The sequence below is a fragment of the Ischnura elegans genome, chromosome 7 (genome assembly GCF_921293095.1).
Source record: "Ischnura elegans chromosome 7, ioIscEleg1.1, whole genome shotgun sequence".
Lineage (NCBI taxonomy): Eukaryota > Metazoa > Arthropoda > Insecta > Odonata > Coenagrionidae > Ischnura > Ischnura elegans.
The window spans coordinates 89,106,214-89,178,302 of NC_060252.1; the positions used below are offsets into that span (position 1 = coordinate 89,106,214).

The following is a 72,089-nucleotide window of genomic DNA, read 5'->3' on the forward strand; positions in this document are numbered from 1 at the left end:
TTCACGACTTGGGAGGAAGAAAAGTATAATTTATTGCTATAATAATCAATGAAATAATTAATGAGATCTGCTTCTTCAAAAATATATTACAGATCATGGAGGAAAGAATTGGAGTTCTTAAATCTCATTGTTCATTATTATGTTAATTTATTCGCTTCCTTTTGTTATGGAAGGATGGGAATCACCCCCTACTACCACGACCGCCACCTCTTACACGACCGCCACCCCATACCCTCACCAACACGGCAAGCTTTTCCTACTCATTTAAAAGGGTTTATTTCTTTTTCGTTGTGAAATATATGATAATGTATCTAATTTATCAAATATCTGATATTTTTTTCTATCCATTTATTCTGGCAGTGATTATTAAGGAGAAGACTACAAGATGTACTGGAGGTGTTCACCTTCCTCAAGAAGTAAGAGTTGGAGGATGGGTGAAGTATCGGATGGAGAGGGGTTGTTGCCCCTAATTAATTATGATGGGGGAGAGAGAAATCTATACTATCCCCGGATGTTCAGGATGACTGAAGGGGGAGTATGTTTTTACAACTGAAACGGGGATGAAAAGTTTTATGTACGCATATTAATAAAACACATTACAAATGGAATAAAAAATGTATTATTTATTTCTTAATTTATTTACCCAGAACAATAACCTTTAAATATGCTAGAAGTTGCATTAGAATGATGGAGATGATCTTTCGATTTTAAAAACTGAAAAATTCAACACTAATTTGGAATATTAAAATAGAAAGTATTAATGTTAGAGAACAGAAATGTTAATACAAAGTATGGTTTCGTTTATTAGCTTTAAGGATGAACATTTTCTGTAATAGACGTCAAAACGATATATCGTGAAATAGGGGTACCCTTGCACCCTGGCAATGGAGCCTCAAGGGTCTGAGAAAATTTAATTGTTTCATCTGAGAGATAATAAAATGCTAACAGCTATGTCGTTTAAATCATACATTTATCTATTGAAATGTGGAAGATATTAAAGTTAGATGCTGCTGTGACGTCATGTGCCAGCTTCGGCATGCAGCTTTGGAGGCTTACCGGTTGAATACGTAAAAAATAATCAGTGATTCGTATATTACGACAAAGGAGGAACATTTTCTGTATTAACTGTCAAAACGCTAACTCTTCAAACTGGATACCCTAGTACAGTTATTATGGACCCTGAATGAGTACAAGGAAATTTGAAGATTGCATTCGAAGGATAATAAAATGCTAACAGCTATGCAGTTTAAAGCAAAAATTTATCTATTCAAATGTGGAAGATATTTAAGGTAAATGACGCTGTGACGTCATGCACCAGAAACCTCATTCACTTTTTGAGAGTTACGGGTTGAATTCGTAAAAGATAATCAGTGATTCGTGTATAACGTTGAAGGAGAAACATTTTTTGTAATAACTGTCAAAACGCTAACTCTTCAAATTGGATACCCTAGTACCCTTACTTTGGACCCTGAATGAGTCTTAGAAAATTTGATGATTGGATTCGAAGGATGATAAAATGCTTACAGCTATGTCGTTTAAAGCAAAAATTTATCTATTCAAATGTGGAAGATATTCAAGGTAAATGATGCTGTGACGTCATGCGCCAGACTCCCCATTCACTTTTTGAGAGTTACGGGTTGAATTCGTAAAAGATAATCAGTGATTCGTGTATAACGTTGAAGGAGAAACATTTTTTGTAATAACTGTCAAAGCGCTAACTCTTCAAATTGGATACCCTAGTACCCTTACTTTGCGCCCTGAATGAGTCTTAGAAAATTTGATGATTGCATTCGAAGGATGATAAAATGCTTACAGCTATGCCGTTTAAAGCAAAACTTTATCTATTCAAATGTGGAAGATATTTAAGGTTTTATAAGTTTCCCCCAAACGAGAAAAATTTTCGAAGTCCAAACTCCATTTGAAATCGATTTTTGGGCACTTTAAGAGGGAATTATGAAAAATAAATTAATTTATCGTATATAAAGTTGAAAGATGAACAAGTTCGATACTTATTGTCAAAATGCTAACTCTACAAATTAGGGTACATGGTTACCCTGACCCTGAATCCTTGGGAGTCGGAGAAATTTTGATTAGTGTATTCGAAGGACAGTTAAACTAAATCACTTTTGCCGTTTACAGTTTTCATTTATCACTTCAAATAAGAAAGATATTGAGGTTTAAGTTTTATCCTCATGCCCTACCCCCAGAGTGTAGGGGTCACACCCGAAGTGTAAGGTGTTAAACAATACACGCAATGGATGACCAGTTACTTACTGAACAACTTTCCAATTTAAACTATATTTTTATCTCTTCAAATAAAGGAGTTATTGAGCAAAATTCCCGAAATTTTCGGGTTTTTTGGTCATAGGGCCAAAACCGTAGGTCCAATCGGTCTGAAACTTGGGGAAATTACTCACTACGTAGTAGTGAGCACCCCCCGCCCTGATCGACCCCTTAAGGGGTACATAGGGGGTGTCAGGACAAAATTAAATTTCCCTTACCCTGAATACCCTTAAATACCCTGAAAAGGGTATTTTCGAGAAAAATATCAGGGATTAATGCTAGTTGACAGAATTTCCCTTGTAAGGTGTTTTGAAGCTCTCGGATCAATTTTATCGGTTTTAATGATCTTACATTTGCATGGACTTCTAAAAAATATTGCCAAAAGAATATGGACTCAGGTTGGCACCCACCAATTCACTCTCTGAGGTGGTTCTCCCAATTTCTATTGACTTCTTATGTCGACGGTAGCTATGTTTGAAAACCAAGTTTTGAAATGCGTATGGTCATGTTTAGGGCGGAGGCGACCTCGGTACGTGCGTCTAATGGGGACTTGTACAGCGAGACGCCTTTCCCCGCGGTTGCTACGCGGAAGTGACTTTGGATTGTCCCCGTTTTCTCATTGAAAAGCATTTATTTTCAAAATGTTCAATAACAAAGTAGTTAGAGGTATTATTTCGGTTATTTCCGATGCCGAGACGGGGAAATACGATTCACGTTACCTTCACGTATGAGGAGATCTTGCTAACTACCAATGGGAACATATCCAACTCGAGTGGGAGAAGCTATGGGCTCGGCACGTGTCTGGAATTCACTGGGAGTGAAAGGGAACGCTTAATTTGACCTTGTCCCAGACTCCCCAAATCCTGACTACTTATGTTTCCATTGATTCCCACCAGTCGCAATAAATAGAGACGTTTCAGTCGGTAGGATACGGTTAAACATACGCATTAGCCCGCAAGAGATGCACTACGCGTTGAGCGTAATCGTTTATTGCTCAAAATCAAGGTTAGTTAAATAATATTAAGCTTAACTTTATATCTAATAATTAAAATGACGCAGATAAACATTTATCAGTGCAAACAATTCTTCACCCTTCTACCCTTCTAAAACCCTTCTAAACATACGTATTAACCCACAAAACGTATTTGTAAATATGGTCCATCGATTAAGGTACTTAATCATTATCAAGTTTATTGTTCGATTCCCACCAGCGGTAACTTTTTTCATAACATCCTTTTACTTTTTCTTTTTCATAAACCTGCTATTCACAATTATATTGATGATTTTCACTGATAATTTAATTCTCATCATAATTAGTCAACAATCCTAAGATTGGTTTGACGCAGCTCTCCATTTCTCTCTCATATCCGCTAATCTCTTCATAGCTACATATTTATTCTCTTTTACATCCTTCATAACCTGTCCGATATAACTCATTCGGGGCCGTCCCTTGCCCTTTTTCCCTTCCACTTGTCCTTCAACGATTGTCTTCATCAGACCATCGTGCCTCAAAATGTGGCCAACTAAGTTGTCCCTTCTTCTGTTTCATGTTCTTAGGAGGCTTCTCTTTTCTCCCACTCTCCTTAGCACTTCCTGGTTACTCACACGGTCAATCCATTTTATCTTCATCATTCTTCGGTAGCACCACATTTCGAATGTTTTCCACTCTTGACTTCTCTGCTGCTGTCAACGTCCAAGTCTCGCTTCCATAGAGAAACATACTCCATTCTAAAATTTAATTCTGTGCGAGGAAATGTTTCTGTGACGCGCGACGTCTGATGTTTTCCCATTTTTTCACAAGAAGGCTTCCTTTGAATTGTTGCATTTTCGTCTCGCACCAAGACGCACGATTAAGATACACATGTATTTGGTTTCCTTTTATGTTGAAAAATTATATTGTCAACTCATTCTTACCATTCATGCCTAGTTTTCGAATCGGATTTCGATTTTATTAGAACTTATAAAACCCTTCCGACTAGAAAAAAATAACAGGAAAAGCTATATTCTTAGAGGATTAAAATGGATAATTCTCTAGATGAAAAAAGCAAAATTTACCAGCAAGACGCTTCTCTGGAGCCTCTTGTTTGATGAAAGACAGCTCGCTGAGTGAAAAAATATCGTCAGTCCGACTGACCGTCCCCAACTCTGGAGGAAAAGCCCATTTCCTCCCTGGCTCGCTCTAAATTCCAGACTTTATTCATCATACGCCCCCGCATTTACGTACTTTTCACAAAACGATGGGGAGAAATAATAAAAATATTTTAATATTATGCTATAAATGCTCTGAAATTTTTATTTGTACATTATGTTTTGTATACTTTTACTAAACGACTGATTTCTCTCCTTCTTCCCCTCGCGTTACTCGCCGGAAATATACCTTAACTTCTCCGCTTTCTTCGAAGGTGGAATTGTTTTGCTGTGGATGGGGAGGAACAAACGGGCCTTCCTATATCGGATATCGTGCTTGGGGCTCTGGGAGAGGGGTTTACGTAGTCAAGTTGCACCATTTGAAAAACTCAATGATGTCAAACCTATCCCTAGTACATAGACAAGGAACGCATAAGCAATACGCCAAGGTCGGCTTCGGAGAATGGCGGAGGCGTCTGCGCCGGGTATGTGGACCGACTTTTGAAAGTGATAGTTCGGTGGCGGAAAAAATAAACGCAAAGCTCATTGGCGCTAAATATGTCAGCTGCGTCCGCAGATGTCCCAACTCCATTCTGGGTGAGTCATGGGCGAGGCATACTTCGGAGAATATGGGGTTGAATTCGTAGCTGGATCTCTTGCTAGTGGTCATAATGCGACGGATACGATTATTTCCTCGGTATAATGGGCATAAATACTTAAAATTCCTGTTTGTATGAAAGTATAACGAGAGCAAAATTTAGGAGAACAAGTAGTTCCTGAACTGGCCGCTTTCAGACGCCAACGAGCTTTGCGTTAAACTTTTTCCGCCACTATGCATCGACACAAACAATATTAGCTTAGTGATAACCATTGTAACCTGAGCCACCGTTGACGTAAATCAACGAAACATGGTTTACTTACCATACAAATCTTTTCCTTTATGCTAAAATTAGTATAATAGACGTAAATTATTCTTTGGTGAAAACTATCAGGCTCTAGAATTAATGCATTTGAATAGGAATGCACTGGCGATTAACAAGATATATCGAAACTAGTACTAGTCACTGTACGATTGCACTTGTATTCATTGACTTTTTCATCTTACAAGTCATGTAGCCATTGTTAGCCATTTTTGAAACCGCGAAATTATATGAGTACTATTTCGAATGATGACGAATTTACTGTTGAACTCATTCGTCTACCAATATAATCATTCCATTACTCAAGAAAAATTCAAATATCAATAAAATATGTGTTTTTCTAAGATAATAGTGAGCGATTTCAATGGCACACAACTTGCTGCAATCTATATGAGTTAGTAACAATTAGTAAACTTGATGACAACCTACCGTGATAGTAATATCCTCACTATTGTTGAAGAAGCTCGTTCATCTTGCAGACAAGAAGCAGTTCAGCGACACTTCCTCGGAGCTGATAGTGCAAATGATTTTCCGAGCTAATTGGCAAAGTGTCTTAAGCGTCCAACCACCAAGGCGAGAACGCTATTCTCCTCTTATATATGGGTTTGTAATTAACTAAGACCGCTTTGTCTTGAGAATGAATCCACCTTGACATTTAACCTAAGGGAGCTATCTCGTTTTCCCATTGGCCTCAATTCTAAATGCTATTTTTCAATATACGTAATATGCATTACAAAACTCCAGACGGCCCTTGATAAAACTGTTGCATTAGTTATTGATTTCTCTTGGCGGTTTTTAATAATAGGATATTATAGAACATACGTCCAATTTTATTATCAGATAAATTATGAAGAGAAAGGAATTGAAATACAAGTATTTTTGAAGTTGATGAAAGCAAATATTCTTTCATTTGATGATAAGGTGAAGTGAATGTAAGTAAGTAGAACATTTGTGATACAATCGCCAATCTTACTTGATACAAAGTGTTTGTATTATTTAAAGATTATTCTACCTTGCCAGCCAAGAAAGCTCTGTGGTTTTGTTTTTAATAGATTTTCTTATAGTTTGAAATATAAAAATCATTATCATTGAAAGTACACACTTTCCGACTCGTGCTCATGACCTAAAAACGTCATAGCAGTCGCTATCGAGTGACTGAGGACGTAAGGGTTACGTCATGATTCCTTCTTGCGTTATACTCCGACCTGAGAGCCATCCACTGGTGTTAGGGTATGGGAGAGGGTCACTCTTCACCTGTTTGCCGTGCGTAAATCTCCGGGAAAAAATCCGTTGTTTTCTGTGTTTGCTTCTATTTTACCCGGTTTTACTCTGCTTGCTTTTCTCTCAAAACACTCACTCGAAAGGGCCCTTAAGTAACCGACCAAACGGCGACGGTTACAATATATAAAACCGAGGTTTCATGATGGGCAATGCGTGTCCTGAAGGAAAATTACTAGATGGAAATATTTAACCACTGAAGAATTTCACCACTTTTTGGCCTAATTTTTCATTCTACAACTATCACAATTGCCCGTATTTCCGATCAATGAAGAACTCATTATTTGTAGAACTTGCATTGTTTCAGGAGAGAGAAGTCGCGTGGTCAATTCATGTCAATTCTCCAAGACCTTCAAATCAACGAGAACCTATCTACGTTCTCTGACTCTAAAACCCCTCTGACCGACTGATAAGTCAACATTGAAGACGCATTCAAGGAAATAATGGACAAAGTAGTGACCCCCTCACGTGACCTTAACTTGGAAGACTCAAGGGCTCCATGGAGAGCTAGACTGTGATATAGTCAATATATGAAGGGAAAGCGCCACAGGTACGCAATAAAGTTGTGAATGTTGACGGAAGCAAAGGGTTTGGCGCTGAAAGTCCTCGAATACCAAGCATCTTACAACTAAGAAGTGCCCGGAAAATGGGCATTCGGAGAAGATTGTAAATAACTGACGAAGAATCATTTTGACTGCGGCCAATCCTTTTATAACAGTGCAGCCAGTTCTAGATTCTTTCCAAGTGGGAAAACTTACGTGGCGGGGACACTGAGGAGAGGCGAGATAGGTACTCCTCTTGTGGTGCTCGGCCAGGAATTAAAGAAAGGAGAAGTGGTGGAGGTATTTTCTGAGAATGAAATCGTATCTTAAGGTGGAAGTATAAGAGGGAAGTGCGGATGATCAGCGCTGAATTCAGGGCAAAAAAATTATCGAATCCACGAAAAGACGAGATTGCATGCCAAGAAAGCCACAGGCGGTGGTTGAATACCGCAATTACAATTGTGGCATCGATCATTGGGAACAAATTATTTCTTACTTTCCCATTGAAAGGAAATCCATCTAATGGTACTAAAAATTGGGAATCCACCAACCTAACTTACTGTTACTGAACCGTTATTTTTTTCTCACAGAAAGTTTTTGGAAAATTCCTCTCGTTGACTTTCGAATTAAATTATAGAATCTCTTTTGACAATATCAATACCTTCGACACCTTTGAGGAGGCCGTCATCCTAGCCTGCCTCATCCAAAACCAATTCAGAACATTTCCCCGATTATATGAAAAATATGAAAGACAGAAAATACGAAAAAAGAAGAAGTTCAGGGAGAGCTTCAAGAAGAATGTCCGCCAATAAGCATGAAACGCTATAAGCACGCTATAGTCCAACGGATAAACACGCCACCTGCCTGGCTGAGCCTCAATGGTGCTTTGAGTGTTTCCAGAAGTATCACAAGAATTTGATATGCAGTAAATTTTTATTCAGCGGAACAAATTTTTTTATTCAAACCTTTTATATATTATATTTGAATTTGTTTCTTTGTAAAAATGATATTATTTGATGAATTTTACTAAGTAAAAGTAAAAATCTTCTTCATATGCTTGTCAATTTCTGATTTTTCAAACAATAAGTTTCATGAAAATAATTCTTCGTTTACACAAATTTCATTTTTATTCATAAACCTATGTTTGTCTTTATACAATCTTTTCCAGAGGATATCATACCGATCAGTCGCATTTAGAGTATTAGGGAAAACACTTTTGCAGTGAATACTGGTAATATTCGTAATATTTACTTCAGCCCAATAAAACATTTAAAATTGCATGTAAACGTATAATTTCTAGACTGAAAAATTAATATTAGCAGCATTACTAGAAATAAACACCATTGTTTAATGTTAAATAACGCCAAAGTATAAAAAATGCATTTTATACACAACCACGTATCATTAAAGAGCAGAAAATAGGGCAATCTTAAATTATTGAAATTTTCAAATTTTGTTGATGAGAAAGATAAAATAAGTGTTAGAAGAGCATTAAAGATATCAAAAACGAAATACGTGGTGCAAATGTATGATTCTAATCGCTATCACTCATATGTATTGACCGGAAAGAATGAAATTTACAATGTTACGTGCGCACCACATTTTTTGTTTTTGGTATCTGTAATGCTCCTCTAAAACTTTTTTTTAACTTTCGCATCAATCTAATTTGAAATTTTCAAAAATTTAGGGAGCCATAGGCCGTTAATTTCTGCCTTTTAATAAAACGTGGTCGTTAATAAAAATTCTTATTTTTATACTCTATTATTAATCTTATGGGTCCAACCATCAAAACGAGAAAATGTGCTTTTTTTCATTTAATGGGTGGCTAAAAATCGTGGATGTATTATGAAACACATCCACTCCATCTCAATTCTTATCGCTCTGCGGTCTCAGTATTGTTGTTACGCGTGGAGGGTGCGTTCCATCAAAAATACTTTAATTTATTATTGAAGATGAGTTATTTCTAACGTCGGTTTTCGATTCTACCGATATTCGGGTAAGGAATCGTATTCGAAGAATTGTAAACCGTGAACTTCATAAAATTTGAATGAAAGCTGCATGATTCGTCAAAGACTACTACGGGCTAACAGAAAGAGTAACACAGATATTAAACGAATCGGGTTGGGAGCAAATGGAGCCTCGGAGGCTGTGCTCAATGCGCATCCTCATTGAGCAATTATGAACGAATTCCTGTAAGAGCGACACGTAGAATAACATATCAGAACCCCACTGCATTTCCAGATCTAAAAGAAGTGAATACAGTTGAATAGGAATGCACTGGCGATTAACAAATTTTATCGAAATTTACACTAGTCACTGCACGATTGCACTTGAATTTATGGATTTTTTTTCATCTTAGCCATTTTTAAACGGTGAAATAATATGAGTTCTATTTTGAGCAATAATGAAATAACTGTGGTAATCGTTCGTCTATCAATATTATCCTTCGATTACTCAAGCTACCATCCCGATTTGTAGAGCGAGGACAGGAGCGTCCGCCGTGGTTCCGAAGTCCCTGACTCTGAATGCCGTGACGCTGAGAGATGCTTTATCGAGTTCCACGGGGTGACATAGTGCTCGCCACATGTCGACCATCCCTTCTCTCACAACCCAAAAGAGCTTCCCTTGGGCCAAGGTGACTGAATAGAGTAGGCCCAATGTCATCCCATAGAATCTGATTTCTACTTCTGTCGCATATGTCTTAAAAGTGTGACAAATTTTTTCACTAATATAGTTAAGTGCAGAGCCCCTCATCTTCGTAATATGTCCGCTGATACTGTTTTACACACTCTCTCTATATCTAATATTCCAAATTTAATCCTAAAATCTGATTTAAAACTAATACATAGCATTCTAAACTCTTCTAAAGACTGTCCCGATCTCGTCTCCAATCTAAATTTTAAAGTTCCATGCAGACCCACTCGAACGCATTCGCTCCTCCATGTGCCCATTCCCAGATTGTCACTAACCAAACGTTCCATCCTCTCCCGCCTCTCTTCCCTCATAAATTCCCTTCCAGATCACATTGACCCGTTCTCCTTTCCAAGCCACTCCTTTACAAACCGCGCACTTTCCTACCTTAATAGAAACTCTTAAGGTCAATTAGTATACTTCAATGTGTAGTTATTTATTTAAATGTATTATGTTTGATTGTGTTTGTACTTTTTATGTTTGTTATACTGTGCCACTATAAAATGGAAAACTTTGCTGTAAGTGGACAATTTGATAAATAAATAAATATTGATGGGTTTTCAAGAATCGTCCGCGGCGCATCGATGACTGCAATGTGATCCACTTCTTTAACGAATATTTTGCGTTATAACGTTTTTAACTGCGGGAAATAGCTTGGGAAAGTTATGGATTTTATAAACTACATCATTATGTAAATGAGTTTCGGTTAAAACTGCTAATTATAGCTTATTTCTCGGTGAAACTTGGATTAATTTGTCCGTCAGCGACGCGCTTGGCGACCTTTACAAACCCATTTCATCGTGCGGTGGGTTACAATACATTTTGATGCCGACTTGAAGGCTCTTTTTGTAATATTCGTGCGTTGGGCACACGATTCTACTGGAAAGGGGGTTCTAAGGTAGCCAGGAGTAGAAACTCGCTCAAACATTCAATCTCTCGCATAGCTATCCAATCTCTTCGGTTGGTTCATGGGCTTCGATTCCGCGGAGCTTCACGGATTAAGTTTTTCGGTACCGGATGGTGAATTGCTCCTTGCTCATCGTCACGCCTTGGACATTTTTGAAAACCGATTAAAAAAACCTCTCAGCATAAATTCAGCTTCTACGAGATGGACTGCGGCCTTCTCTTGTAGTCCTTTAATATTCTCACGTTCTTTGTTGCTTTCCATACCAGTCTTTGGACACGCTTTGTGCAATCACCGATGATCAGGATGGAATGGTGATTTGAGAGGAATTGGGTTGCAAAATTATATCAAGAGTGAAAGTGGCAATAAAAACACACTTTTGTTGAGCCAGGATTCATTTTTAAAAACATTTCCTTACGATAGTCAAAAGGTAGCCCATTTTCGAGAATTTAAGTATCTTCTCAATTTTCAGTTTTAAGTATTTGTTTGAATTGCGACAAGTTTTAGAGGTTGTTTTTTTTATTATAGCGAAGTTTTTAATATGACACGTTCACAAAATCACTACCATCCACAAGAAAAGTGCACAACCTCTGATATCATCCATTCATTGCTACTGGTTGTGCTACATGAACAAAGGCCTGTTTGAGTGTGAATAGATGCTTATTTTATGATAGAGTAGCAATGACCCTAAATCCAACAATGACTAACTCGTGTATTATGGTGACGGTAAAAATAATCGACTATTTCATGATAAAATGTAGTATTTTTAACAATATCACAAAAGTAACTCTTCAGAAAAATTGAGGCTGTTTCACTCTGTCATGTTTATTCAAATTCTACAAGTTTTGGTGCGGTATTTGTTAAAATTATTACGATGATAGATACCCGGAAATTACGGCATTCCAGTTGCGGGTACAAAAAAACTCAAGGTGAGGAGGACGCAAAAGATAATTTGAGCAACATTTAGTTACGTATTGATGACAAATAATTAAGTCACATCCAAAGTTTAAGACAGTTTAATTTTAACTGATATTTCGCATGTATAAGACAGTGCCATAATATGATATAAAATGTTACAATTGTCATTCTGCAATGTTAGGCAATGCGGGCGGTCCCACAAGGGGGAACGGGAGCCCCCCGTGTGTATCCACCGCAGCTGCTGCTCATTTGGAAAGTGAGGAATTACTTAATCCGTGAAATCATTCTCTGCAAATCTGTTTTTCCGTTGGATACCCGGTCGAATATTTAATTAAATGTTTATTTTCAAAACCATCTCACAATAGAAACCATTCAAAAAATTAAGGTGATTATGATGTTCGTGTCTCATGATTATTCGAAATGTATTTCGGGATGAAAATTGTAAATATGATTACGATGACATACTCCGTAAATCACTGCTGCCTGTTGGGAAATCTAAGAATTACTCATAGCGTGAAATCATTGCCTTCATCTCTGTTGGAACCTTTGGATACCCGATAAAATATTTAATTTAATATTTATATTTAAAACCATCCCAAAAAAGCAAGCATTCAGAAAATTTCGGGCGGTTTTAATTTTACATGGTTATTCGCATTCGACAAGTTATTTGGCATTTGCAGCTGTGTTGGATCCGTTTGACAGCCGATCATATGTTTAGTTAAATGTTTATTTTTCAAACCATTTCAAAAAAGTAGGTAAGTATTCAGAAAAATTGAGATTCGGTAAGTTTTTTTTGCATGGAAATTGTAAACATTTTTACGACAACAGACACTCCTTAATTCACGGCCGCTTATAGGGAAAGCACAGATTTACTTAATAAGTGAAATGGCTGTCTGCAGCTTTGTTTGTTCCGTTGGATACTCGACCAAGTAGAATGCGCTGTGTGCAACAGCGTCGGCCAAATTATTCTATGCCACATGCATTTATACCACTACAGAATTGAAAAAAAAATTACCTCATCGCGTCTACCAGTGAGTCCCTTTATTTACCGGAAAAATGTACAACGTTTGAACTGTCCTCACGCTGTCTCTTCGTTACTGGCCTGCATCTCCTCCTCTTGTTGTAGCGACAAGGTGCTTCGGTGGTCCTATAGTAGTCCGGTCTGCCGGAAACCAATCCTGCCCGGCAGCTGTACGTCTTGAAACGGAACACGACAGTCGGCCTCTGCTCCGGATAATTGTTCAAACCAAACTTGTAATACCTCTTCGCGTACACTTTATTGAGACAGCTTTCCTCTGATATGATTATATTCCTGGCCCTAACCCAACCTGACGTAGAATTCACCGCGCGGAATGCAGGAAGCTGAGCATACTTACTCTTCCCTTTGTCGCATGTCACTTCAACGTTCACAGTTCTTTCCTTCCACTCGATTTGGCACTTGGTCCCCATGGAAGGATGCTCTAAATCTATGGACATGCCCTCAATCCTAGTATCGGTGAAATATCCGTCCACCGGCGCTAGGACGCGGTAGTTGCACGCCGCGTCGGTCGTAGGTAGTACGGGGCCAGACAGTACATGTCGTGAAGGACGAACTTGGAAGCGCTGGCATCGTGGTCAGTCATAAGCACGATGATTATCGGGTCTTTTTCCGCCATGGAAGATCCAACTTGGGATGCGATGACCAGAAATACCAGGGAAAAGTATGTGGTGATGCAATTCTCCATCCTCATCTCGGATATTCCCATTGCAGACAGAGAGGTAGCTCTTCTGTTCGGCGTATCGGGAGTGCTTCTGAAATATATGAGAAGAAGGCTGGTCAGAAAGATACATATGATGTGATAATCTAGTAAGTACTGAATCATTAGCATATGAAAGGATATTGGGCCAGCGATGAAGGAGGAGAGAATACGCTTAGTTCAGGGAAATAGATAATAATATTCAACGATATATTGAGGAAATATTAAGTCTACTCCAAATGCCTCGATTCACTTTTTATCTCCGTAACGTACTCATTTTTCCCCTCTTCCCTGCTTTCTTGGACACAGGTAATTTTATACTTTTGCCGTGAGAAAAATGTTGAATCCCCTTTTTGAATGACGCTTAAATGTTGTACCAGCCGTCGTTTTCCAAATAAAGTGTTGCGTGTAATTAAAAAAAAGTTTCAATCCATATTCAACCCATGAATTCGAGGTTCCACAAAGCTACATCTACATAATACCCTGCAAGCCACCTCCAGGGGGTGACAGGGGTGATCAATCACAAGCATACATCATGCAATTGGATTCCCACATGCACACCACACGGTCCAAAAAACGTTACGCAAACTAAAAAATTATACTACTACATGCAGTTAGAAATAATAATAAAATTCAGAAACATGTATTAAGGTGTAAATAATTTAGTAGGCCACACTAAAAGTCATCTAATCTATATGTACATTCTAACGCTGCCGCTAGATCTCTTATTGTTCGTGGAAAATAGACATTCTGAATACGTCTGTAACACAGTCTATCTATCTTATTTCATTTATATGATCTGATCTTCCGTATTATGTTGACATTCGTAAGATATGGTGGTTGCAGTGTCTTTTCTAACTTCGTTGAATTTATCTAAAAGGTTTAGTCTATTTTTCAATCTACAATCCCATATTCCCATCTAAGTTTATCTAAGAGGTCAGTTACATTAACAAGACTATCGTAACGACTTTTTACGAACCTTGCAGCTATTCTTTGCACGCGTTCTAACTCTGTTAAGCCTTTTAAGTCTTTTTCATGAGGATCCCAAACACTGGCAGCGTAATCTAAATAGGTAATAACGAGGGAGAAGTACTCACTTCGTAGTCGCACTTTCCTAATATTCTTTAAAAAAACATTTTTACGTCCTCTGCTACCTCGCATGTCATTGAAAATATAATATATCTTAGGTACGAAACAATCAGTATCCAGGGTGAATACTGATAAATAGAATATGGTGGATGATTATACAGGCGCGGACCCTAATGTTTCGATGGAACTGGAACTCAGTTACCATAGTATTCACCGTAGTAGCAGGTAATGGTAATCATTAGTAACATCGCGTGGTTATTTGAGTAATTATTCGGATAGTTATCAATTAACTTCGGATATCAAAAGAGTGTTCATTACAGCACTAAATAAAATCACTCGAGAGTTTCAGTAATTACTCGTGTTCACGAAAACCTATATGAGTGATTACTTTTGGCAAACGCCTAGTTGCAACAGAGATCAGACACAGGAAATCTTTCAGGTCTAACGAAAACTTACCATGAATGGCCAAAAGAGTCTTAGTCGACCAAGCTACTTATCTATAAGAAGAAAGGATCCGTTCTTCTTATAGATAAGTAGCGGCGGATCTACGATATGCTCCTAGGAGCTGATATTAGAAATAACTTGCAGAGTATAAGCTAGAGCATCTTCACTGTCCAACCACCGGCACGGAAATGCTAGTTTTTCCTCTTTCTTATTATCCTTTTTCTCTTACATTGTTTTCGAAATTCTCCAAAATTATTTTCATAATGAAAAAAACCAGGAAGTAGTTATTAAAGAAATACAAACTTACGGATTACTAGAACTTTTTTCGACCTATTTGGAAGGTCAGAAAATGTGCGGAATTTGGATCTGACCTTCGGCACTAGTATATCAGACCTAGCGAGGTGACCAAGCTTCGTCTTGATCCCCAAATTTCGCCGCGAAATGCGCAAAACACACCGCTATATGCGAATGATATCATAATCCTTTTATGCCTTCAGACCACTTACGCATTGTTTTGTGATTGTGACACAACAGGAGTCTGTAGACTTTTTACAGCCACCCGAAGCCAGGTAAAACTCCTAGGTACCTTTCTGGGATCTATAGTTTTCTATTTGTGAAAACGTAACGAGTACAAAAAGGTGAAAGGGGTTAGTGGATATTTTGTTTCTTATTTGTAACTAAGAATATTAAATTCCTTGCTATAAAATGATTTTTAATGGAGAAGAATTTAGAATGTAATAAACACTCTTCCCTAAAATTGTGAAATTTTAGAGTCCTTTGCTTATATTTGGATGAGCTTCACTCTTGCTTTCTCCAAGACTGTCGTCGATTTAATTCACAAATTGGGTAGACAACCAATTTAAAATGCATTGCATGAGTCCCATAATGACATATACCTATTCGAACTAGATATCCATGTCAACACAGGGTGATGTTTTTATTCACGCCATCTTACTGCTTTCGCTATTTTTTATTTGAGTTTCAGCGAAATGCAATTTCAAAAGAATTTATTTCGTAAGAAAAAAGATTTTCTAATGTAAGATTTCACTTTTTCCCGGCGTATGATGGCGGTGAATTCTTCTCGGGTTTCCATCCGGGTGAGCTCCATCTCCATCGCTGCCGACGTTTCGATAGAATCCTTTTCTATCGGCCCTGATGACGATAGAAAAGGATTCTATCGAAACGTCGGCAGCGATGGAGATGGAGCTCACCCGGATGGAAACCCGAGAAGAATTCACCGCCAAGATTTTCTAAATTTATTTTTAAATTAAAGGTATGCAATTATTTTCAGTATTCAAATGATGTCCCTTACCAGATGACCTGCACCTTCTCCACACGTTGTTAATACAGAGTCTATTTATCATTAACGGCCTTACCATGGGGTCCCCCTATTCACCTCTAATTTAACTGAAATATTTATGGACAATTTAGAACGCCCATTATTTGATTCCGAACATCCCATCTTATTCAACATCTCCAACCTCCAAAGGGTTTTTACGTCCGCCCTCACACTCACTTCGTATTGTGTTGACCATTTTTTTTCCTCCTGCAATCCCTTCCCGGTACCCCCGCTATAGTCTGCCCAAGCAGGGAAGGTGGGTAGGAGCTCAAGGCACCGCTCAAGAGCCCAAAAATAGTCGGGGTCCGGTCAACCGCCACAAAATAGCCGGCATCTGTTGGACCGCGTAATGAGTCACGAATCACACACTACCCATGAAAAATTACTACACATAAGTAAGCATAATTATTTTTTTAACAGTTTCATTCTTTACGCGCGATTTCGTAAAAAAAAGAGTCTACATACAAAATATTTGTGTCAATTAGTTGTATAACACTCAAAAAGTGAGAACAATGTAATTTTTTGCAACCTCTTTTGTAACTAATTGACATGACGCCGTCGTGTTTACACTCTTATTTAATAAAATACGCGTAGAAATCATAACTATAATAAAAAAATAACAAATCAACCTCACTTTTGTACGATAGTTTCTCAGAGTGTAGTGCGATTCGTGACTCATTACAGCGCACCCGGTCGCCCGGAATCCTGCTATTGTGCTTTATGCAAACAAATTCCTGATGCACTTCTCCATCCTAGGGATACTAGTTGTATTTGGGTGGCTCGACGTGAAGTTAGTGCCTAGGGAATTTGAGAATAATACCAATCAGTACACTATGTGTTATATAGAAAGGCCCGTGAATATAAATTCAAGATTATTAGTAAAGATACCGGAAAAACCGTGGCTCACTCGATGTAATAATGATGGGTGGTACAAATGAGAGCGAGTTAAAAAGAATAACTTATTTAAATACTCCTGTACGACCGCAAACAGCAGCGTTGGCCTTTTGCGCCAAAATTTTTACTAGGCAATTAAATGTACACAGACATCTATCCGTGGTTAGGGGTGACCTACTGAGGCAAGACTCGGACCCGCGACCTCTTGAGTAATAGGAAAGGAATCAGCACAGACGCCATCAAAGCTAGCAAATTGCGAGTGCAGTTAATTTGGGCTGGAGTAACAAAAATTTACCAGACCAAATTAGCGCTATCTTTGACTTTGAAGAATCACTTTGTTTGGGTCACGAGTAATTGATACGGTGTTGACCGACTTAGTTTTGCAATTAGGTGAGTATTAACTATTGTTACTCCAAAACTCATATGTCTATATATGATCAATACTAATGTGTAGTCATATGAATAGTAGTCGTAATCGTTTAGCACAGCATTGATTATTACTTGGTGATTAAAATTATGCTTAAATGATAGCCTTGAATGCGCAACATACTTCGCCTAAAATCTCAGGGTCCAACGTGAATATAGTAGATTTGGGATGCACTGCCAATTTCTTCAGTATTTCGATGCATACAACAGTCACTATACGATATCATTTGTACTCATCGTCTGTTATGAGTTGCTCACTCTTTTAGCTTATTATGGGAGGTAACATGTTCCATCCTCTTTATACTTTCAATTGCACCTGCTTGCTGTTTGAAATCAGAATAATAAACAGAGGAAGTCACTGAGATTACTGCACAATCTGCGGGACGCCGCTACTAGAGCTTAATGATGTGGAACGGAAAAATGGCGAATTGTATGGACACTTTGGGTCTGTACCACACTGTGGTCGGAATAACTTGACATGGTGGATGTCGCAGGCCTCCAATTCCAAGGGCCTTGATCCATGCTAACTTTGCCACTGCAGCAGCCTGGTTGCTCCCAAGGTCGTTGATGCACCCTATTTCTGGAATAGTCAAATTCATCTGTACGTATTATTTAGATGTTCTGGTGATGATCACACTGGAATCTCCGCGTTAATAGTATCGTTATCTGATTCGCAGCAATGGCAATCAGGCTATCAGAAAGAAGCGTAGAGATGTGCTCCTCTCGGTAACGTCCGTCGCCTTACATATGAATAAGCAGGGTGGTCGGAGATTCACTGATACACTGCCACAGAGGTTATAGAGTGAGTCATCTTTAACAACAAATAGCCTAAACATTTTCTGCTCAGTTGCGCCATTTCCGAGCTATTCGGGATTGAAGTTAGCCAATCAGAGAGCAGCACGAGTGATAACGAACGCGCTCACTGAGGCGATGTTGTAGAACCAAAAATCGCTTCGAAGCACCAGCCAGACGAAGCGAAAAGACTAAATTTTACTCTCGAACCAATTTGAACATTGAGCGCCTTTCGAACCAAAAATCTTCGGACTGGAAGTCTTGCTTCTTGCCTCTTGCACTTCTGAGACATCTGCGTTGTTGTGTCACTGAAACAACGATGTTCAAAATGGCTCTAGAGATAAATTTAATCTTTTCGGTTTGTCTGGCAGGTGCTTCGAAACCATTCTTGGTTCAACAACACCACCTATGTAAGCGCGTTCGTATACGCGCGCGCTACGCTCTGATTGATGAACTTCAATAGCGAATAGCTCGGAAATGGTGTAACTGAGCAAAATACGTTTGGGTTATTTTTCGTTGAGAATATCTTACTCTACAATGTCGTAGTGGTAGGGTATCAGTGAACTTCCGAGCATCCTGTATATGTATGAGATAGAATGATTGCAGAGAAGAGCTACCAGGTGCGTGAAAAGACGTTACGCTAGCCTTATTTAGTGTTACTATCCTATTAGATATACTCGAATGGGAATCTTTGACCGTAGACTGAAAAATATACTAAACCTTTTACGTTAATCCTAGATTATTGTATTTCCCAACGAAGTGAGTAATGCCATACGAACGCCATCATACTGTGGTAGATCATATCATATAAATAAAATAAGAGAGATAGAGTGTATAACAGATAGATTCAGAACCTCGTTTATTCCACGATCAATAAGATACTATAACGGCAGAGTCAGAACTTATAAATAGGTTAGTTTACTTGCACCTTAACCCACTAACGTATGTGTTCATTAACGTGTGTATGTGAATTTTCATAGCCTTTTTAACAGCATTTTTGGCAGATTGCCTTCATGAGTGTTTGGCAAGTTTATATCTTTGCATGAATGTGCACGTATTTTTTGCTAGCATGAGTAACATTTTAATGCCTGTATGGTGTGCATGTGGGAACCCTCGTGCATACTGCACGCCAGTGATTGATCACTCCCTCCCAAACTTGTGCGCATCACTTATTGATTCATTACATGGTGGTTTAAAAGGGAGAGTGTGAAATTGGGTTAATTGGGTCAAAGTTCATTTTTTAGTTGTATTATATTAGTATTAATGTAAATGATGGATTGTTTGAAATTGGTTTATTGGGACAATGTTAAATTCTTAGTAGTATGAGATTAGAGTTAGTGTATTTTTTTACCATGGGTGTCTATTCTGTTTCTAAACTTTGTATTAGATAGATAGAAAATTGGTATCTACACATTTTTTATTCACGTACATCTAATGCTTCCACCAGGCAATAGTCTACTTGCAGCAATGTATAATAATAATAAAAACACCCTAGAGGTGACTCCAAGGGTATTATACAGATATAGTTGTATATATCTGTCGAGCTAGGGAGAGATCACCACACACTTGGGAGGGGTTTCAGATGAGCATTGTGTCACTCCTATTTATGATTCTCAGTCAACATAACCTAGGCCACTCGAGCCAAACATAACCCACCTACACCGAAACCCTGTGTGGAGGGAGAAATAGAGGGATAGGTAGAAAGGAGGAGAGGGGTCCATCAGCTCGGACGGGCCAAGACCGTCACAATACTTAATATATATCCTGTCCAAACACGAAATCCGGGTAAACGATAAGGCACCCAAGAGGACCACATAGAGGATGCCCAATTCCATCCCATAGAATACAGATTTCTGTTGCCATATCGGTCTCGTTTTAATCTGAATCTGAAATCTCGTTGCCGGCCTCGGTGGCGGCGGGGTAACGTCCTCGCCTGCCAAACAAGGGGTCGCGGGTTCGAGGCCCGCCTGGGTAGGTTTCCCCTGCCCAGGGCATGGTTGTTCGTGTGCGTTTAATTATTAAATTTGTTGAATACCCCGATGTAAAATGGCCAACATGAGCTGTATTCGGTGGTTTGGGAATAAAATAAAAAAAATAAATAAAAAAATCGGTTTCCAAAAATGTCCGCGACGCAGGAACATTAACTTTTTTAACACTAAAAAATAGCTTGGTGGACTAGGTGTTAAATTTAAACTTAGAATCTTACCTCAAAAGTTTAAGAGTGAAGAGAAAGTTGGAACAAGTATTTCAAAGACAATAAACCATGGGTGAACTGTCACCCCTCATACAGGCTTACTAAAGAAGCAGGCCAAGAAGTTGATGCAGTCACCACTAGCCTACAGTGCCTCCCAAACCCTAAAGGATATGCTTCCACATTACCAACAAGCTCCCACATTTGCACCAGTCCCACTATATCATAACCTTAGCACTGTGATTCGCATGTTACGCTGAAATTACATCATGAAGCAGCCTTGTATGAGGCATAAAAGTGAGGTCCTATAACATTCAAAACTACTGTTGACTAAAAGTAAATATCGGGTGAATGACCATTATTAAATAAATAAAAAATTTCCATTAGAAATATTTAATAGCATTCAAAAATTAGACATTAATTTAAAAATGTAAGGAGCATATTTATTGTACCTGGTTAAAAATTAAGACTATGCGAATTACTCCATGAAAATATAACCGATGTGATCAATCACATTTAAAAAACAAGTGTCGCAAAAATGTATTTGGTAGTTCATACAAATGTTGTGAATTAATTATCTGCTATATTTTTCTGTTAATAACGCTAGTAATAATAGGTTAACTATAAGTAGCTAGAAAATTCCTTTTGCATTTTGAGAATCAGAGAATCTAAGTACATTTTGACACTCTTCATTCCAACTAGTGGGTCTTTTCAAGTGTCAGCATGTTTTCAACGTCGTAATTTCAACTACTCCTCACAGGCCTGCATCTCCTCCTCTTGTTGTAAACGCATTTGTTTAGCGTGGTCCAAGAGCGGTCAGGTCTGCCATGTATAAAACCACCACTAAAACCACCTCCTCTGACAGAAAAAAGAGCGCATTCTCCCTCCTCGAATACAAATACAACGGTTGGTCTTTGTTCCGTCCAATTTTCCAAGCCAAATTTGTAGTACCACACCCTGGACACTTCATTCGTACACTTATATTCATCATCCGTTTCCACCGTAACCCAATTATACTCGGTTGGTATCATCACACGAGTCTCAGGAAGCTGAAAAAAAGAGCTATTATTTTGGTCGCATTTCACTTCAACGTCATCGGTTTCTTCCTCCCAATCGATAAGGCACTGGATCCCCTCGGAGGGATGCTCGAAATCTATTAACATGCTTAAAATGTTGGTATGGGTGAAGTATCCTTCCATCGGTGCGAACACCTGATAGTCGCATGCCGCTTCGGTCGTGGGAACTACGGAATCAAGGCAGTACATATCATGAAAGATTAATGTGGAAGATTTGATTTCGTCCGTGGTCAGTAGCACGATAAACATCTGGTCATTGGTCGCGTGGAAGGATTCGCCATAGACTATAATGACCAGAAATACGAGGACGAAGGACATTCTAATGCAATTCTCCATCATGATCCCAGATGTTCCCTGTGCAGGCGGAGAGCTACATAAAATATGTACTCGACTCGGCGAAGAAAGAGTGCCTCTGGGTTGTGAGAACAATGCTGGTCAGCAGGCTAGGTTTCATGTAGAAACACCTGTAAATAATGAATTCAGAAGCATTAGTGAGGTATGGGGAAACCGTTGGATAAGGAGGGATGACGATTATAGAATAGATTTACCTCTCCTAGAAATTAGTTTAAAAAATCATATATACGGCTTTAGGGACACGAAAAAATTGACATGATGTACATCTACATCCACAATATTATAGCTTAGTAATAACCATTGTCACCTGAGTGATTGTATGACTTGATTCAACAAATCAGTGATTTCTTTCTCTGTGGACGCCATTTGAAATTAGTGAAGACACTAATTTCACGACGTAAAAAAAAGGAATTTAATTTTTTTACGAAAATTAATTTGAGATATTAGCTTTACCTCGATCATTCGTCTCTCTATCTTCTCCTTCATTTTTAAGTGAAGTGACTGTAGAGCTATTTCCCTGTACCTTCTTTACATATGACCGGAAAGCCTTAGAAATGTCGTCTAAATATACGCCCATTATTTTTTTAAATTCACTCAATGCCTTCCCAAGGGTTTTCTTTGTTTCTTTTTTTTTGATTTTTCATAATTTTCATACATTTCTTGTATTTATCACCAGTAAGACCCACATATGTATTTTTCATTTTTGCGAGTAGTATTTGTTTCTTTCGAGAGTCTTTGTCTCTATCGAGACCTTTATCGACTTATGCATTGTACGGTTTCGTTTCAGCTTTCAAACAATTAAACTTACTCGGTATTGTACTATCCACGGTCTCTTGCATAATGTTTACAAACTTCTCCCGTACGTTGTATTCCCCAAAGTTGAGAGTAGCGTCTTTGAAATATGTGAATTAGTTCAACAAGTACTGATTCAACCCTTCAAAACCCGCACTATGGAATAAGTACCTACATCCTTCTTTTCGACGCCTGTTTTCTATCGGAGACGATATGAAATTTTCGATGCCCTGCCCTGTGGTCACTTATACCAGCCACGCCTCAGAGCTGATTACGCATTCTGGAATATTCGTTGGTAAGAGGTCTACAATGTTGTTACTCCTGGTAGGTTTATCTACTTGCTGAGTCAAGGAATTGGCATTCAATGTGTAAAGCAAAGTTTCGCACAGGTTCTTGTCTTTACTTAATTTTTAAAACAACGTTTTTCCCAATCGATCGATGGAACATTGAAATTGCCGCCTATTGTGAAACTATTACAATTTCTCTGATAAGCCTTATCTAAATGTCTATCGGTAAAACTGAATTTAGGATTGAATATGGTGGTCTATAATATGCGTATAAAAAGATTCTCTTAGCTGAGCAGTCGATTGAGCTCCAAGCACTTTCCATTTGACTATCTGCAAAATTATCGGCTCTGCTTGATATTCATACAAGTTGAGCCTCTCCTCCTATTTGAGCAACTCCTTCTCCTGTTACCGTTTTACTGTTTCTCATGGACAGTCACTTTCAAAAGTTTTAGGACAGTGTTTGTGGCGCCACTTTTGATTCTCGAGAAATTTTAGTCTTCTTTAATCTTTTTGTTTTCGTCGGTCAATCACCGAAAATGCTTCGTTTGCGGATGAAGATAGAAATGTTTTCGGTGATTGACCTAGGGAAACGAAAAGAGTAAGGGAAAATAAAATTTCTCGAGAAGCAGAAGTGGCGCCACAAGTACTGTCCTAAAACGTTTGTAAAAAAAACTGTATATCGTATATGATTTCATGATTTCGGGAAGAGTTATTGACAAGTAGACACATACTCCGACCGGTTATCCGCCCTACCTGAATGAGCAATTCGTAAGGAAAACTGAAGTACACAACATACCCACCCGAAAACGCCTCACATGAATAAATCGTTCTCAGTAGCCGCCTCTCGGATATGGAAGTGTCTATAAATTTAACTTCAAGGAATTCCAACATAAAGCATACGGGCTACTGAAAAATGCCTTGATAACGTCGTGTTGAATTCCTTTTGCTTGTACTCATGTTTAGCTTAATTTAATTTTTTATTGATAAACATGTGAATAAATGTCACGTATTTCACCCGATAACCAACTTTCAGTTCTTAGGATTACATCAGCTTCCGCTTTTAGAATTAGGTGGTGGAAATCAGCAACTTACAACAGCAGTTCTTAATACGAGGGGGTGTTGAAAAGTATGGTATCCTATTTTTTTAATGGAAAATAAATTTATTCTCAACTTTGCGCAGATCATTAGAAAGGCTGAGCATTTTGCTATTTTTCTACGTAGACGCCTTGATGACGAATTACTTTATGCATCCATTTAACCAGCTTTTTAATACCGGAGTCGTACCACTCTCCCGCCGCGTCTCGCAGCCAACTGTCGACTGCGTCTTGCATTTCCTCGTCTGATTAGAATCTCTGTCCCCCAAGGAGTTTTTTGAAAGCGGAAAAAAAGGTGTTAGTCACTCGGGGCAACTTTTGGGCTGTAAGGAGTATGGTGGATGATATCCCAGCCAAATTTATTGAGTAGGTACGGCGATCGCTTGATGTGAAACATGGGGACGTACTTTTCTTTGTGTTCATCGGTTACCTGCTTAGGGACCCACCTGGCAGTCGCCATGTTGTAACGGAGGACGTCCGCATTAAATATTCTGCATTAAAAAATTGCCACACCCTTCATTAAGACCTTCCTTTATCTCAAGAAGGGTTATTTTACGGTTATTGTGCACCATCTCGTCAATTCGAGCCGCAGTGGATTCCGGCAAACTCGACCTCCCCGACCGCTGCTCATCATGGACGTTTTCCCGTCCATCAGAAAACTCCCGACGCCATTTCCGCACGTTTTTGATTCCCATACACTTCTCGTCATATACTTCCACTAACTGGTGACGAATTTCTATCGAAGAAAACTTTTTCGCTTTCAAAAATCGAATATGACTTAGCGTAATTCGCACCTGGCGGGCGCGCTGATCCGGAGCATCATCGTAAACGACTGCCACACAGCGCTTGAGTGACCGACGGTAACGTGAGTGGTTTTCAATTTTAGCGTAGGAACCAAGGAATACAATTCTGTAGTCAAATTTTGCCTAGCGGCTCGCGTTCGGAAATGGCGTCGTTGGGGACCTTACTTTTCAATAAACCCTCGTAATATGGCATTTTACAACTACAATCGATAAAGCTTCTTTTATACGAAGTTTTGTGAACTTTTCTGATAATTCAAGTTTCTTTATATCTGATTTTTTCTGATTTTCTATCATAATTTTCACGAGGGCTTTTTTGACGTTTTCACTTCATTGCTGTTTGAACGGAACCTCTGACCCCATAATTTAAGTTTGGCGCATCTAGGTGTTTCATAACTGAGTTAACAACAATGTTTTCAAAGAATTTGGAAGAGATAGACGTATGTTATTAGATGGCAGTTCTATGTCTTCATTTTTAATATTGGCGTTACATTGGCAATTTTCCAGTCATTAGGTACTTGTTGCTTGTTGGGTTTACGGTATATTGACTGCAAGTAGAGTATAGTCGCTGTAGCCAGTTCTTTACACACGCGAGAAGGGATATCGTCTGGACCAGGTGATTTACGATGGCGTTTTTTTCAACCTCCGATGTTTCATGAACAAAAGACGAAGTGATTGATTAAAAATGATTTCGTTGCTACTTTCGGCACAATCGCCTTGGCGATAGAAGGATTGCATAATGTTAACAAACTTTACCATACTTTTTTCATAGGATGTTGTCGCCAATGACTTCCTACGGATTTTGCCTTTGCCTTGAGGCTCATCGCCCGTTTGAAAACGCTTCCCTCCTGGCCACTTCTTCTATTCAGCGTTAAGATAAAAGTCACAAGGCACTGTGCCGACATTGCACGGGTGATTGAAAATATCCCGTTGAAATTGCTCAAGTTGAAATTGTTGGGCTTCATCAGCACTGAGATGGCGGGCGTTGTCATGGATCAGAATTCTTCCATAAGTCAGCATGCCTCTTCTTTTGTTTTGAATGGGAAAGGACGTAATGTTTCACACTGATTCACACTCTAGCTATTAAAAAATCTGTTATCGACATAAAGGTCAAGATATGTCAATACTATTCGGCGAGTTTTCTGTCTGTCTCTCCGCAATGCACGCTTGGCGGGAGAATCAATTGAACCATTGTAGTTAATGAGATTGCTACTAACCTTAAACTAACAACTCACTGCCAGAAATGACTTGAGCGTATGGTATGGAGGGCACGCAATTGCCCTGCCTGCGCAGTACCTGCCTAACGATTGTATGGTGTTTTTGCTGAGCGATCGGAGTTTGATAAATTAAACGCCCTCGTATTTGGACTGAACGATTTCAATAAATTCTCAATTCCTTGAGCTCTAATGTCAAGAAGTGGTATCTCTCGTGCGCAGAGATTGTCAACTGTCTCCGATGAGTCCTCAGAAGGCTCGGTGAATACGCTGAGGAGGCAAGGTTTTATATAGATTGGCCTGTAAATAATGAATTCATAAGCATTTGTAAGATATCGGGAAAGCGTGGGATGAGGAGGTATGAATACGGTTAATGGGTGTAATGATGAATAGTAGAACGTATGAGAATGAGATAAAAGGAATTATGTGCCGCGCTAATTAGTTCTGGTGTAGAAAAGATTTACCCCTCATAGCTGTGAGTTAGAAAAATAAAATATACGCCTTTTGGAACCCGACAAATTCATATGATGTGCATCTACGTCTACAATATTAGCTTATTAATAACCATTGTAACCTGAGAGATCATGTGACTTAATTCTACAAAACAGGGATTAATTTAGCAAACGCGTTATTTCCCTTCTGATGAAATGAGTAGGTATAATAGACGTAAATTATTATTTTGCGAAAACTCTCAGGTTTTAGAGTGAATGCAGTTGAATAGGAATGCACTGGCAATTAACGCGTTATATCGAAATTTTACACTAGTCACTGCACTATTACACTTGCATTCATCGAATTTTTCATCTTAGCCATTTTTGACACCATGCCATAATATGAGTATTATTTCGAGTAATGATGAACTAAATGTTTTACTCATTCGTCTATCAATGTAATCATTTGATTACTCACGCAACCATTCAAATACTTAGAAAACATCACAATTGTTAGGATAATAGTGAGGGAGTTCTTTGGCACACACTCTACTGCAATCTTCATAAGTTGGTAATAATTAGTGACTTAATGACAACTTACCATGAAATCAATATCCTAACGATAGTAGTAGTAGTATTCCCGTTCTTCTTGCAGACAAGATGCAGGTCGGCGACACTTCCTCGGAGTTGATAATAAAAATGATTTCCAGAGCTCATTGGCAGAACGTCTTCAGTGTACAACCGCCTATACGAGAATGTTATTCTCCTCTTATGCATGGGTTAGTAAAAAACTAAGACTCAGCGATGTCTTGAGGACGATTCCACCTTGACATTTAACTTAAAGATGCAATTTCATTTTCCCACCGGCCTTGAATCTAAAGATTATTTTTCGTGTGAGTGAAAAGCAGAGCTGAATTCCTTTGATACACCCCTATCCGGAAGAGCTGATATTATAGAGGTTTTCAGAGCACATGGGCACAGCGTCCAATGAGTTCAACCTCCAGACTGAGAAGATCTGGTTTCCTCCTGTTATGGGTGGCTAAAAATCGTGGATGTATCATCAAAGACATCCACTTCATCCCAATTCCTATCGCACTGCGGACTCAGTAGCGTCGCGTCGTTACTTGTGGAGGGTGTGTTCCATAAAAAATGTAAATCCTTAATTAGATAACCCTTGATGCCCACCGTTACATTGTTTTTGCATGTTTTCGGGCAAATAGTTGGATGTAGCCAAAAATAAATCAAAATCACCTCAGACCATATAAGCAAGTAGACCTGCCGTTCGGCCGGAACGCTGTGGCCAACATCGCACGGCGGGAAGTTGAATGAGTTACTCTTTGGTTTTGATGAATCTTATCATTTTTAATAGCATGAAACTGACTTGAAGAATTACCAGGAACATAGGTGGACTAAAACGAAAAATTTTACGGAGTGTCCTGCAACGCACATTGTGCGAAAATTCCACAAAGATAAAAATCACTCGCCCCAACCGGGATTCAATCCCGTATATCTAAATTCCCGTGCAAGTGCTTTAGCAAGTTAAGCTACCGAGCCGTTTTTTTTCTCTGTGGACATTATGCGAATAGCAGTTCAATTCGTGCGCACTCAGCCGCAGCCGGAAAGAGAGATTTTTTCAGCCCACACCATGCTTGGGAATCTTGTACGCGTTGTGTCGAAGCGCAAGGGAGCCATTTCGTGGAATAAGAAGGATGAGTCACGATAGAAAAAGAAAATTTATTAGTTCAGTGCAATTACTTTTTGATCCTACGCTTTATGTAGCTTGGTTAAAATTTAACACTATTAAAAAAATGCACTACTCCATCCTTTTAAACTCAGCATTAGTTAATTTGGCCACCCCCTGTGCCAGAGGGGTGAAGTCCTTAACTGCCAAACAAGAGGTCGCGGGTTTGAGTCCCACTTGGGTAGGTTTCCCCTATCCGGTGCAGCTTTGTCCGTGTACGTTTAATTGTTAAATTTGTCGAACAATCCAATATATAATTGCCAAAATGAGCTGTATTCGATAGTTTGAGAATAAAATAAATTAATAAATAATATCCAGTAATAAATCATATTGAATTTAGCCACCATGAAATAACAAAAATGTATGCCAATAAAAGAAAATAATTATGCAATAAATAATAAATTAGTTGATTGAATATGCATTATGGCCGTTTTACCCGGGGAAAATCATTGCGCAGGTTAACATTGAAAACATTTGTTGAAATTGTGAGAATACGAGCCTGCAATTAGAGCCTTTTAACGCCTTTTAGATTATTTTAACATCTCAAATCAGTGCTTTCTCGTGCTATCACACCCTAAAAGATTTTTCGATCCGAGATTTACCTAATTGTGGTTAAATTTCTCTTCCAATGTGTAAAAATGGATTAAAAGAAAATTGTCATCCTTAAATTATAATTTTTCGAAATCAATGTATCGTTCTTAGCGAAATTTGGTTTGTGAAATTTCTTTCTTATTTTGAAGGACATTGAAAATTGAATTTCCATGCGTTTTTACGGAATCTTAAGCTATTTCTGGGTATTTATGATACAATGTAAAGAAAAGCTCTCCCTAAAGACATATCGAAAGAATTATGTATTAGCACCCGTTTTTTGATTTGCAACCTTACTTCAAGCAATCTTCATCGTGATAACGGACTTTTTTCTCGAGAAAAGCGCTCCCCTTACAATAGTTCAACATATTGTTTTGTAATGTGTGTAATTATAATAATTATCAGGGGGAATACGATCGGCTATCGTAAGGTTTTAGCGAGGAAACGTATGAGACGGAATGAGTTTGATGTAAGTTTTTATCATTAGCATCGCGGAGCATCGTGTCTACCAAGATAAGTCTCTAGCCTTTTTATTGTGATGTATTTCTTCTTACATCCTTTATAACCTCTCCTAGTAACTTAACCGCCACAGACCTTGCAATTCTTTCCTCTCACTTTCCCTTATATGATTGTTAGTTTTTTCTTCTTCATCAACATACTACCACACAAGCCGCCTAAAAGGCGTATGGTTGGGGGTGGTATGACACCAACAATCTACATATAAAAATCAAAATTCATAACAGCTCAATGCTATTCCTCGAAATGACGAACACTGTACAGCAAAATATTAGAAAGTGCATTTCGCATTTCACACATCACCGCGCCGCGGACATTTTTGAAAACCGATCAAAATACGACCGAAGTGAAAACAGGAACTAATCTTCTATGGGATAGAAATTGGCCCTCTCCACACAGTTTCCTTGGTTCACGGTATAGCGTGCGGCAAGTATTAATGTCAGCATTAAAACATTCCACACCATCATGCTTGAATCTTCGGATTTTATAAATTATTGATGGTAAAAATCTTTTACTAGGATTGGCGCGTCGCCTGAATTTATTTTTCTTCATTTTTTTCAAAATTTCATCTACCTAATTCTGCATACTAGTTATTACCTCGCAAGCCAGGCGTGTAGCGAGGATATTAGGAGAACAACCATCTACATATAAACACCAATTTCTCAACCAAAATTATGACAAGAATTCGTTGAAGCCCTTTGTGGTTCGGGGGAAAAACGAGTTCTTATATCTATCCGTTCGACAAAATATCTCTCTCAATTTATCGCTTCTGTCGGACCCGGAAATATAGTGGGGCTCTGATGCGATGTTCTCCGTGTCACTCCCAATGATATCTATTCTCAATAGGGTGGCTTCCTATTTCTTTTTAATTGGAGGGAACACTCAGAATTAAAAATTGGTTTTCGATATTTAAAACCAAAAAGATATGAATGAAAAACACACAGGCCAATTTTCAGAGCTCAAATCCAATTTTTACCCGAGACAAGCAGTTTTAAAAGTCCGCTAGGAGCCTCGGCCACTCCCACGACGCATTTCTATTGGCTGACGCCGCGTGACGTGTGAACCTCATGAATTACGCGTGAGCAATGCTTGAAGAAGCCGTAAACACACTGCATTCGTGGAAATAGTGGCCAAAAGTTTATCGTCATGGCGAAACACAATGTTAATTTTTTTCTGGATGATTCCAGAAATGTACTGACATTAACAGAGACTCTGGACAAATTTTTGTCTCAAAAAGAATCATTTCATTGAAATGAAAGTTTTACAAGATGAAATATTGACAGCTTTGATTGAAACAGTAATCACGGCAATTATCCTAAATGCTTTAAATTGTGAACATACAATTGTAAAATCCTTATTACAGTTTTTAGCTTCCGGATGTAGATTATAAAATAAAAGAGCAACTCATCGCAATCAATATCTTTCCCCTACTAGCTGTTTCTGCACCTCTGAAGGGAGGAAATTCGGGGCTCTCTCCGTTTCTTTCAGGATCGGCATTCATATTTCGTTTGCACAGCATTTTTAAGCAAAGGCCTCGCTTTGGTTCACCTATGTTCCTGGAAATTCTTCAAGTCAGTTTCGTACATTAAAAAATGATAAGTGTCATCAAAATCAAAGAGTAACTCATTCATTTGTTTATTACATGAAAATATCCGTAATTTCACTTATATTTTCGTCAGATATACTCGTATAGTCACTTTCAAAAGTTTAAGGACAAAGTTTGTGGCACCACTTCTGCTTCTCAAGGAAATTTAGTATCCTTTACTCCTTTCGTAGTTTTCGACTGCGCTCCGCATATATCCCGCTTGTAAGTGAATATATAAGCACTCAAAGGGATAAAGTATTTTATAACTGCAAATTTATCATTCTGCTCCTTTTTATGTACGACTTAATGATTATTTCGTGTGCATTTACTGCATACTTGCACCGGTTTTCACCCTTAGTTTCTATAATGCTTATTGTTGGACGTAATAATTGTGATTGCGGTGGCCTCGCTTGGTGCTGTGGTAGTGAAGATATAAAGATCGAGACTGTTTATCGTAAATTTTTTTCAGCTTCCTTTCTCATTTTTTACTTGTTTACAGGTTTTTTACCATCTTAATTTCGCTGCCATTGCTTTATATGATTTTATGAATGGTAATGCGGCTTTTTTAAATTAGAAATTGGGCAAGAGTTTAGGTTTCCTTTAACCGCAAAGCTACATTTTAGAGATTTGCGAAAATGGTTCACCTAGTGGTAAATGGTGGATGAAATCCCAGCGTTTGGCATTAACGTACATATTAAAGTCTGGCGAAAGTTTCAAATCAAAAGATTATTACTCTTGGAGTACGTATTTCACGCTTTTAGATTTTTAAATGACGATAGTATCTATTTTTCGCAATTTAATGAAAAGTGAAAATTTTCAAGCGCGCGAACATGCGACGGCTAAGTATGAATGCTGGGAAAAGCCCGTGTGACGTCATTCTGGTTCCGGCTGCCGCTGTGAGAGGCCACCTGGGTGCGAGGATATGAACGCCACTGCGATGCAGGCTGCTTGCTGCCGAGCGTGGCGGTAGCGTAGAGTACCCTGCTAGCAGGTATCGCTTGGTTTAAATAAGGATTATTTATACCCTATAAAACGAAAGAAACTTTCCGATCATAGGCAATTTTAATAGGCGATTATTAAGACATGTTTCCCTGAGCTCTGTGCCTCATGCATGCATTGGTAATCTCAGACAATATAAAACTCGCTACTACTCGAATAGCATCTAGGGCCCTGTGACGTCACGTGGAGTGGCATCGTATGGGCGCTGGCTTTTTTCAAATGAGGTTAACATTGACCATTGACATTCGTCTTAACTGGGATTTCTAAAACCAAACAATTTGTATATTATGAATACATTAAATGGTGGGTATCGAATCGCAATCAATGCCTCTCGTTTTCCTTGATGAAGGAAACTACCCTTTTGCTCAAGTAATCTAAGCCTGGCGCGAAGCCTCCGAGTCTCTAGCGGCTCCCAGCCTAATTTGCCTAACATCTGAGTAACATTGTCTGTACGCCCGCTGCAGTTTTTGACGAATCGCGCAGCTTTCCATTATATTTTATTATGTACACTTATGAAGTCTTTCTACACCGGATCCCATATGCTCGCTGCATAATCCAGGTGTGGCTGACGAAAGCGATATGCCACCTTTCTATAACTTTCTCATCGGAATATCTTTGCAAATACGCTTCACGAACCCTAACTTCTTGAGGGCTATGCCGCAATATTCCTTATATTAGTGCCCCACGAGGGGTTAGAAGTAATCCTAACTCCCAGTACTTCACTTCGTTTGTTGCATTTATGTTAATACCATCTGCAGCATAAACATGGTTATAGGTGGACGAACTCTGCAAAAAATGTACTGACATACAGTTGTTCAGACTAAGTATTCTATGAGAGGTATATTCAAATCTCGGGACACAACAGCATACGTAAGGTTTTCTCCCACTAATTCAAAACTCTCCGTTTTATCTACTATTTATTTATCCTCGAAGTAACGTAGATTATAAATATCGTAGATTACATTACTCTTCGCTCCATGAATGAACGTTGTGTAAATACGATGATAGAATTGACCTATTTATTGACTGGGCTTCTAAATATATTTAAAACATTTTAATTGTTGTAACGCATAGTGGGCCCTCGTCGCTTCTATAGCGGCGAGGTGTTTACCCCGTCCCTCCCTTCCAACCCTTCTCCTATCCCAGAGGCGTCGTTGGGCTCCTATCGCGGGGGCGCCTCTTTCCTTGTTCCCTCCCAGGGAGCGCGGGCGTACAAGTTTCTGACTTGGTTCCCGGCCCCGGTGCGTTGAACCCTAGGTTCCTGATTGGTGTTGTAACGTATTGTAAATATTGAAGTTGTATTAAAATACGGCGCGTGAACGACTATACCGATTTAAATTATAATTATTTTTTTCGATTCGTTTCTGCCCTGGATTGCATAATAAGCATAAAAATGAAAGTTGACGAAAAAATTAATTTGGAAATTAGGGATATTATTTTAGGAGTTTTTAGCACTGCCACAGCTGTTAAGTCGGTCAAAACTACTGATTAAATTATTTTTTTGTTATTTCCATCGCTCATACATTATAATATTTTAATACTTAAATGTATTAAAAACATTGAAACAATTTTTTTAAATTAACTCGAGCTAATTGTAAGCACAGCTCTAGTTGACACGTCACTCCAATGTTTATAAACAAGTCTCCAAGCAATTGTCGACTATCAGTAATGTCCGTGTTCCTGTGGACGAATCGAGCAGTCTAATTTAATTTCTTCGGAAATTTTGCAAATTCTTTTCATCGAAAGGTGAGCTTATCAACAAATTTTCCCAAAAATGATTGATCACCACAAAAATCACAAATGGTTGATTGAGCGAGCAATTTTGACGGCTTTGAACGAAGATGTGGATGACTCAAACTAGGTAAATCAGGATCAAATAGTTGGTAAACTGCATTCATTCAAATCTATTGACAGCGTAATAAACGAAGATGAAGTCACCAACCATCCATCTGAATTTTGGTGCGTTTACGCATGGAGCACTCTTACGCAGTGCACTTTTTCCAGACAGAGGTACTATAAGTAGCGCGCCTAAAGTCATTTCAGAGTAATACTGCATCCTTAAGGGCATTTCTTACACGATTTGAGCATCGGTCAAGCGTCAGTCTAACATCTTTCCCCGCGAGCGGGCACAGTTTACGCAACAGAGTTAGACCTAAACACATTTTTTTTGTTATTAACACAAATATCCCACAGCTGAATGCATAAAATTTTGACTTTATTAACTGCTTCATGAAACCATAATGTATATCATTTTATAAGCTGAAACAACAAAATTAGAATTGAAAAAAATATCCATGTAAACGTGCCCCGATCTACCCTTTGTAGATTTAATATAGAAAATGTCTTTCTGACAAGCAATTATGATACTTATTTATGTAGTTTTATTGAATTTGTTTCATTATTTTATTAAAATAAGTCAAATATGATTAAAGAAAGGTATAGCCACTCTTAATTTATAAATGGTGTAACTAAAATTTTCATTGATTTTTAGATGATACGAAGTTCGCCGGGTCAGCTAGTATAATATAACATAATCATAGTACTTTGACTCGCTTTTTACGCTGAAATTACACACTGAAGCCTTATGTGAGGCATGAAAATTAGGTCTACTCATACAGTATCAAAAACTACCGCCAATTTAAAGCAAATATCGGGTGAGTGACTATTATTTTTTTTTTCATTAGAAATTTTTAATAGCATTCAAAAATTAGATAAACATTTTAAAATGGAAGGAATATAATTATTGTACCTCGTTAAAAATTTTTCTAAAAAATTACTATATGAAAATATAGCCGATGTGGTCAATCATATTTTAAAGGCAAGTTTAGCAACGAAGCAGGCATGTAACAACGTTCTATGGACAATATAGGGGAATTATTAGTGGTGAGAAAATTATTTATTCATTTTGAGAATCAGAGAATCAAAGTACAGTGGAAACGAGGCAACTAGGACGGGCTCGCGGGTTACACTCCTGGGGCAGGGATTCTAAGCGCGAGCTTTCCTCCTCTGCACCCAGGAGGGGAAGGAACAAGGAAGGAGGCGCCGCCGCGATAGGAGCCCGACGACGCCTCCTGGGAGTGGATAGGGAAGGAAGGGAAGGGACGAGGAATCCCGCACCGTCACGAAGGCGGGCGGGTCCTACTATTAGCGAAACCAATCTTACGCAATTAATGTTCTAACGATCTTGGAGGACCATTCTATGAGGAAGAAGGATCCAACGATCAAATCGTTAGATAGAATCAAAGTACAGTCTTACCCTCCTCGTTCCAACTAGTGGGTCTTATGAAGAGTAGTTATATTTCCAGCATCATGGTTTCAATTACCTACACTCATGCCACTTCAGTTATTCCTCAAAGGCCTGCAACTCCTCCTCTTGTTGTAAACGCATTTGTTTGCCGTGGTTCAAGATCGGTCACGTCTGCCGAATATAAAACCACCAGAAACCGGAAATATGCCACCAACTTTATTAACTGTATTTCTGAGAGAAAAATGAATGCAGTGACTCTCCTCGAATATCATTACAACTGTTGGCCTCTGTTCCGTGCAGCTTTCAAAACCATACTTATAATACCGCTTGGTGGTCACTTCATTTATGCACATATATTCATTATCGTTTTCCACCGTAACCGAATGACGCCCTCCTAACACCTCACGGAAATCAGGAACCTCGGAATACCTGCGTTCATTGTTGCATTCCACTCCAACGTCCTCGGTTTCTTCCTTCCAATCGATTCGGCACTGGGTCACCTTGTAAGGATGCTCGAAATGTGCGGAAATTCCTACAATGCTGGTATGGGTGAAGTATCCGTCCACCCATAGGCGGATCCAGGGGGGGGGGCACGGGGGCACGTGCCCCCCCCCCCCCCAGACCCTCAAAAATATGCAAGATTTTTAATACGGTCCCATTATCATTGCATTCGTTTTGTATTGCGAGGTATCCTTGTGCCCCACCCAGAACAAAATCCTGGATACGGCCTTGCTTGTGCCCCTCCCAGAAAAAAATCCTGGATCCGCCCCTGCGTCCACCGGTGCTAGGACCCGGCAGTTGCATTCCTCTTCGGTCGCGGGTACTCGGTCGCGGAGTCAAGGCAGTACATATCGTGAAGGAACAATGTGGAAGCCTTCGTATCGTTGGGCGTCATTAGCACGATAAACATCTGGTCGCTGGTCGCCTGAAAGGATGAGCCGTTGACTGCGATGACGAGAAATGTGAGGACTATGGACGTTGTAAAGCAATTCTCCATCATGATCTCGGATGTCTCCTATGCTGGTGGAGAGGTAAATAAAATATGTACTCGACTCGACAAAGAGAAAGTGCCTCAGGGTTCTGAGAATAACGCTGATCAGAAGGCTAGGCTATATAGAAAGGCCTGTGAACAAAAACTCAGAAGTATTAGTGAGGCATCGGGAAAGCGTTGTATGAGGAGAAATGAAGACGCTTAATGGGTGTAGTGATGAATGATGGAACGTATGAGAATGAGATAAATTGAATTATGTGTTACGTTAATTAGCTCTGGTGTAGAAAAGATTTAGCGCTCATAGCTATGAGCTTGGAAAATCAAATATACTCCTTTCGGGACACGACAAATTGATATGCTGTACATCTACATCTAAAATATTAGCTTACATTAGTAATAATCATTGTCACCTGAGCGATCATATGACTTAACTCGCTATTGCTCGCTGGGGGGGGGGGGGCTTCGCCCCCCAACCTCCCCGCAAAAGGCCTGTGGCATGTTTCGGTCACTCTGGAAGGTCTTACACTTTTTGTCTGCCGTTTGTTACTTAAGGATCGTTTACTTTTCCAATGTCTAGATTAGATATTAGCAATATTTCCACCTTCGAGTAAAACGAGCGCATGGTACGTTTTTTCTGAGGGACTTTTTTCTGAGGGACTAAAAAAATAAAATTTTCTATGACTCCGACAGAGTCTCTAAATCATTCGCTTCAAATACAAAAATAACGTTGAGATCATGTCCACTGTAACACTCAATTTATACTTAATTTCATAACATAACGAGTTTATGAAATTCATGAATAACAGTTAACTACATTTTAATTAAGCATTTAAGCATTACATACAGCGATGAAATATTGCAAAAAGTATGGTTAGAAATACCAGTTTCTAATCGAACTCGTCGCAATTTGGATTCATACGGAGCAATTAATATTTCTGTTACTTTTACCAAACAAGTTTGATGAATGTAGTTCGATAAATACTATCAACATGGCTCGCATCAGTTCGATAACCACCGCTTGGTGGTCACTTCATTCATGCATGTATCTTCCTTTTCATTTTCCACCGTAACCGAATTAGACCCTGATGGTACCTCACGGAAATCAGGAACCTGGGAATACCTGCGAATATTATTGCATGCCACTTCAACGTCCTCGCTTTATTCCTTCCAATCGATTCGGCACTGGGTCCTCTTGTAAGGATGATCGAAATGTGCATACATTCCTACAATGTTGGTATGAGTGAAGTATCCGTCCACCGGTGCTAGGACCCGGTAGTTGCATTCCACTTCGGGCTTAGGTACTACGGGATCAAGGCAGTACATATCGTGAAGGACCAATGTGGAAGTCTTCGGATTAACGCAGTATTTAGAAGTGTACACTAGTCACTACTCGATTAAACATGTATTCATCGACTTTTTCACCTTAATCATTTTTGAAATCGTGAAATAATTTGAGTACTATTTAGAGTAATGATGAATTAACTGTCGTACTCATTTGTCTATCAATATAATCATTTGATTGATGAAGTGACGATTCAAATCTCTAGGAAATATCTAATTTGTGAGGATAATTTCTTTGGCACACACTTGTTGCAATCTATATAAGTTAGTAAAACATTAGTAAACCAGATGTCAACCTACCGTGAAAGCAATATCCTCAGGATTGTTGTAGTAGCCCGTTCTTCTTGTAGAGGAGAAGCAGTTCAGCAACACTTCCTTGGAGCAGACATTGAAAATGATTTTCAGTCTTCGGTGTCCAACGGCCAGCACGAGAATGGCATTCTCCTCTTCTACATGGATTAGTAAATAACTGATACTTGAGGATGAATCCACCTTGACCTTGAAATTAAGGCAGCAGTCTCGTTTTCCAGCTGTCCTTGAATGTAAAGATTTTTTTTGTGCTTTAAAGCAGAGTCGAATTCCTTGGACACACCCCCATCCGGCAGAGCTGATATTGGTAGATATATTCAGAGCGTCGTAGGTGTCACACCACCTAAACGAGATTAATTGGTTATCTCATTTTATGGGTGTGTAAAAATCGTGGATGTACCCCAAAGACATGCGTTCCGTCCGAATTCCCATCGCACTGTGGATGCAGTAGCGTTCTCATGCGAGAAGGGTGCGATCCGTACACAGTCCTTAAATACCTTATTATTGGGGATGAGTGTATTTCAAACGTCGATTTTAGATTCCACCGATTCTCGGACTTGGAATCGGAATCGAGAATCAATCGCGTGAATTCTATTTCTCTTACATCGATTCCAGGATGATAAATATGTTGAATGTAAATAAAATTTAATAATTTAATGAATAATTATGAGATATATGCTCCAAATGTAGCATGTGAATTGTGTGAAATATTCGCAGTGAAAAGATCATTCGACTTGACGGGGATGCAAACCCGTATCCCCCGATTTCCGGTCGACTTCTCTAGCCAAACAAGTAAGCTATCGAGGTACAGTTGTCCCAAATCGAAAAAAGCTGGCCAAAAGTAATTTTTTCCAATATTTGAAAGGAATTATTGGAGGTTTTATTCGGATTCTACAGGATATGGTCTACAAAGTGCGTCACTTTGTATTTTCGCCGATCAGAGCGGCTACAGGGACCCATCAAACACTGAGCATTCACAGTAAAACTATCAGTCGCGTGAAATCGGACGATTTCGAAGATGTCCAGCTTCTTGGAGGGCAAGCTTTACACAGTACATTTAGCCAAAAAACATTTTGACCTACAAAAATTAACATTAGCGCATCATGCAAAAGGTATATTTCATTCTCGTTTTACCATGCTTACTATTTTATATATTTTTATTAGGCCGGCCCTTATTTTTCATAATTGCGAAAAGTTACGTTTTCCTGGTCTCAAAATGATCCAAATGGTGTTCATATTCACGTGTTAAAATTTGGTTACTTTAAAATAACGGCAACCCGTGCCCCAAGGGCCCTAAGTACTAAGGACCCTCAATTGAGTTTTTTGGGGCCGAAAAAGCACTATTTCTATGTAAAACGTAAACGTAAAGTCCTTTAGGACCGATTTTCTGTTTGTTTTAACCTATCTCTAAGCGTTTAGGAGATATCGTCCGTCGTAATGCAATCCCCCCCCTAGGGCGCCACCCCGCACCGCGGCACCGCTGAGGTATGTCCCGCACCACTTACTAGAGACTTCCCCTCAACCCCCTCCCCTCCCTCGGCAAAGACTTTGCTCCTGATGACAAGATTTACATGCTAGTGGTACAGTATTGAATAGGTTGTTCCTCTTGTGTCATGATTAATGTTGTTAAAGCCTATAATGTCAATTTTAACCCTTCAACGCCGTCCTATGTACTGGGTACCGACCCCTTAAACCTTGATTTTTTGCCGCCAAACGGCCGCGAACCATTCCAGCAGGCTTTGCTCCAAAGTGCATCTTCTGTACAAAATATTATAAGCATGTGATAGAAATGTGTCTATGAATAATAAAGGAATGAAGGGATTGAGCAGGGCTTCCAGGGCTCCAACAGTAGATAGAAATATTCAAGGAAGAAGAAACGAGGCAGTCAGTTCACGGATGTAGATCACTGTGGATAGATAGAGATAGTTCTTGTGTATAGTGTGCAAAGGATAGGATGTGCTAAGTTTTTTAGGATGTAAGGAGAAAAGTGGTGAAATAAATACTTTATCATGAACGTGACGTTCATTTTAAGAATAGACCAACAAGGAAAGGCATGTAATCAAGACTAAATCCAGGCATTGAACTGGTTGGAAAAGAAAGTGAAGAAATACTCAGCTCAAATTTACCGACAGTGAGAGAAGTACTATGTGTTTTCTCTATCACCTAATGGGTTCGAAATTTGTAAGACTTAGTGCGAGAAAAACCGTGAGAAATGCGTCTCATCCATAGTATAAAACTAGAATTCCTGTTGTTACGGAAAATAAGGCGATTGAAAAGTTAGAAAAATGACGCAAAGAATGGATGAACGTGCAACGGCATAAAGAGAGCGTGAACTACAGTGGATATGAAGAGAAGAGAATCTTTCGTAACAAAACTTGATGATTTGCTTGGCATTGCAAGGAGCGGTACCATTGAATTTTTGACGCGCGAGGAGGAAAGTGCAGTTAATCTCTCGGATAAATGTGCTTGGGCTGAAGGAATAACGTTCGTACGCAAATAAAGAGGAGAACAAAATGCAGTTATTGGTTGAATAGATTTCAATATATTCAAGAAGAAATGAAAACATGTGGTTCTCCGCTCCTCTTGTTGCATTAGCTCCCATCAGTGACCCACAGTTCCTACAAAGACTTGTTAATTACGAAAGTGTTAACCTAGACATAGCGAAAGCAGCACAAAAGAGGTTTTCAAACCACTTGTGGCAAGGTTCTTAGAGTAAAGGTTGCCTCATTCGCGACTCGGGCTCCCATTGGCTTGACGTCACTGTAGACCCAACTCCTAGCGCTATTTCAAATTCTAGCCTTTCCGCGGGCGTAACTGCTTACCGCAGCGAGTTCTTGAAGTTACCCTCTATCGAACACTATAAGCCGAATTTTAAATTGAATGCCGATTTATGAAAATAATGATGTTAAAACTTAAAAAAAGATAAATTCGTGTATTCAGGCGCTATAATTTCCTGATGAAGTGATGAAATGGGAACATGTGCGAGTTAATTCCGTGTCCACACTTCCTTCCTGTAACTCTCAAAACACTGTTTTCCTTGCTACTTCCGCAATATAATTTAAACTTAGATTAATATGGCTTGGAGGAAAATACGCAAAAAACGAATTAGTTGCTTCAAAAAATTACAGTTCCGCCACTTTTTAAATACAAATTATGCTCGTTTTCATTCCTCGCCGGGCTTTTAAAATACGTACATAAGATAGAGAAAATTATGTAAGAGGACATAGAAATCCTTTGCTTCAATGGGAAGAAAAAAATAAGCATATAGAGTGATAAGAGTTGTAAATTTACCGTTATTACCATTTTCAAATCATTCGTAATAGGAATTCAAAGTGATCATACGTTAAGCAAAAAATCATACAGATGAAATGGAACTAACTTCAATATTATGCTGAGAGAAATAAGAATTCCCAGGTAAAATAATTCTAGAAATGGAAAATGAACCACCAACAGTTGCCGTTATCAAAACAGCATCATAGTTGCCCGCTTGAGTGGAGAACAGCCTTCGAATCAAAGGACTCTTCTCTATCTTAAATCCCACAGAAAGTTTCCACTGTAGCCTTTGGTCAAAAAACCTAAAAGAAAAATGTTTCATGGCACCAAAAAGCACTGCAGGAAGCAAATTCGATTATTTTCAGTGACAATTGCTGAAACAAAAACTTAAACTAAAGCATATCAGCTATTTGGTCGATCATAAGTCTGTTGTAGAAATTTAGCTCCAAGGTCAAGGTTCATTTTGAAGAGGGTGTAAATAATAAGACTCAAGAATTTATGTAAAAGGATTTACTGAACAATTTTAAATGTTTTTAGTGGCACTACCAAAGTTGCTCTTCTTTGTTGCATTTTTTTGTTCAAACATTTTATTCTTGTGAAGACCCTCTGCTTGGCGTAACACTTAATAATTGCTTTGTCCAAGTTGGAGACACAGCACAGAACATTGGTAATTTGTCGAATTAGTCCTAATTAGAGGGTAGAGTCTACTTCATTACAGTTCGCAGGTAAATATAAACGCGAAGGAGTGCATAAAAATATTATATGGTTTGACTCAAGTCATCATTCATAAGTTTATATAGGCTATTCTTAACCAATTTACTAGTTCGAGAGAAAATATTATGATTAAAATTAACGTAATTTTCTTTTATGTGAACTACGATTTAACACTTGATTCCTGATAAATATTTTTATACACGCTAAAACTTATCTGCCCCTAAATTAATAAACAATTTTGCGCAACCGTGGCCTCGAAAATTTGTCAATAGCTGTCAAAGGCATACGAAAGGACTCAAATTTACAGACTCAGTACTAGAAATTTGTTTACCTGATATCTTACCATTGCCACACGATGTTACTCATAGCATACGAGGTAAACGATGAATTTACAAAATAGTCCCTGCATGAATGAGTGCGCAAAATATTAAGTTCAATTTGCATTAAAAGGGAATAATTCCTGATTTTCGAATGCAATAGGGGCATCTAAGTTCTTGATTACGAAATCTTTAGCATATCCAATTAGTTTGTCTGACTGATTCACGTTCACCACTTTTTTCACATGTGTGGGGGGCGAGACACGGTCAATGATTCGATTAGTTAATACATACAATAAAAAGATTTTTCAACTTAAGCATCCGCCTGTGATATGAGACATTCCGTCCAGCTTTCTTCGTTTTCGACAAGCTGTTGGAGCCCGTTGTCACAGTACAACGGGAGCCTGGCATATCCGACGATTAAAGGCGCTCTTTACCCACAAAAAGTTCGTCTTATGAGTAGTGGATTACAAAGACGATTTCCAGTGAAATTGCAGGAAATGTGTTCAGATTCGCGTTAAACACAAGGCGGCACAATGTCTCAGGAACTTGTTCTCTCTCAATTTCTAGCGAGGAAACAATGAAATAGCTAGGATCAGCTGGGATACAGGGTCTACAGTGACGTAACGGGACTTCTGCTGGCGCATGCGCAGTTACGAATGAGGCAACCTTACAGTCTAAGAACCTTGCACTTGTGGTACATGAGTGAGGAGTTGGTAGGCCTGTCATTCTTTGACGGATCCATTTCTAGGTGTGAAAAAAACGTGATATGCCGTATGTGGTCTTGTGTAGGAAAATATGATCCACCGGAGAAGGCATTCTATAAACGTAAAGACATGACTAAGGTATCTATACCAAATTTTGTCACCACTGATTCGAGAGAGCTATTTAATGTATTGTAAATATGCATTGCATTCTTTGATGTGAACATGCGAGAATGGGATGAACATACAAGAACGATTTGCAAATTATCTGGGGTCATAAATTAGGAAAGGATTGTGCAGCGAGAGGAGTGAAACTAATTCAAGATTTTTAGGCAGTCACGTTGAAGGAAGAGAGCTTTCAAAATTTATTAATAAGTGTGACTTTTCATCGCAATACAACCCTTACGTGCGGAAAGGCACTTTCATTGCCAAATATGGAATGTCCGTGAAAAATTAGAAATAAAATGAAAATCTATTTTATTTTGGTTATGTACCGAAATTCATGGACAGAGTGAAAATAAATTGATCTCTTGGATTGGAAGTATTGTTATGGCAATTAAATTCTTTCTAAGGTAAGCACATTTCTTCAGAGGATTAGATCTTGAAATCAGGAGCAAAGTCTTTGCCGAGGGAGGGGAGGGGGTTGAGGGGAAGTCTCTAGTAAGTGGTGCGGGACATACCTCAGCGGTGCCGCCGTGCGGGGTGGCGCCGTAGGGGGGGGATTGCATCACGACGGACGATATCTCCTAAACGCTTAGAGATAGGTCAAAACAAACAGAAAATCGGTCCTAAAGGACTTTACGTTTACGTTTTACATAGAAATAGCGCTTTTTCGGCCCCAATAAACTCAATTGAGGGTCCTTAGTACTTAGGGCCCTTGGGGCACGGGTTGCCGTTATTTTAAAGTAACCAAATTTTAACACGTGAATATGAACACCATTTGGATCATTTTGAGACCAGGAAAACATAACTTTTCGCAATTATGAAAAATAAGGGCCGGCCTAATTTTTATAGCCTTTTAGAATTTTTTTACCCGAATTTTCAAATAAAATGTACAATATCCTTTAGAGCGGCACTTTCCGTCGCGGTGTCTTTTACATGAATAAAAAGGGAATAGTATGTGAAATATAGTAGAAAGGAAAATTTTTGCTACAATTCCTTACCCTGACCTCAGCATTGATTTAGCTACAATGTTGTAATGCGTTGACGCGGACGGCGGTCGGGTTGGTGCGTGGTATGGCTCGAGGAAATCCAATATTTATGGGTATTATTCCACGTTTTTGCATATTTTATTTTCCATAACAAATATTTATCTCATAAATAAACATCTCTACCCATAATTAGAACATTTCTTTGTCTATAAAAGGTTTCCAGTTGATGTTACTTATTATTTACGTGTGCCGATGCTCTCCTAAAAATAGTCTCCTCAGAACTCCAGCGGAGGGCAATAATTGCGGAACAAAAGTACGGAGCTGACTATATAGTAATCTAAAAAAAATTTTCAATGCATTGAGAACCAAAAAAAATCACTCAAAATGCTAATCCACCCTGTTCTATTGTAAGACCGATTAGTGTGTGTCCTCACGCGGCACATTGATCCTCTTGTCACCTCCGCAGCGGCCTCTTCAACCGCATGCAACGCAAACAACTGCCGAAAAGACTCTAGCCATTTATTGCACCCACCGAGAAAGCACAACCATAGCTATCTCTACTCTAATAATAAATTGCAATTTGGCGACCGGGGATGAAGGGAGTGAGACTTTTTACCCTTGACATGCGAATTTTCTTGGAAAGTGAAGATAAAAGCATTACGAACCTCGCCCTGTGGAAAACCCAAATTACTTTTAGACATTGCTTGTCCGAAAATTTCGGGCCTAACTTCTGTTTTACTCAGAGTTAGCCCAAAGAAAGTCGTGAAAGAGAGTTACTTCTAGAATGGAAGAGTTCGAGTGTTCTCGACGTTTTGAGAAAAAGAATGCAGGATTGAAGAAGGGAAGCCATAGAGTTTTGGTGTAGCGAAGTTCAAAACCTCTTCATTATTTTATGATTTTTTTGGTGCAATTTTGGCATTTGATTTGGATATCGTTATTTTTACCTTCATACCGCTTGGCTGAGTTCAGTTGATAAGAGATTTTTCACGTATTTTCAATAAATTTCTTGAAGGTGGAAAAGGATCTATGTCGTATTAGACTACTTAAGCAACAAATTAAAGCTAGATGCGAACTCTAATGCAAACATCACCTTTAAAATCTTTGTGGAAAAGTGTAGAAATGTCTTCCCAGTATATGCGGTAAGTATATGATGTTGGATTTGAGATGAGTTTAGAGTTGTATCCATACCCTTGCTTCAAATGTAAATAAAAACGTTACTTTTGAAGGTAAAACAGAGTTACCTGAAAGTGGTCGATCATAAAAAAACTATTTCAGGAGTGCAATGAAATGACAAGGAGGACGAAAAATGATACATGCATCAGCCATCGCCAAAGCAATTGCCTTTCTCTTTCACTTGTCCGAGGAAGCAATGAAGGCGAGGGTTTGCCAGATAATGATTATGAGTGTATATAGAACTATTTTTTAACAATAACTGTGAAAGATAAAGAAAATTGTTGATTTATTTCTTTGACGGTAAAATAAACCCAAGTGAATGGAGAATCACATAAAAAATCACCGTACTAAATGATGTACCCAGTAATTTGATCCGCTACCACGAAAAGAGCTTTTTTGCAATGGGAACTTGAGTTCATAGGAGTTATGAAATATTGTTTACGACATTTCAATAGTTGCTTTGTGCATCGATGCGCATCAGGCCGTTCCGAATAAAGCATTGATGCGACCCTGTATCGAGCATATTTCGTGGTTTCGGAAGCACAAGCTCGCATCAGAAATTCTTGATGCAGTTGATGCGAAGGCGAAAATGGACGCAACCTTTGAAATTGTGACTGGGTGTTTGGATCTTGAATAGGGTGTTACACGACTCTATTGTGCTTCTACGATTGTAGGGAAGAGTTGAAGGAGTTATAGATATTAGTTTTTGAATAAATTAGTCCATCTAAAATTGAAAATGGGGAAATCTATATCCGATGCGTTATTATTTGCGTGTATATAACATTGTTTACAAACGTTACTAATTTCATTGATGATAAAAATGCAAAATACGATCTATAATTTCACACATTGAAATGCATGCGTGGTAGTTTTAACCATAAATTTATTTCTGTACACTAACTTGTGGAAATTTCCGACACTTTGACGTTGTACTGTGAAAAGATTAGTTAAATAGCTACGTATTAGGGAGTGTTATAGTATAATAGCCACTTCAAAATAACTACATAAGACCTTGTTCGTCGAAATAAAAGAATTGCTTATGCTTTACAGAATCTCACTGGTCTATCATTTGAAGGCACGTTGCAAATTGTTGCTGTTTTGCCAAACGTTTATTAGCTTTTTAATATGCGAAACTCTACCTTCATTGCAATTAAATTTTCTCAGTAGGTACTAAAATTATTTTCCCCTGCTAAAGAGATTAGTACACCTCAAGTAAATAGGGACATTCAGGGTAGTGATGCCGTGATAGATAACATCATCAAGTAATTAATATATATGCATTCTATGCAAGGATTATGGATGTGTGCTTGAAGAATCCCATTGAGGTGATTGAGTATTCAGTGCAATTATTTTTTCGATGCGTGTGATTTGGTAAGCCCCGATAAATGCTTGCCGTTAGCATCATAAATTGGCTCCAAATACTCTTTAATCAACGCATTGATGACGCGACCAACTTATTTTCAGTGTCCTCCTAAATGCTATCCAACTATAGGCACACTTCTATCTATGATAATGGGATAATGTAACTCCTATCAAAAGTAATGAGTTTCCAAAATGGCTCTCAGTTGAACTCAGGTATTTGTCTTAAGGAGCTGCATCATAAAACATTGAAAAGTATTAATTATTACACGTTCAATTTTCAATAATAATTACACCATGTAAAATTTTCTAAAATCAGAAGGAAGTGCAAAATTCTATCTGATGAGTGCCACTCTAAGTAAATGGACAATGCTCAATTAGCCATTTCACAAAACTCTTAATTTTATTGTGATTCAGGCTTTTTTATGGGTTCGGAACAGTTAAATATATGCCTATGTTGAAAAATGAGACTCAAAACCTCTTTTTGATCAGAGAACAACAGTGCAGTATTGGTTGCCACAGAACATGTTGTAGCTATTTATTTCTTAACTTTGCAACTAGGCTACAAGCACAACGACCTTCCTTCAACTAGTTGCTTCCATCAGCTACAAAATTCTATTGATTAATGCAGTTCAAATGCTTAACATTGTTAAGCCCCTTTGGAAGCACATCTGCTACCATATATATTTTATTGACATGCAATCAGCAATTGTTTTTTCCTTCGGCAACAGTGCTTTTAACAAAATGATGTCTAACCTCTGTGCTTTGACCTTTCATCTCCACAATTTGCATTTTTTACTACAGACTGGTCATAATTGCATATATGCACCACATCACTACCAAGTATTTTAATGCAGTTCTTTGGGATTATTGGGATTTCTTTTATAATTCTGGAGAGTACAATACTATTTTTTGCTCCAGCTGCCAAACTTACATACACGCCCTCTATTGTATATACGGCTACACAGCACTGCTTTTTCCCAGGCCATTGCTCCATTAACTAACTTAAACATGTATCCAGTACAGGATACTCAATCTATTTTGTCGATGGCAGCATTTGCGTATCCCTCAAGAAACGTTCCTGGCTAAGAATAAGCAATATGATAATTTATAGTTCCCTTCAAATATCTTAATATACTCTTTGCATATGCCCATAATTGCATTGTAAAATCATAATTAAACCTACTTAACTTCGACACTGCAAAGACAAGATGTAACCTTGTACAAATCATTGTATACGCAGGAGCTACGTTCAAACCTGCTTCCATGAAACGAAGGTTGATTGCAGGTCAAGTTAGCAAATGACAAGGAGATTATGTGATCTGGTAATTTTCGAGCCAATCCATTTTTCACAGAAAACCTCTCCTCTGCTTCTCCTCCATCATATCCATTCACTGGCTCATTTTCTTGATTAATCTCAAAGCTAGTGTCTACACTAGTTGGAACTTTGCCATTGCCCTCACTACTTGTTTCAGGGATGGAGTCTTCATTACATGGTATTCTGCTATTCCCCTCACTACTTGGGTACCTTTGTGAGTTCAGAACTGTCATTCTCTCCACTTTCAGGTCGAGGCATGTAACTAATTATCCCTTATCCCCTAAGAGCCTTGGTAGAATGAAAGAGTTACCAAGGGATATTTGGACTGGTTTGAGCTCCCTAAACATGTTTACGAAGAATACTACATCACATGCTTAGATGATTCTTCCCGAAATATCAGGGTCAGCCAATAAATACCATTTTTGACTCCTCACCATTTCCAATAGTTTTTGGAGTTGGCACGCAGCATCTTTCATTTCCATTTAGCCACATAAGCATGAGCAATACATCCAAATACTTTTAGACGACTCAGATTAAATTTTCGTTCAGGCCATCTCTCCCCAGGTAATGCATTCCCTACTGCTTTGGATGGTACTGTTTCGAGATATACAGCTGCTCTGCAAGAGGTATGGATTAGGCGACCGCTGAGCAGGGAGAGAATGTTGAAAACAGTGTTAGAGGATAGAATTTTGGGTAAACAAAGGAGAGAATGGAAGAGAATAGGATTTTTAGATGGAATGAAAGGGTGAAGGCATGATTGTGAATTCAGGAGGGAAGTCCATGAGGGCAGGGGGGACTTTTGGAATCCTTTGTGAATGCTCCATTCAAACCTACCTTAAGCGGTAGAATACTTTAATAATAATGTCTTGGAGTTTATTTTATGTATTATACATGCAGTTGTATTTGTGCATCATTTTTCTGTTTAGGAACAGCTTGTTTTTTGCAGAAAGTCATGCATATGACTTTTTAAGAGCTATTTAAACAATTATGTAAAGAATTTTTCTTTCATTAAATGTATCTACAAAATATGTATGCCATGGTTAAGTTAAATATTATGTTATTTAGCAATTATTTTTTAAATATTACGAATGAATATTAATTTTAAGCTAATGAACAACAACTTGCGCTTGCAACATAGGATCACGACGGGCGGCAAAGAGAGAAAGCAGTTTACAAACTGATTTTCAAACTTCACATAGTTTACCATTCCTTCCACTTGCAGAATAATAAATGAAATCGCGTTTGTGAAAATTTTATCTAGTTTTTAAGTATTTTTTACAAATTTTTATGAAAAAATTGTTTTCAAGTCGAATTTCTTATGGGAAAACCGTAAATTGATGTTTAGCAGCTAAATCTACGTACTATTGATCGTAAAAATCATCTCTTTAAAACAATTTGACCGATACAATTCACTAACAGCTGAGATAAACAATACACTACGCTTCCTTGTTGATCGTTTTTCGAGTTAATTCCCGTCAATTCGCTAAGTCTATCACTATTAAAATAAATTAGAGCTGTAAGTTACGTCTTGGAAATTTCGAACGACCGTAATGAATATAATAAAGTATTAATATACGTATCAACTTATCATTTTTTGTCATCATAGGTAATCATGCAATTTAAATTTCGGTGTAAAAATAATTGTGTTATCGCTTCACCCGAACTATCTTCCAGCACTGTTGCCTGCGGGCATTTTGAGCGGCGAAATACTTCCCGCTCATATCGCATCAAGCCGTTCCGAATCACGCATCAGCATCAGCGCATCAATGCATTGATGCAATTTCGGAACGGCTGCATCAAGATCAAGCGTTGATGCGGATGATGCGTGATACGGAACGCACCCTTTATAGCGTATACGGTAGATCAGACCCCAGCTATTGTTCGGCGGGCCTCTAATACGCGGTTAGTGTTGTGTTCTCGAGCGGTGCCTTAATCTTTTAACCTAACCGCTTTCCTTGTTTGGACAGGCTGTAAGATGATATAACAATGCCATAAGCACTGTGATTCGCTCTTTATACTTAAATTACATCATGAAGTAGCCTTGTATGAGGCATGAAAGTGAGATCTACTCCTTCACTATCCAAAACTACCGCCGACTTAAAGCAAATATCGGGCAAGTGACATTATTAAAAAAAAATTCCATTATAAATACTTAATATCATTCAAAAATTACACAATCATTTTAAAATAGAAGGAGTATAATTATTATTGTACCTCGTTAAAAATTTATCTAAAAAAGTTACTCGATGAAAATAATACCGTTACGGTCAATTATATTTTAAAGGAAAGTTTAGCAAAGATGTAGCCGTGCAACAACGTTTAATAGGCAATATAGGTTCAACATAAGTGGTGAGAAAATTCCTTATGCATTTTGAGGACCAGAGAATCGAAGTACAATCTTACCCTCTTTTCAGGTGTAAGTATATTTCCGAAATCATGATTTCAGTTTTTCCTCAAAGGCCTGCATCTCCTCCTCTCGTTGTAAACGCATTTGTTTAGCGTGGCCCAAGATAGGTCACGTCTGCCGAATATAATGCCCCACCAACTTCAAGTAAAGGATAACCATCAAAACTGAACCTTCTGTGACAGAAAAAGGAGTGAATTCTCTCTCCTCGAAAATAAATAAAACTGTTGGTCTCTGTTCCGGCCAGCTTTCCAAAACGAACTTGTAATACCACGTCCTGGACACTTCATTCGCACACATATATTCATCATCCGTTTCCATACAAGTCTGGCTTGTACTCAGAGACGTCTCAGAGAGTCTAGACGTATCTGCTTCTTAACGCACATATTAGGAAGAAACAAAAATCGGAATTTACGTCTGAAAGATTATTCTAAAAGTTGAAACAAAAATATTTTCTAGATTATGTCTTTATATGACACATCATTACAGATCACCACCAATGCATATTGCTCTATTTTCAGTATTTTAGACACCCTGGTAGGCGCATTCATTAGTACAAATAATTTATTGATATCATATTATGCCACAGTTTTCTAATTGTCTCATCTCACGAGAAATGAAAAATACTTATGAGCGCTAAATTATTATGTTTATTTCGGTATGATATCTATTCCAATCTATGCTGACTTTTTTTTATTATTTCTTACCATTTTAAGGCACATTTAGTATGTCTTTTATCTTTGCCCCTTTCATTGAGAGGTCAAACTAAGTCTTCCCTCTCTTTCGTTTTCTCACCTGGTGATATCATGCTTGTCAATGTCCTCCAAATTATTATATACGAGGGGAGCCCAAAAATAACCGACGGAAATCAATCGTAAGTTTGACGTAGAACGTGGACAACGTTTTATAGACAATATAGGTGAGATATGAGAGGTGAGAAAATTCCTTATGCATTTTTAGAATCAGAGAATCAAAGTACAGTCTTACCCTCTTCGTTTCAAATAGTGGGTCTTTACAGGCGTCAGTGTATCTCCAACATCATGATTTCAGTTATTCCTCACAGGCCTGCATCTCCTCCTCTTGTTGTAAACGCAATTGTTTATCATGGTCCAAGAGCGGTCGGGTCTGCCGAATATAATGCCAACAGAAGAAATGGCTGTAGATGGAGGAATAGTAGCACTGGCATTAACAGCACCACCAGCTCCATCATCACCAACACCAGCTAACGAGACAGAAAAAGTAGGGCACTCTCCCTCCTCGAATATAAACACAACTGCAGGTCTCCGTTCGGGACAGCCTTTCAAACCAAACTTGTAATACCACTTCATGGACACGTTATTCGTACACTTATCTTCATTATCCTTTTCCACGGTAACCAAACCAGACGTTGATTTCACCGCGCGAAATGCAGGAAGCTGAGAATACCAGCTTTTCCATTCGTCGCATGTCACTTCAACGTCCTCGGTTTCTTCCTCCCAATTGATTCGGCAATGGGTTCCATTGGAAGGATGCTCGAAATCTATGGACATGCCTATAATGTTGGTATTGGTGAAGTATCCGTCCACCGGTGCTAGGACCCGGTAGTTGCATTCCTCTTCGGTCTTAGGTACTACGGGATCAAGGCAGTACATATCGTGAAAGACCAATGTGGAAGATTTGGTTTCGTTCGTGGTCAGTAGCACAATAAACATCTGGTCGTTGGTTTCGCGGGAGGATGAGCTGTAGATTGTGATGACCAGAAATACGAGGACTAAGACCTTTGTGTAGCCCATCATAATCTTGGATGTTCCCTGTGCAGACGGTGAGATACAATATGTACTTGTGTGATTTGACGAGGAGAGATTACCTCAGGAATTTAATAGTAATGCCGATCAGGAGGCCATGTACGATAGAGAAAGGCCTGTGAATAAGAAATTCATATGCATTAGTAAGGATAACGGAAACATTGAATGAGGAAAGTTTGATTGGCTTAGAGGGATTAATAATGAGGGGTGGATGAGGACAAGATATAAGGAATTTTATGCGAAAATAATTTTTTACTGCATGGAAAAAATTTATCGGACTTAATGTGCACTAACTACAACGTTGAAATTCCAAATGAACGTACGTTGAGTCACAACAAATTGATATGGAGTAGCTTGACTTAGAACTTTCGTAAGGTTTTTCAGATTTCCTTCGTGGCCATTAGCGCGAAAAACAATTGGCCGTCTCGTGGGAAGATTAGCCGTGGTATGCGATTATCAGATACGCGAGGACTAAAGATGTTGCGATACAATTCTCCATCATAACCTAGTATGTTTCCTGTGAGGAGGGAGAGGTAAAGTATGTATTTGCGTGGCTCGACTAGAAGAGATTGACAAAAGGATTTCAGAATTATGCCGATCAGCAGGCTAGGATTAGCATAGAAAGAACTATGAATAATGAAATCAGACGCATTTGTGAGAATATCCAAAAAATTTCGATGAGGAGAGATGAAGAGTGTCAGTGAGTAATGAATGGTGGAACGAAGAAGGACGAAATTAAAGGAATTATATGCAAAGTACATTTTTTTCTGGTGTGGAAAGGATTCGTCCGTCCTGAAAAACCAAATATATGATTCTGTTTGGGCACAAAAAATCGATATGGTGTACCTCGAATTAGAATAACTATTGGTCGAGTAATAACCATTATTACCCGAGCACTTTTGTGACTATAAATGACTAAAGTAGAAATAACCTCAGCTCACTAATTATTCCCATTATACTGAACTGGGTACAATAGTTGTAAAATATTCTTTCGCGAAAAATCTCCAGTTCTAGTGTGAATACAGTTGAATAGAAATGCACTGTCGATGACGACAGTATTTCGATGCGTACGATTGTCATTTTCATCGCCTCTTTGTTGTATCTATTTGCATCACGTGTATAAATGTAAGCCTTCTTTAAAGCAATCATGTATTAACTATGGCACTCATTATTTTATTAACATAATCATTTGATTTCACAACTAATCACTCCAATGCACTGAATGGTTGAGGCGTTTACCTTGTATAGTTCCTTTTTTAGTTTGGATAATAAATACTCAACTTATAACAAATTGACTTTAGTCGTCAACTAGTTTCGGTACACTGCATCATCTTCAAGACTAGTGCCGCCATTCGTCTTAAACATGATATTAATATATACAAACTATTCCGCAATTGTGTTAATTTATAGGAATAAAAGTTTTTTTATTTTCTTAACTTATTACTCCAATATCTAATTAATCACTCATGTGGTACAATAATTGTGAGAGATTTCTTTAGCACACACCTAACTTCAATCTATATACGTTCGTAAAACTTAGTCGACTTAATGAAAACCTACCAAGATCACAATAGTCTGACGATTGTAGTAGTAGTCCTCTCTACTTACGGATGGGAAGCAGATCAAACATCCTTCCTCGGGGTTATTATTGGAAATCTTTTTCAGAGCACATAGGCAGTGGATCTTCACCAACTTCTTCGTCCAACCGCCAACACGAGAATGCCGTGCTTTTCTCTTTTTATGTGAGACTAAATATGTGTCTTCATCTTCGAAGACGGCAACTTCGCCCCGTTTCCCACAGTATTGTGAACACAGCAGATTGGACTAGTCTGATAGGAGCGTTCCCAACGGAATCCGTATATATGTTGTTTTTCATCATCGTGAGGCAACAATATGACGCTCATTTAGTTCGCGATACGGTTGATCTGATGGTAACAAGAAATAGTTTAAATACAGGGTGTTTAAGGAGGGATCTGCGATACTTCAGGGGGTAGTAGGGGAGACAATTTTAAGCACTTTTTGTCCTATAAATGTTGGGTCGCAACTCAGTTACTGAGCAAGCATTTTTTTGGATGCACCTTGCAGTTACCATAAAAACGCTTTTTCTTAGGTATCCAGCCTTTTCGACATTTTATTTCTTTCTCTGGGTTTTTAAGGACATTTAATAGTTGAAGTTGGACGAAAACGTGTGCTTATAATTGTCCGAAACACTTGATCTTTGACCTTTATTAGACGATAGCTTTGAACGAGTATCAACTACTATACTATAATCTCACCCATTTTGAGATTAATCGTTCCAGACAATTGTAATAGCACTTTTTTGACCAAGCTTAATTATTTAATATTCTTTAAAGTCTAGAGTAGGAGAGGGTGATTACCTAGGACATAATGTACTCAGCAACACTAACACCTAACCCAAGCTATTACGTGAAAGATGGGTTAGAGAGTAGCATAGGTCAATTTGAGTTCATTTGGGTTATATTTACCAAGAAGACGCTATTTTGAAGTTTTTTACGCTGAAAATTAAATATTTTTGGTTGCATATCGAAGTGCTTTACCAAATATCCATCACACCAGCACCAGCAGTGGTTATCTTAGCACAGCTGAAAGTGATATATAATTGTCAAATCAGCCGAAATTAAAAATGGCTACCTGTTGTACCAAGGAACACAAGCCCATGATGTAGTACCTAGGAACATGTTACCGTGTTTTTGATTTTTGAAGTCAGCCGTAATTTATGGTCTAATATTCTAAAATTTACTTTTTTGCGTTACATTCTTTACATAATTGGACTTAAGAGAATGATAGAAATTTTGGAGGGTTTAACCTAAGTTTATCTTTACTTGAAAGGAGTTGTATTTTAAAATCGAGTTTTTACCTAAGCTACAAATATATTTTTTATGTAACGCTTTGATGTACTTTCAAATATAATAAAAAAACTACATACCTTAAGGTTTTTGATTGATAGCGAATGCGGATTTACGAACGCGTTGCCTTACTTTTTCATTCTCATCGCTTGGATAAGTGTTCAAACCAATGGCGTAGCGCGGAGGGAGGTCCATGGGATCAGGACAACCCCCGTGAAATATGAGAAAGCAATTACTTTGCTTCACAAAAGAAAACAAAATATTGAAAAATCATGAATTTACAAAAGATTTCTTTGAAAAATGAAGATTTTTCGATCATGAAAAGTGTTAAAATTAGGCACTGGAGGCACTAATGCTCATCGCAGAAGCTTGGAGAATTGGAGGTGAGCTTTTATGCTCCGGCTACTGCCAGCTGAGCACATTCGTATAATTGGGCTACTAGAGAGATAGTGCGGATTTGATTTGGTGGGTGATTGTTGAACGTTTTCTCAATGGATGTTTCGTTATGCGTGTTATCACATTTTTAGTCATAACTCGAAAGTCACATCGAGTGACGTGGTGAGAGAAAATGAGAATTCAAAACTTACACTTGTATTCATGGGCTTTTTTATTGTTTTATTAAGGACCACTTTTTATGGCAATTCGCATATACTACGCAACCTTCTACTACTGCATTATGCTGCTCAAACATATGCGTGTCATAAAATTTTCAGACCTTACTCGAGAGTCAATTGGAGTTATCAGTGAAAGAAGACGGGAATTAAAAACTTGCTGAATTCTTTAATTACACTGGTGTCACTCAATCGAAGAATAAACTGAAGAACATTTTATATATTTTTGCACATTTACACTCACTCAGTGGCTTTACTCATTTATAGATTTTCTGTCGCGCAAAACTCTTTTCCATTAATCGAGCAGGTATAGATTTTCTGTCGCATAAAACCATTTTCCATAAATGAAGCACGTAAACTCCTCAATCGTCTTGGGGATCGGGTTGGTGTGGTGGCTAGAATTTCGGCTTCCCACCCTGTGGACTGAGGTTCAAATCTCGGCGGTAGCAGAGGATTTTCAGACACTGTCTAATCCCCGCTTGAATGTTATGTGGAGGACAGTTCAAGCGCAACAATCCGTCCCTCGAATGGGACGCGAAGCCGTGGCAACCTTGGCGCCTTTCGTTAACACTTTGCGTGCCATGGACGTAATATTACGTCTTTCTATTTCATTGACTCTGTTTGCGTGAAGGCGTAATATTTCGCCCGTGGTACTTTTCATGCTTACACATTGGTGATTTTGTTATTTCAAAAATCAATTGCTTGATGGAAAAAGAGTTATTTTAATGTCTTGAGGACGAAAAGTCCTCAGTAGCTATCGGCACCCTTATCCTAGCCTACTTTGTGTGAAAATACTTTTGAGAAAAGAACCGTTCGTTGAGGCTGCAGTGACCTTTCTTGTCATCCAGGATTTTGAATGCTATGCCTAGAAAAATGCTTTTTTTATTATTTCCATGGTTTAAATAGTTCAAATTAAGCGTAATAAAAAATATTATGCATTTTATGGCGGTACATTATTTGTTGCAACTTTTCTATTTTAAAAAACAGTAGGTTTTCATTGTTAAAATATTTGGCAATAAATTTTATTCGACTCATTCATAAAGAAGAGCAAAGTCCATTTTTATTGAAATACACATCAATATAAATATATTTTTGATGCTAATGTTTAAAAAAAAATCGAATTTAGTAGAAATGGCCGGACTTTTCAGCAGGGCTTTAAAATAGGAGGCCGGCACCCAAAGCCTTAAGAGCAGGCTGATTCCGACGCCGGGTTTCTCGCCACCCTTCCTTACCTACCCTTCCTTGCAAGCAGAGTGATGCCGCTCATTTGGTAGATGAAGTAATATAGTTCAGTTGATATCATGAAGCAATCTTCCCCAGGGCTTTCATCCGGAAATAAGCGTTCCCCAGACTACTGTGCAACCCATTGTTCCTTTAAATGTGTGTCAAAATATCAGAGAGAATAGAACTGGCTGTGAAAATGTTTTAGTGCGGAACTGTCTGAGACGAAAACGATTTGATGAAAGCCTAAAGACAAGCCTTCCCTAAACCATTTTGTGACCCATTGTTTTGTAATGATATTTTTAAATATTTTCCTGAATTTCCCATTTGATGAAATTTTTCGTCATAAGCTCGTTTTTTTTTTTAGTTTTAACCTGTGGGGTAGCCAAGAATTTTGTTCTGGGGAGGGTCCAAAGCCAGGGGGAAAAGTTTGAAAAACAGGGTAATAATTAGAGGACTTTAAATTAATTTTAACACTTCATAATCGAAAAAACATCATCTCCGAAGCTTGGAGAAATGGAGGTGAGCCTTTATGCTCCGGCTACTGCCAGCTGAGCGCATTCCTATAATTGGGCTACTAGACAGATAGTGCGGATTTGATTTGGTGGGCGATTGCCGAGCGTTTGTACAGTGGCGGTATCGATAAGGTATGATCAAATTGATGTCCTTACAGTATGTTGCAACGTCGAACCAAAAGGCATCTAGCTTAAAAAGTAATAATGTAGAGGTTGTCCTTCTGCAGGGTAGCACAGTGGTCTTCAAGTCACATTGGGAGCGCTTCAGTGCTGTGGTTGGGAAAAGAATTTAGGCGTTACTCACCAAAATTTGACAACAGCTGAACATTATTATGAATCCGGCCGCGATTGAAATGTCAAACTCCCAACTCTTATATTAGTTCCAATTTGTGCCACGAGATAAATCTGAACAAATAAATAGTCATTTTCGATTTTGCTTTCTGAAATGCATTGGACAATTTATGGTAGGCCTAATTATTACAATTTAAGAAGGTAGTTTAACCGGCACGCTTATGACGAGTTTGGATTTTAGGGCGTACGCCGTACCGGCCCAAATACAGCACTGGAACGCTTCTCTTCCGATGAAAGTGAAATGGGAATTGGGTCGCCCCCAAAACAGGAGGGGAAAGGCACCAAATAGACCGCACGTAGTGCATCAGTGGATACAGGGTGCTTCAGGAGGAATCTGCAATGCTTCACGATGTTCTAATGGGAGACACTTATAAGCATTTGCTTTTAAGCTAGGCCAACGCAAGCATTTTAATGCATTTTGCAGTTACCATGAAGACGGTCTTTCTTGACGTTTTCGAAGAGTTTTTAGTAGGGGAGAGTGTTGCATCACGGAACAGTTTTTCAATTTTAAATTTAGATAAAGCAAAATTTATTCACTTAAGATTCAGTCTAATAGTTAAAATTTAATCCTTCAGGATTACTTAACATAAGTTTTAAGTTTTAGACTTGTGCCTTGTTTCCAAGTTATTGTATTTCATTGGTAAGGTAAATATTTGGCATTAACTTTAAAATTTAGACGCAAGATAACAGGTCGGCTTAAGAATATTGAAGGCTCTAGATTCGTTAAATGGTGTCTTTTATATTTTTTCTACATTTTTTTCGGGCTTATTTTATTGGGAAAGTTTATAATGTACTTAGCTTCCTGTTCCTCAACGATTTTCCAACATTGTTTCATAGCACTGACGGATATGTCGAAACTTCACGCTTTTGCCGTGCTCTAATCGCATATGCATTTGCAACTACGATACCTTTATTCATTATCTCGAGTTTCTGGTAGAAATTTTTCGACGAGGGTTAGTAATCTGTGGTAAAACTGACAACTCCACAGCAAAATTCATTTCAGAAAAATTATTTTAGTGCAATTCTTTAGCAATTTTTATCAATACAATATTAAGCATAAGTAGATTTTTAAATTCATTTTCTGGGTGTGTTATTTAATTTTGCAATTGTTAATTACATGCATTTAGATTTTACACGGAAAAAAAAGTTTAGTTAGAACTATCGAATTCTGATGAAATTTATCAAACTTTTGGGTTCATATGGCACATTGAAAAATTCAGTAATTATTACCAAACCAATTTGATAAATTCTATCAAACTGATTTGGTAATTGTTACCAAAATGGCCACAGCAGTTCGATAAAAACAATCAAAATCGAAAGGGTAATAAAACCGACGTAGCGTGCACATGTGAAAGATTTTCAACCCAAAAAACGCTATTCTAATTGAAAATCATAAAATTAGGAGTTTGACGTAAGTTTCTGCAAAAGAAATACAAAAAAAAAGTGGAAAAATAACAAGCCCGCATGAAGCATTGAAGTGGGCCCCCCGCGTGGTAGCAACGGACTCTAACACCTAGTCTAATTCGGTTGCTATAATAACTGCTTACTTAAACGCTTTAATGTATTATTATTGTAAGTATTTAACCTTCGTTTTGAAATGTGAATAAGGTGTGACTACAGTTTCCCTTTGTATGCTTAAGAGGAATACTTGATGCACACAATTGCATTACGTAGTTACTCCATATGAATATCTAGTGCAGATGCGCAAGAAAACTTTATTTGCAGGCTTTTTACATCGATATAGAGATGGCTTTAACGTGCTGGGTGATATCCTTAGCATGGATTGGGTCTAGTATCACGGCTTTTATCACATGTTATTAAACATGATCGCGAGTGATTATACCTCAGGAATACCTCTTATTAAAGTTTTTATGTGTCGAAATACACAAACATCTCCTTACAGCTTTAATATCTAAGATAATATGCTATTAAATAAATGTCTTTGATGCACCAGCTAACGGGTAGTATTGTAATTTAAAGCAGGAAAAAACAGAAAAATGAACGTAAACAAAATTAAAACGTTATCGCCATCACAAATAATGAAAACAAAATCATTTCTACCAACCTATCTTTTATGTAAGGCCTGTTTAAGAATCTTTCAACTACAAATGTGTATTGGTATAAACATAAGAGGAACGATTGACCGTTCGACAGATTACGAAACTCTTGGTAAATTCCATAGAGGTTCCTCTATGGTTAATTCTATCAAACCAAATTTGCATAGCAATGTAGAGTTTGATAATTTTTACCAAACAAGCAATCACCTTCGTAAAATTAAGCATAACTTCGATAAAAGTTACCAAACTCAGAATCGTATTGAACTAATTCGGTTATTTTTACGAAACTCTTCCATATAATTGACCAAATTATGCAATACCAAAATGTTTGATGAACTATATCAAGAGCTTACGCTAGCGTTTGGTAAAATAAATGAAGTAAAACTTAATAATTTGCATCAAAGTTTAAGTATACTTATCAAAAATACTCCCTATCACACCAGTTCGATAGTTTTAAACAAATCTTTTTTTTTCGTGTACTTTTATTTAGCACTAGCCGGCCACCTAGCGTTGCTCCGGAAGGATAGTACCCAGAGAAGGGGAAACTTAGAACATGGAATTGGAATGGAATGGCGGACAGTCAAACATACATCCTCTTTTATACTTGAAGATGTTTATTTATAATTACCAAGTGGTGGTATTGTTAATTGGCCAAAAAGTTGGTCTGCAGCAAATATATTTGATAATATTCTTGAATATACCAATCATTTGAAAGAAAATAGTTGTTCTGATAGTTATTGAAAAAAATATATGCAGTACTTGACTTCATATTTAAACTAGAATAAGCCGCTATCATAGCGCGAATCCGTCATTAAACGATTAATAATAGCCATCGCCAGGGTAAACGCGCTAGTACCTATTTCGCGGTGTCAAAGTTTGGATAAAAAATAAATGCGGCTAACTATATCTCGCATATGAACCAGTAGGCTTCGATTTTTTTATGTACATGCTGTAAAACAGTATGAGTGTATAATGTTCCATCATGTAACTAACAAGATTTTAAATGGCCATTCATAATATAGTACTACATATTTCTTCATTAAAGCTTTCCCAGTGTGGTCAGTGTCTGTGAGCATGAAAAGTTCCTAGTTGGTTGCGTGTTGGGCAAAGTTGTTATGGTTAATGATTCTGGCTGTGAATTTACTTGGTTAATGATTAAAGAGTGAAATTCATAACTCCCCGATCATTAAAACATTATTAAACAGTTTTCAAAAGGGTCATCGAAATCCGATTGATGATTTTGAAATTTAAATAAATGTTTTTTTGGGACAGCTTAATGGAGCATGACTATGGAAGCGAGGCCTTGACTTTGACAGCAGCAGAGAAGTCAATAGTGTAAGCACTTAAAATTAGGTGCTACTGAAAAATGATGAAGATAAAACGGATCGACCGTGTAAGTAATGAGGGGGCAGTAAGAAAAGTGGGAGAAAAGGAAAGTCTTCTAAAAACCTTATAGAAAAGACGGTTTATATTAGTTACTGACATTAGGAGACGTGATAGCCTGATGGACAGAAGGAGAAGTGGAAGGGAAGAAGGGCAAGGGACGGTCCCGAATGAGTTACAAAGGACAGATTATAAAGCACGTAAAAGAGAAGAAATACGTCGCCATGAAAAGGCTAGCGTATAGGAGAGAGGAATGGAGAGCTGCGTCAAACCAATCTTAGGATTATTGACCAATTATGATGATGATAAAGATTGTTGTTAGCGTTGAGTGATTAGCTGATATGTAAAGGATTGAAGAGCTACGTCAAATCCATCCCCAGATTGATGATTGCCGATGACGTTGTTGACCGATCTTTGTATCCGGACGTGGCCATCGTTTTGTATTCGTAGACGGAGTTGGCAGCGTTCGTATGCGACATAAGGGTTGGAAAACCCCAGTGGGGAAAACAAGTTCCAGGAAGTCTCTCCCCCGCGAGGTTTGGCGAGACAATGAGGTTCTTCAGAATACGAACGAGTAGAACTATTGACATCCATTTGGATTTATTATTTCCCTCACCCATTATGCTTGACCACTGTCAAAAATATATCGTGACTGAACTCATTCCTACTTCTACCATTCATCACTCAGTTTTTTTTAAGTCGGAGAAAGCCAAGTAGGAATATTAGGCCGTATTCTGCAGATGCTTATTTACATCATCCTACTATAAAATTAACGAAGTTTTAACTTTTCGCTTTCACTTATAACGAATAATTTCTCTCCTTTTGAGGCACAATTTACACTATTCATTTTAGGGTTTTCCGCACATTTTAGTGAGCAACTATTTTGGAAAGCTTATAATCGTGAAAGTATTGGTAACACAAATGACTTACCTGCTATGCATACTAGCCTCGATTCTACTTCACAGGCGGGGTGCAAAAAGCAATGAAACACACTATATTTTGTAATTTCGTGGATGAATTTTTAATAAGTATATTAATTATTAAACATAATTGCATTGAAAACCGTAATGAGGGAGTCCAGCTGTGAAAGATTTGTAGTTAAGATGGTTCTTTTCCTGAACAACTTCTTTCGTAACTCAAATGCCGAAATTATCTATACAGACTCCGCAGGACTTTCAATGACAAATATACTAACCATAAATGTTACCCTTAAAGCCATATTTAGAAGAACACGTAAGAATCTCACAGAAAGCGCCCAGGTTTTCAGTAATGTATCAGGAAAGAAGAATGAGTCAAAATTAATTCAAATTTCTGCAGATTTCACTACGTAAATAATTTTTAAAAATTTTATCGAGGAGTATGAAATACATTCAAAATTAAATCAATTAAATTTCCATTCACTAAAGCAGAAGACCTGATTGTTACCAATGTCTTTCGATGTATTAGGATCGGTGGTGTAATAGCAAAATTATCAGTGCCGGAACGCTTTTTACTCAACTTTTTTGCAAGTAAAATATTACTTTGTATGTTTTAATTAAACGTTAATATTTACATTTTATAACAATTTTTCTGGTTGCGAATGCGTATTTTAGAAATTTTGAGGCACGAAAAGCAATAAAAGTGTTATTTGACTATAATGTCTTTTGTTAACCAGTGCCGTAACAGCTCTCCGTCCCGTTCCGGCACAATGACACAACAGATCAGGATAGCTCGGAGTCGATTGAAGAAACGCAGGGAATACAAAACTTGAATCAGCAGGAAAAATTGACAAGGTATTCAACTTACCTTACTGAAACACAATTTACCTTTTTTTTCATTACTTTATTCTGTAAAGGCAGCAAAACATCATCAATGACAGCTTTGATGAAATGAATATTCCATCAAAAAGTAATGTTTTTAATTACAGAATGTGTTAACCAATATTCTTCTATTACATTAGAGGGTTTTAACCAATATTAAAAACTGAAAACATAATAGCTGAGTATTTCACAAATTTTTTGGTAATATATCTCAATGAATTGGCTATCTATCTGCACTATGTCAGGAAAGACTACACCAGGCAAATTCTGTTAGTGTCATAATATTTGGAGATATAAGAAACCACAGATAAATAAAAACAATATGTCTCATAGCCACACGACCATTTGGAAAAAGCGCACACCATTTGGTTCTACAAAAATACACTATAAGATCTACTACTGCAGTCAGTCTTGTAAGTTTATCCGAAGTCAATTGACACCCCTCCCACGAATTCGATTTGATATCCCCTAGAACCAAACATTTTGAAACAGAACTAACAGAGCATCGAAAGAAAATGTGGCTTAATACATTGGAGACGAAGTGGAAATAAAAAGTATGGACTGATCTTTCTACTCCGCAATAGAAGTAACAAATTGCCCATCTCTGTTAATTTACGCTACCTCCGAGCTATGGAATTCACCGTCAAAACAAAAATTCTAGTAACATTACTATTCCTAGCAGCACAAACATTTGGAAGAAACACACGCGTGTGCTACAAGATAGCACTCCAGTTCCAGCCGCAGCCACCGACCATTGCAGCCAATTATGCCAGTCTTCGTAAGATTTCATGGACACATAAAGCGAGATCAGCGTTATAGCTCTGGGATAAGCAAAAGGAACGTTGATTTAAGCTTTAAGCAGTACAATCGTTTGGCAAAGCGTTCGCTAGTATTACAAGGTTAAGCGCTTGGTTCACTGCCACTACAATCAGTCTTGTCACCCTCGCGAGATCTTATTGACGCACTAAAAACGAGGCCGAAGGTGCACGTCGCGAATCTGTTGCCCTTTGTTGGTCTTCCGCCTTGGTGGTTGGTCGCCTCATCCAATGATCAGGGCCTCAGTCCTACTTGTTCCATCTCGCGGCGTCCCGACCCTCTGGACCCGGCGACACCGGCCGTTGACGTATCGCTCGCCCGGCGGACAAGGCCTCCTCGACGGCGCGGTCACCACGGCCGGGTCTTCGGGACCTCCCGGACCCCGGCGCCGACCCGCGCGACCAGTCGCGTTGCCTTCGGCGCTGTCCGCGGCCTGGGCCGGGTCCGCGAACAGCAGTAGCGAGGCGGCCAACAGCGCCCCGATGAGGAGAAGATAGGACGGTCGCGTCTTCATCGTGCTCCCGCGACAGCCTACCGTGTCCCTGAGCGTCCTCGTCTTTGTTTGTCTCGAAGAACGTGACAGCCCCTCCTCTTTCTTTACGACTTCGCGAATCACCCACCCCACTCAAAACCCGGACCAACTCACTCCTCCGTGCCCGAGTGAGCATATCCGTATGAAAAATCTCGAATGTTCGATTCATTGAAAGCAGAATGATACATTGTTTTATATTAAGGAAGCTGGTGCGATAAACTAAAGTGCAGTAAAACTCTCTAGTTTATAATGATATCCCAGATGAACTTGATTTAAAACTTCAACGCCAATTAAATTCCTGTGTAATATTTGTGTTCAACCTTGGAAGAGATGTGCATATATCGCAATACCACAATGAAATTGGATGGCTCACCACTAAAAAACGACGAAAATATTTCCGCGCTGCTTTCCTTTACGTATTGTTTCTTTATAAAAATACTTAAATAACAGAATATTTACATAACATATTTAAAAATAATTGTAAGCCTAAAAATACTGCTATGGCTACAAGATCAGATGCTAACTTCATCTATTATCCCGGCCACCGCACAACTTCTTTCCAGAACTCATTCCAGGTTGCAGCATCCAATCTCTGGAATAATCTACCAAATGATGTTAAAAATACTCGGTTTTTGAAATTGTTCATGGAAAAAGTCTATAGGTTATTGCTTACTGTACCATGATAACTTATTGGTTAGTTGAAGAAAAATGTTTATCTCTTATATTTCTTTGGTTTTTTGTTCTTTCCATCATGTTACTTATTACTATTCCTAAAACTTCTTCCTGGTTGGTTCTGTGACTTGTCGCTGGAACATTGTGTATCACATGTTTTCCTTTGCATAATGTTGTTTTTGTTGTTGTTGTTGTAGTGTAGTGATGATATGATATCTTTGTAAAATGGAACTCTTTTGTTATATTTTCCTGTTAGTTTATCGCTCACAATGAGTAAGTTGGGTTGATTTCATGATTTTATGTTTAATTAATCCTGTTCAAATCTACTATTTAAGTACATTAAGCAAAAAAAGTAAATTTTATTTGTTCTTAGAGGACAAGAGTTCTAGAACAATAAATATCTTTTCTAAAAAACCTAAAAAATCTTGTACCGATCACGCATATAACAAAATCCCGACTATAACAATGTGAGTCCCCTGCCCCTTGGACTTTCCTGTGATCGCCAATGTTTTGTTTCCCCGCATGTAGCGAGTACCGATGATACAAAATCCCCGCTATTACGAACTGTATTTGGTCCCTTAGGAATTTATTTTCCTTTTAACGAAGAAATTACACCCATCTTCGCAACTTGACCGATCCTTATCTTATCATCAGTAGTTCTCAGCTGTAGCCATCACCACATAGTTCCTTGTTGTTGATCTTAAACTTGTACCGTTGATCTTAAAATCCTTCCCTTTACACCCGTCTGATGGAAAGGAAAGTAATTGATACGGATCCTTTGCATAAATAAATACATTTTATGGGAAAGTAGCGGGCAATATTGTAATGTATAGGGCAAAATTCTTATTATTATTATTATTATAGAGATAACGGGATCACGTTTACAACAAAACAGGACGATGGTCTACTGAAAATTTTTATGAGCGAGTTTTATCGTATATATTGCTGGCCTCGGTGGCGGCGGGGTAAAGTCCTCGCCTGCCAAACCTTAGGTCGCGGGTTCGAGTCCCGCCTGGTTACCTTTATCCAGGGCGTGGGCGTGTGTGAATGTCCTTCATTGTTAATCGTTAATTCCACATTGTAAAGGCCGTAAATGTGCTGTTTATGGGGTAATGGAAATAAATAAATATATTATTTGTATGAAAATGTCAATGAATGGCATATAATCTTCCAACTGTGCTTCATCTAACACTTTTCCGACGAATTGAATGAATAAATTTCTCTCAGGTTTTACGCCAGAGTAATAAAATTTAACTTGCGGCATCTCAATCGCTGAAGTATTTAGTGTGAGAAATTTTCTCGCTTTAAAATCGCCTCTATGAACGCCTTTGAACGTATTTTGGGCAGCACATTTCCCCTTGGGAAATGTAGAATTTGTAAAAAAAATTATGAGTAGATGAAAAACACAGCCCCGAGAAAACCGCAATCCATAGATAAGACGTCCTAGGACACGAAGGATTCCTTAAGTTAATGATAGGGAGAACTAGATTAAGGCCACTTCTGCAATAACTGAGGCAGATAAACTACTTGAAAAAACAGAATCCTTGTCTAGAACACCGAAAAGTTGACTCTACGATCGCTAGAGGTATACCGAGTGGAGGTGATAACGACTTCAATGTTCATAATTCATTTGAGAGGCTGATACTTTTTGGGACTCCATGGTGAAGGAGAGAGAATAATTTGTACCTTCAATATTTTTATACATTTTTTTGTATAATTAGAAGGTATTATTTTTCCCTTTTTTGCTGTGAAAGCAAGAGAATTGTCGTCCAGGCTGTCGTCTGAGCGAGCGAGGCATTGCGAGCGCCGGCGAGCCATTGCTATATTTTCTAATTATTGTGCTATGCTATGGAGAAAAATATTTTTATTATTGCTACTGATTCCTGTTGACACATATTTTCGTCATTCGGGGGAGGATGAGGTGAAATAGAAACTGGAAATTTTGAAGAATATATGAGAAATTGCGAAAAAAAAACGGCAAATTGGATCATTTTAATGCGTTATTCTGCAATTTACGGGGAAAGATCCCCCAAATCTACCTATTTGCTATAAGTATTCATGTTTTTGAATTGTTACCCCTCCAAAGCCTTAGAAGAAACGTAAATGGTAAAATAATACTTTTAATGCCTCCAAATTACCGAAAAGTGACAAAAATAGGAGGGGGGGCTCTCTAAAAAATTGTCAGTGATGGGAAAAAATGGAGGTCATATTCGAATTCAGGAGGCCATTTTACATAAAACTTTGCAGGAATAGTGCCATGACTAATTTTCATGACATCCAGCGTAGCTAAAAAAATAAGAAGCAAATCTCATGTAGGAACTTTGCCAGAAATTAAGAACAATGCACATTAACGTAAATAAGGACGAATTTCTGACATCAATCATCTCTACCATAGATATATAAACTCCAAAATGTTCAGTACACATGTTATTATAGCTGATGACATTTTCTCGTTTCATTTTCCGCGCCATATTTTTACTGAATCACGTGTAGTGCTGTAACGGTAAATGTTTAAAACGAATCAGAGTATCTGCAATGCATTATTAAGGCTATTACGAATGAAATTAAAGCTTAATTTAAGATAAAATATATAAGTACCAACATACCACTACGATTGCAATAGACTTCATTTAATTTAGCCATTAATTCAAAGTAATCGTAAAATATCGCATCACCATCAGGGAATCAGAAGTTATACTATATTGCTATATATACATTGCTTTTTATAATAGTGTGTTGAAAAATTCGCATTCCGCTTCTGCTTGCTAATTTTGATTTCATGTATTAACCTCAATGCAAAATTTTTATCGCCTCTGGAGTGACTCTTTTCATTCCAAAGATGTAATGCGTTCTTTCTCATGGGTCAAGGAGATATAAATGTCATACCATGCCCTTTTTCTGAGATTAAATGTCCATACTCCTCAACCCCGGTCAAAGTTGAAAACAGATATATAGCCCTAAGACAGAATGATTTATATGGTTTCCATCTCCCTATGACCTGAACACAGCAAAAAATTTACTGAAATCACGAGACGACTCTCAAAATAAGAGAAATAAAGTCGTTCTCAATGGATATTGAGCTCATAAACTCTTTAGGCAATTTTTAAGCACGTGTGACAGTAAAAATTGTATTTAAATGCAATTCAGAGAAAGCATATGAAAAGATGAGTTCAATGATAGAGAGAAAACATATTCGCAGTACTGTTAGAAAATCAAAATTTGCCTCAAAAAGCCGAAATTAATCCTTTTCTTGTTTCGTTGAATAAATTAAAATCAGCATTACATTATGTTAGTTTTTGGGTACATTATTATTAAAGTACGAGAGTGATTTGATAAATCCATGACTTTTTGAATGAAATAAATTTTTCTGGCAAAAAAGTGTTTTATTTCTGTACATAGACTTCCTTTAGGCCGATTCATTTAGTTTAACATTTTTCCTTTTTTCTAAATTATAGCATTTACCAAGGCCCTCAAAATAGGCGTTTGTTTCAGAGTTAACCTCTTGGTTCGGCCCAAATACCTTACCGCCGATCTATTTCTTCATATTTGGAATCAGAAGTTGATCGCAGTGGGTTAGCAGTTCGTAGCCTGATTCATAAATGTTTGCAATGGTGACTAAACTCATGTTCACCAGTACATTGTCTTGATGGCACAGTTATTTTTTCTCCTTCAAGTATGGGCGTTTTTCTATCAAATCAATATCGAATCTGTCCAAAATCTCTGAATAATATTTGCAGGTGATCATTTGACCCTTTTCAAAATAATATATTTGAATTGTACCGCGTGCATCCCAAAAACTGTGGCCATGACCTTGTTGACCGACAGACCCAGCTTAGCCTTCCTTGTGTAGGCTTTCGCGGTGTGGTGAGGATTCAGCGTTGAGGTTTTCGGGGTTACTACCGCGTAGAATCATCTCTGCAGACGAAAGTTTCGACGGCATTGCAGCAGGCTTCTTCAGGACAGTGAAGTGGAGATCCGTGGTATCGCCCGTCTCTTACACCTTAGCCGTCTTTGGTGTACCTTTTACGGACCTTGCGTTCACCCACAGAAACCAATGGTCTTGATTGGTCTTCGGGTTCTGCTGTATTGCGATGGCTTATATTTCGTACACGGTTACGAAACGGCGAAAAAACTCGTACGGATTGAATCTGAACATCGCCAAACACTTCTTTGAAGTGCTCATACGGTTGTGCTTATGTTCGATATGGAAATTCGTGGCACCCATCGCGCAGATAGCTTTCAATTGTCCATATATTCATGTAAAATGTGACATAATCGCTCATTTGAGATTCCTGCAGCAACAGTAATCTCACGGGCATTCATTCTTCGAACGTCCAGTATCATTCGATGGATTTTATCGATGATTTCTATCGTCACGACCTCTTCCGGGCGTCCTAATTGTTCGACGTTACTTGTGCTTGTACGACCACAAGGAAATTCAGTAAACCACTTCATATTCATCATTGAAATTGACGGTGCAGAGTTTCCGTATTCTTTATCAAGCCTTTCCTTGGTTTTGGAGACAGTTTACACACAAAAAACAATATTTAGCTTGTGCACAAAATTCGTATTTTTATTATCGTCAACATTTACGAGGCTGTCTTCTTTAAATTGCTGTTAAAGGCAAACTAAACGACTTGACAAGCTCAAACTTTCAAAAGTTTTTACTAATAGATGGCTACTTACGGGAATATTGTTTTATTTATAGTTAATACGTGAGAAATGGAAAAAGGTACGGATTTATTAAAACGACCCTCGTATTTTACCTATTAAGTTAGATTTCCATGGAGTACTTAATAATCGTTCCGGGAGCTTCCCCTTCCTTCAACCACTGCCCTCTTCAATTCACTTCAATCTACTCCTTTTCATTCTATCTTAAAATTTTATTACCTTCCTTCCTCTCCCTCGGTTAGCTAACATTCTACCCTCTAACTCTGTTTTCAACATCCCCTCCCCGCTAAGTACTCTCTCCACCCATATATTCTCTCTCCTCGGTACCTCACCTAAAAGCTGCTTCTCCTCATCCATCACGACCAGCACTTCGCCGTTCCTCCTCCATTTAGTCCACTTCACCTTCTTCTTTCTTCTCCACACCCACATTTTGAACGCCTCTAATCTTCTCTCCTCCTCTTTCGTAAGTGTCCACGTTTCCGCACCGTAAAGCGCTGCACTCCAGATAAGACTCTTCACTAACCTTTTCTTTAAACCCTTAATAACGATCCTCCTATAAGCTCTTTCTGTTCATTAACACCTCCTTTGCGAAGGTAATTATTTTCCTGATGGCCTTGCTACTGCATCCGTTTTCCTCTAGAGCGCTGTCCATACAGTTGAATTGCGCTACCTGCTCGAGTTTATCCCCACATACGTTTCACTTGAGCCTCACATTCCTAGCTTGCGATGCTTTCCAAAATCGCATATTCTTGGTCTTCTTGTGATTAGTCCATAAGCCATTCTCCTCACAGCGCTTGTTTCACGCATTCACACTAGCCTACAGCCCCCTCGCTGACTGACTAATTAACGCCTGATCATCCGCAAACCTCACTTATCAGTGGAAAAATAATTATGCAAATCACATGTGTTGCTTTTATGCCGAGTTTAATTATATCCAATCACAATGCGACTTTAATTTTAATTTATGCACGTAAAATGGGGAGAAAAAATCAGGTTTTTTGCAATATTCAGTTCGCTAGATTCTGTTCGAGACAGTATTTCGCTATAATAATGGTGTTTATTCTGTTTATTGTTCATCATCATCATAAACTCGATTGTCTCAGGCTTAACTTTGTGAAAATCCATTGTAAACAATGAAAAGGTATAGTACTTTTTCACACAATTTATTGAAGACGACCGGTTTCATCGCAGAGGCGACATCATAAAACGGATACGAAGAAAGTGTCATCGATAAATTGTTTAGGAAGAAATGCTCCCTCCGTGCACAGAAACTTATCAACCAATCATCCAATCATAATGAACATAAGAAACACTGGTGCAAACTCAGTTATTACGGATATATTTCACAGGCAACCGCAAACCTCTCTCCCAGAGAAGAATTTAAAATTTCATATTATAACACATCTAACTTAAGGGAGTTATCATGTAATACGAAAGATAAAATTGGCATAAATGATAGAAGTGGCATTTACAGGCTAAAGTGCAGTGACTGTGAGACATGTTACATAGGCCAGACTGGGCGTTCGTTTCGAGTAAGAACAGAGGAACACAGAAGACATTTAAGAAACGGGGAGATAGACAAATCACATTTCGCGAAGCACCTATGGGAGAATGACCACAGGAGCGATTTTGTTCCGGATATTCTCCACCTTGAGAAAAAGGGAAGAAGGAGTTGGAGATTAGGAAGCACATCAGGAATGGAATTTCAGCAAATGGGAATATTTTTGTCAACTATTCCCCACTCTTGGAAATTCCCCTGAAGTTGAGTAACTCCAACTCCAACCCCAACGCAACCCTCCCCTTCCAACGCGTAATAGCAACCAAATAACTACAAAAATAACGATTTATGTACCGTAAGATGTCGCCTCTTTGACGAAACCGGTCGTCTTAAATACATTGTGTGAAAAGGTACCATACCTTTCATTGTTCATCATCATCATCACTGGTCAACACCCCATTGGTTTGATGCAGATCTCCACTCAATTATCCTATTAACTAATCTTTTCACACTTTCGTGTTTCTTCTCTTCCCTTTCCTTAAACTGGTTCCTCACTATCCTTTGGGCAACCTCTTCTTTTCCATGCACAAGGTTGTTTTGTACGTCTTCTCAATTTTTTTTCATCCAGGGTTCTCTAGCCTTCCTCGCTTTACGACACATTTCGTTCCTTATTTTCTCGTAACAATTCTGCCCTTCCTCAGTTTCTGCAAATTCATATTTTCTTATTTATTCAATGAGATGAGAATAAAACAACCCCTGTTTCAGGAAAAAATGTGTTACATTACTTATTGAGTTCTCCTCCTAGTCGCTACGTAAGAATTTAAAGAAAAGGTTAGTGAAGAGTTTGATCTGAGTGAAGCTCTCTACGGTGCGAAAAAGTGGACATTAAGGAAGTAGGACGAGAGAAGATTGGAGGCATTCGAGATGTGGGTATGGAGAAGAATGGAGAGGGTGAAATGG

The 72,089-nt window shown here is 38.3% G+C and overlaps 1 protein-coding gene and 1 long non-coding RNA gene across 2 annotated transcripts; both read right to left on the reverse strand.

The window, feature by feature from the left end:
* Positions 1–20,961: 20,961 nt before the first annotated feature.
* On the reverse strand, positions 20,962–38,048 carry LOC124162297. Its single transcript, XR_006865533.1, has 2 exons — positions 37,931–38,048; positions 20,962–22,114 (listed from the first exon to the last, which is right to left on the reverse strand). It is a non-coding gene; the product is annotated as an uncharacterized LOC124162297 (long non-coding RNA).
* A 13,190-nt stretch (positions 38,049–51,238) lies between these two features.
* LOC124162434 lies at positions 51,239–53,913 on the reverse strand. Its single transcript, XM_046538970.1, has 2 exons — positions 53,745–53,913; positions 51,239–52,252 (listed from the first exon to the last, which is right to left on the reverse strand). The coding sequence occupies exon 2, from the start codon at positions 52,125–52,127 to the stop codon at positions 51,399–51,401; it is 729 nt and encodes a 242-aa protein (XP_046394926.1). The 5' UTR covers positions 52,128–52,252; positions 53,745–53,913; the 3' UTR covers positions 51,239–51,398.
* Between the last annotated feature and the right edge of the window lie 18,176 nt (positions 53,914–72,089).

What these genes read in the sequence shown, in the direction of transcription:
- LOC124162434 (XM_046538970.1), bottom strand. Translation starts at nt 52,127, where the DNA reads ATGATGGGCTACACAAAGGTCTTAGTCCTCGTATTTCTGGTCATCACA.